General features: G+C 36.3%; 2 protein-coding genes and 2 pseudogenes across 2 annotated transcripts; all 4 read left to right on the forward strand.

Annotated features, from left to right (window-relative positions):
• Positions 1-11,370: 11,370 nt before the first annotated feature.
• LOC131822523 (olfactory receptor 4A47-like) lies at positions 11,371-12,285 on the forward strand (annotated as a pseudogene).
• Positions 12,286-18,289: 6,004 nt separating this feature from the next.
• On the forward strand, positions 18,290-19,147 carry LOC131822535 (olfactory receptor 4A47-like). Its single transcript, XM_059158834.1, has one exon. The coding sequence runs from the start codon at positions 18,290-18,292 to the stop codon at positions 19,145-19,147; it is 858 nt and encodes a 285-aa protein (XP_059014817.1).
• A 14,439-nt stretch (positions 19,148-33,586) lies between these two features.
• Positions 33,587-35,575, forward strand: LOC131822543 (olfactory receptor 4A47-like; annotated as a pseudogene).
• A 26,262-nt stretch (positions 35,576-61,837) lies between these two features.
• LOC131822545 (olfactory receptor 4A15-like) lies at positions 61,838-62,755 on the forward strand. The gene has a single exon (XM_059158838.1). It carries the CDS (start codon positions 61,838-61,840, stop codon positions 62,753-62,755), a length of 918 nt encoding a protein of 305 aa, XP_059014821.1.
• The last annotated feature ends 9,334 nt before the right edge of the window (positions 62,756-72,089 follow it).

Here is a 72,089-nt window from a genome sequence, read left to right on the forward strand (position 1 = left end):
TTGATGCCCACTTTCTTCCTGAAATTAACGAAGTCCTCTGTTATAATTTGCTCCATTATACCTTCTGCCTCTGTCTCTCTTCTTCTTCTGGGATCCCAATGATTCTAATATTGCTTTGTCTTATGGTATTTCTTCTCTCTTGAATTCTCCTGTAGTGACCCAGTAGTTGTTTATCTCTCTTTTTCTCAGCCTCTTATTTTTTTTTTCCTTTTTGAGGTGAAGTTTTCCAATTCGTCATTTTGTCCAGAGAAGAATAGATGAGTGAGAGAAGAAAATGCTTAAAGTGTAAGAATGACCCAAGAAAAATATACAGTACACCAATCAGAAGACCCTGCAACTGTGGGGAAAAGGAAGGAGAAAATGAATATGATCAGACTGGTGAATAGAACAGAGCCACACACTAGATTTTTGGTGTATCTTGATCTGCTAGAAATAACTGCCTCCCAAAATTTTAAAGATAGAAACCTTGTGTGTGTATACAAAAATAAGATTAAATATGATAAAGGGATCAAATATGACTATAAAGATGAAAATTTGCAAAACATTTTAAAGAAGAAATGGATGAGTTAAGAAGTTTGTTGAAAAAGAAGGAAAAAAATTAAAAATAAAATAAAGAGAGAATGTGATCAGGGTAGAGACTAGAAGAAAACTATATACTAGATTTGGGGTATACTTTGGTCTATTAGAAGAAACTGTTCCAAATTTGTGCTCTACTGCTTCATCACTTGCTGGTAGCTGACTCACAGAGGCTCCCTCCCCCGTTGCAGTCTATCTTCCCAAATATTGCCTTGGATTCACTTCTCCGCACATCCTACCTTCAACTGCATCTATTCCAACACAGAACTGCAGAACTGTGACTATGTATCATTTTATGAATTGCAACTTCAACCTCATTAACTTCCCTCATCCTAAGGCCTCTGCCTCTGAACTCCAGGATCTCTCACCAGAGATGCTAACAGCTAGAGATAGGACTTCCTTGGCTGAGGACATGATTGATAAGTGAAACTGAAACTGGTTATCCTTTCACTTTGGCTTAAATATGATTTCCTTTACTTAAATTGCTTTGCCATAAGAAACTCACAGTTTATCATTTAACATATTTTTTCTGTTCAAATTAGAGTTTTCTCACATATTTGGGTTTCTGCCACTCTTTCTTGGCAAGAGCCTAGTCTTTTTTTCTTTAGTCATTGTTCTAGGGGAGAACACTGTGCAGAGGAGGATACTTTATTTGAATCTGTTCAAAATATTCGAATCTAGTCTGTAATGGCCTTACAATTTCTTTCATTGAAAAACAGTAGTGGTGTGGAAAGCCATAGGCTGTGTCTGCACATATAAATGGAAGGATTATTTTCCTCATCCAATGGCCCAAGAGATTTCTGAGAATTCAAATGTCTGCCCAGTCTGGAGTTTCTCTTCACCCCCTAAATGTTTCCTTCATATATTTTCTTGGGTATAGACATCCCTCATTGCTTATGCAAACATCTTCAGGGGCCTATTTCACTGAGATGAATCTGGAAAAAGTAGAAACATGCCTTCTATTAGAGAAGAAGTGGTCTTAGGGATACATTTTGAATGACTGAACAGGTGAAAAGTTCTCCTACTATTTTTATAAAGATTTTATTCATTCATTTATTTATTTATTTATAATTTTTAATTTTTTATAAACATATATTTTTATCCCCAGGGGTACAGGTCCGTGAATCGCCTGGTCCACATACCCCACAGCACTCACCAAATAACACACCTGCCAATGTCCATAACCCCTCCCCCCTTCCTCCAACCCCCCTCCTCCCAGCAATCCTCAGTTTGTTTTGTGAGATTAAGAGTCACTTATGGTTTGTCTCCCTCCCAATCCCATCTTGTTTGATTTATTCTTCTCCTACCCACTTAAGCCCCCATGTTGCATCACCACTTCCTCATATCAGAGAGATCATATGATAGTTGTCTTTCTCCACTTGACTTATTTCGCTAAGCTTGATATGCTCTAGTTCCATCCATGTTGTTGCAAATGGCAAGATTTCATTTCTTTTGATGGCTGCATAGTATTACATTGTGTATATATACCACCTCTTCTTTATACATTCATCTGTTGATGGACATCTAGGTTCTTTCCATAGTTTGGCTATTGTGGAGATTGTTGCTATAAACATTCGGGTGCACGTGTCCCTTCGGATCACTACGTTTGTCTCTTTAGGGTAAATACCCAGTAGTGCAATTGCTGGGTCATAGGGCAGTTCTATTTTCAACATTTTGAGGAACCTCCATGCTGTTTTCCAGAGTGGTTACACAAGCTTGTATTCCCAGCAACTGTGTAGGAGGGTTCCCCTTTCTCTGCATCCTCGCCAGCATCTGTCGTTTCCTGACTTGTTGATTTTAGCCATTCTGACTGGTGTGAGGTGATATCTCATTGTGGTTTGATTTGTATTTCCCTGATGCCGAGTGATATGGAGCACTTTTTCATGTGTCTGTTGGCCATCTGGATGTCTTCTTTGTAGAAATGTCTGTTCATGTCCTCTGCCCATTTCTTGATTGGATTATTTGTTCTTTGGGTGTTGAGTTTGCTAAGTTGTTTATAGATTTGGACACTAGTCCTTTATCTGATATGTCGTTTGCAAATATCTTCTCCCATTCTGTCAGTTGTCTTTTGATTTTGTTACCTGTTTCCTTTGCTGTGCAAAAGCTTTTGATCTTGATGAAATTCCAATCGTTCGTTTTTTCCCTTGCTTCCCTTGCCTTTGGTGATGTTCCTAGGAAGATGTTGCTGTGGCTGAGGTCGAAGAGGTTGCTGCCTGCATTCTCCTCAAGGATTTTGATGGAATCCTTTCTCACATTGAGGTTCTTCATCCATTTTGAGTCTATTTTTGTGTGTGAAGGAAATGGTCCAATTTTATTTTTCTGCATGTGGCTGTCCAATTTTCCCAACAACATTTATTGAAGAGGCTGTCTTTTTTCCATTAGACATTCTTTCCTGCTTTGTTGAAGATTAGTTCACCATAGAGTTGAGGGTCTATTTCTGGGCTCTTTATTCTATTCCATTGATCTATGTGTCTGTTTTTGTGCCAGTACCATGCTGTCTTGATGATGACAGCTTTGGAATAGAGCTTGAAGTCTAGAATTGTGATGCCACCAACTTTGGCTTTCTTTTTCAATATCCCTTTGGCTATTCGAGGTCTTTTCTGGTTCCATATAAATTTTAGAATGATTTGTTCTATTTATTTGTAAAAGATGGATGGTACTTTGATAGGAATTGCATTAAATGTGTAGATTGCTTTAGGTAGCATAGACATTTTCACAATGTTTATTCTTCCAATCCAGGAGCATGGAACTTTTTTCCATTTCTTTGTGTCTTCCTCAATTTCTTTCATGAGTACTTTATAGTTTTCTGAGTACAGATTCTTAGCCTCTTTGGTTAGGTTTATTCCTAGGTATCTTATGGTTTGGGGTGCAATTGTAAATGGGATTGACTCCTTAATTTCTCTTTCTTCTGTCTTGTTGTTGGTGTAGAGAAATGCAACTGATTTCTCTGCATTGATTTTATATCCTGACACTTTACTGAATTTCTATACAAGTTCTAGCAGTTTTGGAATGGAGTCTTTTGGGTTTTCCACATATAGTATCATATCATCTGTGAAGAATGATAATTTGACTTCTTCTTTGCCAATTTGGATGCCTTTAATTTCCTTTTGTTGTCTGATTGCTGAGGCTAGGGCTTCTAGTACTATGTTGAATAGCAGTGGTGATAATGGACATCCTTGCCGTGTTCCTGACCTTAGTGGAAAAGCCTTCAGTTTTTCTCCATTGAAAATGATATTTGCGGTGGGTTTTTCATAGATGGCTTTGATGATATTGAGGTATGTGCCCTCTATCCCTACACTTTGAAGAATTTTGATCAGGAAGGGATGCTGTACTGTATCAAATGCATTTTCAGCATGTATTGAGAGTATCATATGTTTCTTGTTCTTTCTTTTATTGATGTGTTTTATCACATTGACAGATTTGTGGATGTTGAACCAACCTTGCAGCCCTGGAATAAATTCCACTTGGTCGTGGTGAATAATCCTTTTAATGTACTGTTGAATCCTATTGGCTAGTATTTTGGTGAGAATTTTCACATCTGTGTTCATCAAGGATATTGGTCTATAGCTCTCTTTTTTGGTGGGATCCTTGTCTGGTTTGGGGATCACGGTGATGCTGGCCTCATAAAATGAGTTTGGAAGTTTTCCATACAATTCTATTTTTTGGAATAGTTTCAGGAGAATAGGAATTAGTTCTTCTTTAAATGTTTGGTAGAATTCCCTTGGGAAGCCGTCTGGCCCTGGGCTTTTATTTGTTTGGAGATTTTTGATGACTGTTTCAATCTCCTTACTGGTTATGGGTCTGTTCAGGCTTTCTATTTCTTCCTGGTTCAGTTGTGGTAGTTTATATGTTTCTAGGAATGCATCCATTTCTTCCAGATTGTCAAATTTGTTGGCGTAGAGTTTCTCATAGTACGTTCTTATAATAGTTTGTATTTCTTTGGTGTTGTGATCTCTCCTCTTTCATTCATGATTTTATTTAATTGGGTCCTTTCTCTTTTCTTTTTGATAAGTCTGGCCAGGAGTTTATCAATTTTATTAATTCTTTCAAAGAACCAGCTCCTAGTTTCATTGATTTGCTCTATTGTTTTTTTTTTGTTGTTGTTTCTATTTCATTGATTTCTGCTCTGATCTTTATGATTTCTCTTTGCCTGCTGGGCTTAGGGTTCCTTCATTGTTCTTTCTCCAGCTCCTTTAGGTGTAGGGTTAGGTTGTGTACCTGAGACCTTTCTTGTTTCTTGAGAAAGGCTTGTACAGCTATATATTTTCCTCTCAGGACTGCCTTTGTTGTGTCCCACAGATTTTGAACTGTTGTATTTTCATTATCATTTGTTTCCATGATTTTTTTCAATTCTTCTTTAATTTCCTGGTTGACCCATTCATTCTTTAGAAGGATGCTGTGTAGTCTCCATGTATTTGTGTTCTTTCCAAACTTCCTCTTGTGGTTGAGTTCTAGCTTCAGAGCATTGTGGTCTGAAAATATGCATGGAATGATCCCAATATTTTGATACCGGCTGAGTCCTGATTTAGGACTGAGGACATGATCTATTCTGGAGAATGTTCCATGTGCACTAGAGAAGAATGTGTATTCTGTTGCTTTGGGATGAAATGTTCTGAATATATCTGTGATGTCCATTTGGTCCAGTGTGCCGTTTAAGGCCTTTATTTCCTTGCTGATCTTTTGCTTGGATGATCTGTCCATTTCAGTGAGGGGAGTGTTAAAGTCCCCTACTATTATTGTATTATTGTTGATGTGTTTCTTTGATTTTGTTATTAATTGGTTTATATAGTTGGCTGCTCCCACGTTGGGGGCATAGATATTTAAAATTGTTAGATCTTCTTCTTGGACAGATCCTTTGAGTATGATATAGTGTCCTTCCTCATCTCTTATTATGTCTTTGGCTTAAAATCTAATTGATCTGATATAGGGATTGCCACTCCTGCTTTCTTCTGATGTCCATTAGCATGGTAAATTTTTTTCCACCCCGTCACTTTAAATTTGGAGGTGTCTTCGGGCTTAAAATGAGTTTTTTGCAGGCAACATATAGACAGGGTTTGTTTTTTTATCCATTCTGATACCCTTGTCTTTTGATTGGGGCATTTAGCCCATTAACATTCAGGGTAACTATTGAGAGATATGAATTTAGTGCCATTGTATTGCCTGTAAGGTGACTGTTACTGTATATTGTCTCTGTTTCTTTTTGATCTACCATTTGTAGGATCTCTCTTTGCTTAGAGGACCCCTTTCAATATTTCCTATAGAGTTGGTTTGGTGTTTACAAATTCTTTCAGTTTTTTTTTTTTTTTTTTTTTTTTTGTCTTGGAAGCTTTTAATCTCTCCTTCTATTTTCAATGATAGCCTAGCTGGATATAGTATTCTTGGATGCATGTTTTTCTCGTTTAGTGCTCTGAAAATATCATGCCAGCTCTTTCTGGCCTTCCAGGTCTCTGTGGATAAGTCAGCTGCCAATCTAATATTTTTACCATTGTATGTTACAGACTTCTTATCCCGGGCTGCTTTCAGGATTTTCTCTTTGTCACTAAGACTTGTAAATTTTACTATTAGGTGACGGGGTGTGGGCCTATTCTTATTGATTTTGAGGGGCATTCTCTGAACCTCCTGAACTTTGAATCTCGTTCCCTTTGCCATATTGGGGAAATTCTCCCCAATATTTCTTTCCCGTATACCTTCTGCTCCCCTCTCTCTTTCTTCTTCTTCTGGAATCCCAATTATTCTAATGTTGTTTCATCTTATGGTGTCACTTATCTCTCGAATTCTCCCCTCGTGGTCCAGTAGCTGTTTGTCCCTCTTTTGCTCAGCTTCTTTATTCTCTGTCATTTGGTCTTCTATATCACTAATTCTTTCTTCTGCCTCATTTATCCTAGCAGTGAGAGCCTCCATTTTTGATTGCACCCCATTAATAGCTTTTTTTTAATTTCAACTTTGTGCGATTTTAGTTCTTGTATTTCTCCAGAAAGGGCTTTTATATCTCCCAAGAGGGTTTCTCTAATATCTTTCATGCCTTTTCGAGCCTGGCTCGAACCTTGAGAATTATCATTCTGAACTCTAGATCTGACATATTACCAATGTCTGTATTTATTAGGTCCCTAGCCTTTGGTACTGCCTTTTGTTCTTTTTTTGTTTTGTGGTATATTTTTCCACCTTGTCATTTTGTCCAGATAAGAGTATATGAAGGAGCAAGTAAAATACTAAAAGGGTGACAACAACCCCAGGAAAATATGCTTTAACCAAATCAGAAGAGATCCTAAATTGTGAGGGGGGAGAAAGGGGTTTTAAAAGAGCTTCAAAAAGAAAGAAAGAATGAAAAAAAAAAAGATAAGAAAAAAAGAAAAGAATTAAAAAAGAAAATGAATAAAGAAAGTGTAAAAAAGAAAAAATATATATATTAGATAAACTAGTTAAAAATGTTAAAAAAGGAAAGGGTAAAAGTTAAAAAAATTTTAGCAGAAAAAGAGAAAAGAAATGAAAAGGAAAAAATTAAATTAACTGCAAGACTAAAAAATCACAGGGAGAAAGCCATGTGTTCCGTGGTTTGCTTTCTCCACCTCTGGAATTCTGCTGCTCTCCTTGGTATTGAAACCACACCTCCTTGTTAGGTGAACTTGGTCTTGGCTGGATTTCTTGTTGATCTTCTGGGGGAGGGGCCTGGTGTAGGGATTTTCTAGTGTCTTTGCCCCAGGCGGCATTGCACCGCCCTTCAGGGGCCGGGCTGAGTAATCCGCTCGGGTTTGCTTTCAGGAGCTTTTGTTCCCTGAGCACCTTCCGTAGAGCTCCAGATGATGGGAATACAAATGGGGGCCTCCTGGACTCCGGCCTGGAGGAGCCGAGAGCCCGGGGCCCCACTCCTCAGTGCACCCTCAGAGAACAGCGCCCAGTAACTCCTGTCTGCCTGAGCTCCAGCCGCGCTCCAAGCTCACCGAGCCTGCGGCTGGTTCAAGGTAACCCCGAGCTGTGATCTTACTGTCAGCTCTGTCTCTGTAGCCAGCTTTCCCGTGCTCTGCGACACTCAGACACCCCCAATCCTTCTGTGACCCTGCGGGACCTGAGGCCATGCTGCCCCCGCATTGGCTTCGCCCCCGTTTAGCCTCTGGAGCAATGTCCCTTAGCAGAACAGACTTTTAAAAGTCCTGATTTTGGGCGCCTGGATGGCTCAGTGGGTTAAGCCGCTGCCTTCGGCTCAGGTCATGATCTCAGGGTCCTGGGATCGAGTCCCACATCGGGCTCTCTGCTCAGCAGGGAGACTGCTTCTCTCTCTCTCTCTCTCTCTGCCTGCCTCTCTGCCTAACTGTGATCTCTCTCTGTCAAATAAATAAATAAAATCTTTAAAAATAAATAAATAAATAAATAAATAAAAGTCCTGATTTTGTGTTCATTTCTCCGCCGCTTGTCAGGAGCTGGCCCCTCCCCTCGGGGTCTATCTTCCTGTCACTTTGGATTCACTTCTCCGCCAGTCCTACCTTTCAGAAAATGCTTGTTTTTCTGTTTCTAGAATTGCTGTTCTTCTCTTCGATCTGCCGATGGATTTGCAGGTGTTTGCAATCTTTAGATAAGCTATCTAGCTGATCTTCTGCTAGCTGAAGTAGTCTCAGCCTGCTACTTCTCCGCCACCTTGACTCCTCCTCCCTCTGATTTCATCTTATCTTATTTCCCCTCCTTTCCCCTATAATCCTCTATTTTGTTTCTTAGATTCAATATGAGTGAAATAATATGGTAATTATCTTTCTCTGACTTACTCATTTTGCTTAGCATAATACCCTCTAGTTCCATCTACATCATGGCAAATGGCAAGATTTCATTTTTGATGGCTGCATAATATTCCATTCATTTATATACCACATCTCCTGTACCTATTCATCTATCATTGGAAATCTGGGTTTTTCCCATGCTTTGGCTATTGTGGACATTGCTGCTATAAACGTTCGGGTCCGTGTGCCCTTTTGGATCACTATGTTTGTATCTTTTGGGTAAATACCTAGTAGCACATGTCAGAAAAAACAAACATTAGTGAGGATATGGAGAAAAGGAAATCCGCTTACCAAGCTGGTGGGAATGCAAGCTGGTACAGGCACTCTGGAAAACAGTATGGAGTTTCCTCAAAAAGTTAAAAATAGAGCTACTCTATGACTCAGAAGTTGCACTACTAGGGATACATATTGAATGACTGACCAGGTAAAGATTTGTACTACCTGAGAGATAACTTGATCATGGTCTTTCAGGAAATTGTATTCCAGCAATTATCTTAATAGGCAATGAGAAGGTTAATGTCCAGGACATGAATAGTATCCTAATACTCTAAGGAAAGGACATTTTAGTTTCCTAACTTTACTGAGTTTTATTTATAATATATTTAAGACAAATAATATATTAGTCCATGTATTTCTAATAATTCTACTAACCTAATTTCTACTAATTAGGTTAGTTCTTAACAGTCATCTGAAGATGACTATACTTATTTTACTAAATTGTTCTCTTATTTTTTCTGTGACTATATGAGAAATAAAGTCCATGAAGAAAGAACTTTACATGTGTTTTATCCCCTGTTTATTAATTGTTGTGCCCTCACTCATAGCATGGTTCCTGACATTAAATATGTGCTTTAATATAAAAACAATAATTAATAATTTAATACTTATTACATCTATATTGGTAAATAAATATTTAAGATATCTATTCACACCGTAATGTTGATAATAAAATGAGTGTTAAGTAAAATGAAAGGAGACCTTGCTATGACAAGTGGGGAAATGCATGATGAATTAATTTTCATTGGAATAAAATGCTTTGGCTGGTATTTTATTCATGCCTGGCAATTGTATCATAATTGCTCCAAACCTATTTTTTTTTTTCATGCCACATCCATTAGACCTTAATTATGTGATTTGTTCTGGTAGTACTATTATATAGATGTTTTAAAAAAATATCTGTAGAAATTTTCAGTGAGTTTAATTAAGCAAGAATCAGCCTTGGGACACTTTCCAACTCTGACTTAATGACATATGTGGTCAGATGGGATAAAATGTCTCATGATCTCTTTCCCTATTGGGAAGAAGATGTTACCCTCTTAAAGGGTAAGCTGATAAATTTTTAGGAGGCTTTTGCTAGGCCGAAAGCACACCTCCCAAAAAAGCACAAGAATATCTCTTCTCAAATTTTCAACTCAACTGATGTGGTCATACCGATAGGATAGAATGAGAGAATGAACCAATTGAAAATCATTTTTCTATTTTGAAGTTAGTAGGAAAGAAGTTACCTGAGAACAATCTCCTTGGAAATGGCTGGTTGCTATCTTCTTATGTATAATTAGATTACTTGTCTTTTTGATAAATTATCCTAAGGTAGTAAAGTCTTCTTTTCTGTGTGGACCATGGAATTCTTTTTACATAATCTACAATGCAAATAAAAGCAATGTCCTGAATAATCGGGGGGAAATGGGCTGATAACCAAATGAAATAAAATGTACCCCAAGAGGAAAATGAATTAATAACCAAATGAAATAAAATATACTGTGAGATAGTAATGCAACTTTTTGCTTTCTCTTATCATACTGGATAAAGGAAAAATTCCAGTCCCAGGAATGAGTAAAAAGTCTTCCTTCAGCTTATGGACATACCGTCACAAGGTAAGACTAACAGTAAATCTTGGGAATTAGGCTACTACATGTGTGCATTTTTTTTTAATCATATAAAAGTTAAATTACTTTGAAATAAGAGAAACTTAGATTTCTATTCCAGTTTAATCACTTAAAAATTGGTGACCTGGGAAAAAGAATTAGATGCTCTGAGCCTCAGTTTGTTCAACTATGAAATGAAGATTACAGTTCTTCTTACTATAAATATGAAATGTGATTCATTAAGGTGTGAGTGTGTGATTAGAATCCACTCTAGGCATTGTAAGCAGTGGAGTGATTCAAATCATCCTTATAAACAGATCATTTGAGCTGCTTTATGAGAATAAATTGATGGAATATTGAATTGGAGATGTTCAGAGTTAGAGATGTTGCATATGTGAAATTTAAAAATTAAGGGAAAGGCCCAACATTGGAAAGGTTCCACATTTTTGGTCAGAAAAAGGAGGCATATTCAGCCAGAGATCCCAAGAAAGAAGTCTCAGTGAAGGAAGACAATCCAGGGGGGTGATCTTTCATTCCTAATTTGAGCCACTCAGTTTGAAACCTGGCAGTTACCTTTAATCAGTCTCAAGTATTTCCTTTTTGTGACTTTATAAACTGTGGACCTTTTCATGGCATTCCCTTGTACTTTTTTCTTGTCTTTCCACTTTTTCTTTTAAAACTCAGTGGGAGCATTTCTTCCTCTGGGGAGACTTCTCTGATGCTTTTGTTTGGCATATTCCTACCTCTGAACTTTACATTTTTAACTGTTTTTGTAATGACACTTGTAACATTGGTGATTACTATGTATGCTATCACTGAAAGTAGGAAACCATGGCTTATTCAATTTGGGAATCCCCTCTATGAAACATCGGACAAAAACAGGTACTTCTATTGGTGGATATTAGGGAAGGCACATATTGCATGGAGCACTGGGTGTGGTGCATAAATAATGAATTCAGGAACACTGAAAAGAAATAAGATAAAATAAAATGAAAAACAAAATAAAATAAAAAAAAAAAAAAACAAAACACAGGTACTCCTCCCACATTCTTTAATTGAATGAATCAATATAAAATTAGGCTTAAATGTATTTAAAAGTTTTCTCCCTTGTTTTGTAGACCAGCCTGCTTCTAACATGAGAAGTCATCTCCTATGCAGACTAGATGGAACCACCAAAAATTGTAACTTACTTTGCCCCCTTGGGCCTCACCCAGGATCCAAAGGAACAGAAGATCCTTTTTGTTATGTTCTTAGTCTTTTATATTTTCACAGTGGTGGGCAATTTGCTCATTGTGGTAACTTTAAGAGTCAGTAAGATCCTGGGCTCACCTATGTACTTCTTTCTTGCTAACTTACCTTTATGGATGTCATTTATTCCTCTTGTATTTCCCCCAAATTGATTTCAGAGGTTTTCTTTGGGAAAAGTACCATATCCTTTCAATCTTGTATGACCCAGCTCTTTATAGATCACCTTTTTGGTGGCTCAGAGGTCTTTCTTCTGCTAGTGATGGCCTATGGCCACTATGTGGCCATCTGTAAGCCCTTGCATTATCTGGTGAGTGTGAGGCAATGGGTGTGTGTTGTGCTGCTGGTAGTGTCCAGGGTGGGAGGTTTTCTGCATTCAGTAATTCAGGTTAGCACTGTTTTTGGGCTCCCATTCTGTGGCCCCAATGTCATTGATCATTTTTTCTGTGACATGTACCCCTTACTGAAACTAGCCTGTACTGATACATATGTGGCCGGCCTGGTAGTGGTGGACAATGGTGGAGTGATCTGCAGTATTGCGTTTGTGCACTTGCTTATCTCCTATGGTGTCATCCTGTACTCTCTTAAGAACATTAATTCAGAAGGGAAGTGGAAAGCCCTCGAGACCTCTGTTTCCCACATCACTATGGTGGTCTTCTTCTTTGTTCCATGCATTTCCATTTATGCAGGACCTGCTAAGACCTTCCCTGTTGACAAATCATGGACTGTTTAACCCCATGTTAAACCCACTGATCTACACTCTGAGAAATTCTGAGATGACAAATGCCATGAAGAAGCTCTGTAAGAGAAATGTCATATCAAATAGCAAATAAATGCATCATCAAGATTATAGTTTATCATTAGAGCCAACCACCTCAAATGTTCAGATCCATTTTACTTTAAATGCCTTTATAGTCTGAGTGAATAATTTGTAATGAAGTGGTCAATGCAATGTTATAGTTTATTTATTTTTAATTTTTTCATTCTGGTAAAATTAATATACAGTGTTTTGCTATTGTCATATACACAGTAGCATGTTTTAACAATTCTATACATAGTGGTCATCATGAGTAAATGCTTACTCTTCATTAGTGCTGGATATTGATGAATTTTTATAGTTACCTTAATTTTAATTAATTGTTTCTTAAATTTCATAGGAGTGAAGTCATATGGTATTTGTCTTTCTCTGACTGACTTATTTTGCTTGGAATTATACTCATTAGTTCCAACCATGTTGCAAATGGCAAGATTTCCCTTTTTTTTAAAATTTATTTTTTATTTATTTCCAGCATAACAGTATTCATTATTTTTTCACCACACCCAGTGTTCCATGCAATCCGTGCCCTCTATAATACCACCACCTGGTACCCCGACCTCCCACCCCCCACCCCTTCAAAACCCTCAGATTGTTTTTCAGCGTCCATAATCTCTCATGGTTCACCTCCCCTTCCAATTTCCCCTTTTTTTTTTTTTTTTGTTTTGTTTTGTTTTTTTAATGTTGGAGTAACACACACACACACACTTGGAAGCTTTCATAATCTAGCTATTTTAAAGAAAGCTGGTACAAATGTCGGGGTGGATTTATCCTTTTAAATTAGTGTGTATTCTTTGGGTAAATGCCTACTAGTGCTATTGTTAGATTGTTGGCTAATTCTATTTATATGTTTTTGAGGGACCACCATACTGTTTCCCAAAAGGCTGTGGCAGTTTGCTTTCCCAGCAACAGTACACAAGTATTCCTATTTCTCTACATCCTTGCCAACGTGTGTTTCTTGTGTTTTTGATTTTAGCTACTCCAACAGGTGTGAGGTGATATCTAATTTGTAGTTTTGACTTGCATTTCCCTGAAGGTAAGTGATGGTGAACATCTTTTCATGCTGGACATCTGTATTTTTTTTTAGAGAAATGTTCATTTATGTAGTTTGCCCATCTTAAAACTGGGCATTTGTGTTTTGAGGGGTGTTAGGTTTTATAAGTTCTTTATATATTTTGGAAACTAGCCCTTTAGACTCCTGTTTTATCTTTGTTCTATTTATGGCACTAGTTAACATCCTGAATGTTTTGTAGACTATTTTCTTTATTCTATTTTGTTTGCATGATATATGGAATTCTTAGTGTATTTTAATTTTAAATAAAGGAATTATAATAGGTTGTAGTAAATATTAAAAATTGAACCCATACAAAGTGAGAAACATTGTAGAATAAACTTTTACCCATCCCTCACCAGCGTCTCTGTTCTAAGATTGCTCAGTTAGTAATCTTTGGTAATAAAATATATGTGTGTTTTTGTCTACATGTATAACTTTTGCATTTACGACTCAGTCTCCTGAAGATCTTTCCATACTAGTCTATATAGATGTAAATCATTCTCAACTTACTCAAAGTCCATAAACCTTCTTTCTGAAGATACAGCAAAATTCATGTTCCTAGTCCTTTCCATGTTTTCCCCAATTTTATTTTGTTATAGCCAATAAGTACAATAAAGTTATTTTGAAATTGTTAAAGCATGAGTTTTTAGAAGTGGAATTCTTGGATCAAATGTATTTAAAGGTTGATGTTTGTAGTTATTGGTGATATTTCAAAAAGTCAAGAATGGTGCTTTTTTGAACAGTTATTGAGCTGTTGACACTAATTTTTCTTAAATATATTAATGTGATTATTTATATTGCAGGATTCTATTGCATGGGATTATTGTAGAATTTTTGCTTTGATATTCATAAATTAAAATAACCTATGGGTTCTGGTTATGGGCAAAACTTCTTAGGTTTTGATATCAGTTTATAAATGGAGACTTATGAAACCACCCTTTAGCATTCCCTACCCCTAACCATTTCTCATCTCTCTGTTAGACTTACTGTATCCTTTTATACCTAAGGTAGCCCTTTGACCAGCTAATACACTGTCCAATTCACTTAAAAAATTTTGTTTCATTATCTATTGTTCCACTAGAATGTACATTCATTGCTAGATCCTTAGCAGTTATGTTAGACAGACATTGTAAATAATTGAATAAATGCTTTATGGAGAGAATTAGGAATCTGATTTTTTAAAATAATGCATTTTCTTAATCAGCTTAAGTAGCATTGGGTGATATTTTATTTGAAAATTTGTGACTAAAATTACACTAGCATTTATTTTTTATTTTGTTCCTCATAGACACTATGAGGTTGATACTATACTTGGACCCAGTTTATGGTTGTACAGATGGAGATTCATGGGGATTAAGTAGCTTTCACATGGCCGCCACCCTGAGAGAGTGTCAATGCCAAAATCAGTCCCCAGACTTAAACTTATGTGTTACTAATCACATCTGTACAGCAGCAACTTGGGTGGAATTCTTCCACAAAGGCATCTCAGGTTGGTGTTTCCTTGATGGTTTGTTTTTCTTTTCTCTTATGTGATTTTATTTATTTATTTATTAACATGTAATGTATTATTTGCTTCAGGGGTACAGGTCTGTGATTCATCAGTCTACACAATTCACAGCACTCACCCTAGAACATTCCCACCTCAATGGCCGTAACCCAGCCACCCTAAATAAACCTTCAGTTTATTACCTGAGATTAAGAGTCTCTTATGGTTTGTCTCCCTCCTGATCCTATCTTGTTTCATTTTTTTTTTCCCTACCCCCATGAACCCTTGCCCTGCCTCTCAAATTCCTCGTAGGAATTGCTTTGAATGTATAGATCACTTTAGCTAACACTGAAAACCTAGTAGCATGAACCATATAAATTCATAAATATTTTTCCTCCCTTTTATTTGTGTCTTCTAGAATATCTTTCAACAACACTGTGCAGTTTTTCAGCATAGAAGACTTTTGGGTCCTTGTTTAAGCTTATTCTTAAGTATTTTGTTCTTTTGATGCTCTAGTAATAGAAATTGTTTTTTTAATCCTCTCTGGATTATTAAATGGTGGCAAAGAAATTTAATATGTTTTCATGTAAAAAAAAAAAAAAAAAGCAAAACAAAACTTCTCAACAAATTTGGTATAGAAGGAATGTACTTCAATATAATAATGGCCATATATTACCAAGCCACAACTAACATCAAACTCAGCATGGAAAGGTTGAGAACTTTCCCACCATAGTTAGGAAAAAGATCAGCGTGTCCATGCTCACCACTCTATTTCACAATAGCACTGGAATAAAAATCCCTGTGAAAATTTTAACCTTTCTACATATAGATCATGGCATCAATGAAGTGAGAACACATTACTTAGAACGTTTACTTAATTTTGCTACCTAAAATAGTGTTTCTGTTGGTAGCTACTAGCTTTATATCTCAGCTTAAACATTACCTTTGAAGAAAGGCCTTCCCTGGTCACCTTTTTCTGCTTTTGCTGCTACCTTGTTTGCTGTATTATTAGCCATGGTGAAGATTATATTTAGTTTAGTAAATTGTCCCCATATTTGCTGTCTAACTCTATTATAAAAATATAAGGTCAATGCGGGAAGGAATTTTTGCATAATTTCCCCCACTATTCCTTTAATTACTGTGTCCCCATTCATAGCATGGTTTCTGGCAGTAGATTGGTGCTTCAAATTAAATAAATTAACAGTTTAATAGTTATTTTATATATAAACATATATCTAGAACATCTAACCACATTTTAAGGCAGGATAAATTTACTATTAAATGAAAGGAAAGAAAAACTTGCTATGACAAGTGGGGAAATACATGAAATTGTTTTTCCCTAATGCAGCCTGAATGGGCTAAAATTTTATTCTTGACTGGCAGTAGTCTTACAATGGTTCTAAAGCTATTATTTTATGTTATATCTTTCTGATCCTAATTATGTAATTTGGCCTCCTAGTATCTTTACAGAGACATTTTTAAAAGTTTTTTTTTTTTTTTTTGTGTGTGTGTGTGTGTGTGTGTGTGTGTGTGTGTGTGTGGAAATTCCCAGTGAATTTAATTAAGGAAGGATCACTCTTGGACACTTTCCAATTCTAGGACTTAATGAGGAATGTGGCCAGAAGGGATAATATGTCCAGTGTTCCTTGATCCTAAAAACTGATACACATTTTTGAGGTGGTTTCTGTTAGGTTTAAAGCATTAGCTAATGAAAAACACAAGAATCTTTCTTAAAAATACCAGGTAAGCCAATTTGAGTTAAGCAAAAGACAGAATGAAGATGAATAAAGAATGGAATGATATTTTCTATTCAGAAATTAACAGGAAAGAAATTACTTGAGAAAAATCTCCCTCGGAAATGTCTGGTTGCTCTCATTTTATGTAAGGATAGGATTTCCTTTTCTTTTAGATAAATTATCCTAATGTGCTAAATTTTTGTTTTTCTCTGTGGAACCTGGAATTCTTAGGAAGTAATCTACAATATAAATAAAAACAACCTTCTGAATAACCAGGGGACTCCACAGAGAGAATGGACAGAAAATTGAATGAAATAAAATATGTCCTCAAATAACAATGCAGCTTTTTGTCCACTCTTGTCAAACTGGATGACAGAAAGACTAGGTTCCTGTGAATGAGTAAAAAGTGTTCCTTGGGTGTGGACTTGTCTTCCAAAGGTAAGATTCACAGTAAATAGCAGAAACCAGGCTTTGCTATTGTGTGAGTATCTTTATTATATGAAAGTTATATCACTTTGAGATAAAACAAAATTGGGTTCCAATTCTAGTTTTGTCACTTCAAAATAGGTGAACTTAGGAAAAATAGATGTTCAGAGTCTCAGTTTGTTCAACCGTGGAATGGGGATTATATTCTCTATTACTGTAAATATGAAGTGTGATTCATTAAATTGTGAGTGAGTGAGTAGAAGCCACTGTAGATATTGTGAGCAGTGGACTGATCATATCACTATCAGATTTAAAAAGGGCCTCTTGGGCTGTGTTAGGAGAAAAAAAATTGGTGGAGGCCAGAATGAAAGGGAAGAGACAATGCAGATGTCTACTGTGGTGGGCCAGAAGTGGGGAGGGAAGTGAAATAACCACTTTGTGATCTATTTCAAATGGGTCTAATAAGATTTGTTAAAGGTATCAATATGAGATATGAGAGTAAGAAAGGCATGAAAGGCACAGTGATATTTCTTGTCTGGGAAGTGATTTGGAAGGTGGGACCATTTAGTCAGATGGCAAACACCTACATTTGTGGCTGAAAATTAAAAATTTAGTTTTATAATTTCTGAATTAGTATCAATTGGAGATGTTCAGAGTTGAAGATGCTGCATATATGAAGTTTAAAAATTAAAGGAGAGACCCAACATTGGAAAGGTTCCATGTTTACTGGTCAAGGAAAGAGGGCATATTCAACCAAGGTCCCTAAGAAAGAAATCTCAGTGAGGGAAGAGACAATCCAGGGCAGTGACTTTCTATTCCTAATTTGCTCCACTCAATTGAAGTGTATCAGTTACTTTAAAGGGATCTTGAGTATTTCACTTTTGTGACTTTATAAACTCTGCACCTTTGCATGGAATCCCTTGCCTTCTTGTCCTTCCACTTCTTTAAATCCCAGGAAGGAGTGCTTCCTCTGGGAAGCCTTCTTTATTTGCCATTTGATTAATATATTCCTACCACTGAACTTGCATTGTGTGACTCTCTTTATATTGGCACTTATTTCACTGAATACTGTTATGTAGAAAACCTTGAGTGTAGTGTAGAAAACTGAGTGTAGTGTAGAAAGTATAGAAAACCTTGACTTGTTCAACTTGGAAATCACAATGTCTGTGACACAAAGAGGTACTCCTGCCACAATCTTTTACGCAATCTTTTAATTGAATGAATCAATAAAAGATTAACCTTATAATGCATTTAAAGGCTTTCTCTCCTGTTTTGTAGATCACCTGGCTCTAATAGGAGAAGTCACTCCCATCTGGACTAGATGGACCCAAGAAACAATGTAACTTACTTTGTCCTCTTGGGCCTCACCCAAGATCCAAAGGAACAGAAGGTCCTTCTTGTTATGTTCTTGCTCTTCTATATTTTGACTGTGGTGGGCAACGTGCTCATTGTGGTGACTATAGCTGTCAGTAAGTCCTTGGGCTCGCCTATGTACTTGTTTCTTGCTAACTTGTCTTTTATGGATGTCACTTATTCCTCTTGCATTTGCCCCAGGTTGATTTCAGATTTGTTGTTTGCAGAAAATACCATATCCTTCCAATCTTGTATGATTCAGCTATTTACAGAGCACTTTTTTGGTGGCTCAGAGGTGTTTCTTCTACTAGTGATGGCCTATGACCGTTATGTGGCCATCTGTAAGCCCTTGCATTATTTGGTAATCATGAGGCAGTGGGTGTGTGTTGTGCTGCTGGTAGTGTCCTGGTTGGGAGGTTTTCTGCATTCAGTAATTCAAGTTAGCACTATTTATGGACTCCCATTCTGTGGTCCCAATATCATTGACCATTTTTCCTGTGATATGTACCCCTTAATGAAATTGGTTTGTACTGACACATATGTCATTGGCCTGTTAGTGGTGGCCAATGGAGGGATGATGTGCACTATTGTGTTTGTGTTCTTGCTCATTTCTTATGTTGTCATCTTGTACTCTCTAAAGAACTTTAGTTCAGAAGGGAGACGGAAAGCCCTCCAGACCTGTGGTTCCCACATCCTTGTGGTGATTTTATTCTTTGTTCCATGTATTTTCATGTATGTAAGACCTGTTAAAACCTTCCCCATTGACAAGTCATTGGGTCATAACCCCCATGCTGAACCCACTGATCTACACTCTGAGAAATTCTGAGATGACAAATGCTATGAAGAATCTCTGGAATAGAAATATTATATCTTTTAGTTGATAAGTGTATTATCTACCACAAGGAAAATTCCTTTACATTGGACCCATTTTCTGAGAGTGCAGAAGTATTCCTAAAATGATTGTGAGTTCCATTTTTTTCCAAAGAATTTAAGTTAATTATAACTGAAGATGACCTAGATGATTGTGTTATAATAACAGTTTCCCTTCCTGCCAGAATGTAAGGTTCATAACACCTATAAGACTTCATTTAAAGGCATTGTAATGCCTTTATAGCAAGGATTCAAAAATAGATAAAAATCAGTGGAGAAATTTTTATATGATTTTACTAAGCTTTAATAAGTCTGTATTTTCAAGTTTCTTCTGATAACTAGCATTATTTTCATTATATTCTTGTCATTTGAGGTAATTCTTTTTGGGGCACCAAGGTGGTTCAGTTGGTTAAATCATTTGCCTCTTGGTTTGGATTCAGGTTATGATCTCAGGGTCATGATCCATGGGTCAGGCTCCCTGCTCAATGTCGAGTCTGCTTGTCTCTCTCCCTCTGCTCCTTACCCTGCTTTCCCTCTGATTTTCTCAAATAAAGAATTAAAAAAACTTAAAATAATAAAGTAATTATATTTATTATATTATTTGTGATATTTAATGATTCAGGGAATGTTTTGCTCATTAAATTTCTCTTGCCTTAGATATAAAATAAAAAGTGTAACACTTCTGTTTTTATAAGGAAGATTGATGTGTAATAGATAAAAGTTAATAAAGAAGCAAACCTTAAACAGTGGGATAAAATGCTCAAATAGTTTTGGTAGTTTATATGTCTCTAGAAATACATCCTTTTCTTCCAGATTACCTAGTTTTTTGGCATATAATTGTTCATAATATGATCTTATAATTGTTTGGATTTCTTTTGTGTTGTGTAATCTCTCCTCTTTCATTTATGATTTTATTTATTTGAGTTTTTTCTCTCTTCTTTTTGATAAATCTGGCCTAGGATTTATCAATCTTATCAATTCTTTCAGAGAACCATTTCCTAGTTTTGTTATCTGTTCTATTGTTCTTTTGGTTTCATTTCATTGATTCCTGCTCTAATCTTTCTATTTCTCTTTTCCTGCTGGGTTTAGGCTTTCTTTTCTGTTCTTTCTCCAGTTCCTTAGATGTAAGGTTAGGTTTCGCATTTGAGACTGTTCTTGTTTCTTGAGAAAGGTATGTATTCTTACATACTTTCCTCTTAGGACTGTCTTTGCTGAATCCCAAGGTTTTGAACAGTTGTGTTTTCATTTTCATTTGTTACCATGACTTTTCTTTTAATGTTTCTTTAATTTCCTGGTTTACCCATTCATTTTTTAGTAGGATGCTCTTTAGCTTTCATGTATTTGAGTTTTTTCCCAACTTTCTTCTTGTGATTGAGTTCTAGTTTCAAAGCACTGTGGTCTGAAAATATGCAGGGAATGTTCATGGTCTTGTGGTACTGGTTGAGACCTGATTTGTGATCCAGGATGTGATGTATTCTGGAGAATGCTCCATGTGCACTTGAGGAGTATGTGGATTTTTTTTTTTTTTTTTTTTGGTTGGAACATTCTGAATATATCTGTGAAGTCCATCTGGTCCAGTGTGTCATTCAAAATCTTGTTTCCTTGTAGATCTTCTCTTTAGATGATCTGTCCATTATAATGAGGGGGATGTTATTATTGTATTAGTATTAGTATTATTGTTATTATAATAATGTAATACTATTATTGTATTAGTATTAATGTTTTTCTTTACTTTTGTTATTAACTGACTTATATAATTGGCTGCTCCTTTGTTAGGGGCATAAATATTTACAGATGTTAGACCATCTTGTTGGATAGACCAAAGGGTCTATAATTATGATAGTGTTCTTCCTCATCTCTAATTACGTTCTTTGGTTTAAAATGTAATTTTTCTGATGTTAGGATTGTCACCTCAGCTTTCTTTTGATGTCCATTAGCATGGTAAATATTTTTCCATCCCCTCACCTTAAATCCAAAGGTGTCTTTGGGCCAAAAATGAGTCTCTTACAGACAGCATATCTGTGGGTCTTGCTTTTTTAATCCAACTGATATCATACCCTATGTCCTTTGATTGTGGCATTTAGCCCATTTACATTCAGAGTAACTGTTGAATGATAGGAATTTAGTGCCATTGTATTACCTGTAACATGACCATTTCTGTATATTGTCTCTGCCTTTCTGGTTACTATTGGGCTCTCCCTTTGCTCAGAGGGTCCCTTTTAATATTTCCTGTAGGGCTGGTTTGGTAATCACAAATTCTTTCAGTTTTTGTTTGTCCTGGAAGTTTTTATCACCTCTCTTTTGAATGACATCCTAGCTGGATAAAGTATTCTTGGTTGCATATTTTTCTTGTTTAGCACCCTGGATATATCATGCCCATCGTTTGTGGCCTGCGAGGATTCTGGAGATTTTTGCTGCCAATCTAATATTTCTACCCTTGTATATTACAGACCTCTTGTCCTGAGCTACTTGAAGGATTTTCTCCTTGTCTCTGAGATTTGCAAGTTTCACTATTATTTGTCAGGATGTTGATCTGTTTTTATAGATTTTAAGCAGGCTCCTCTATGCCTCCTGGACTTGGATGCCTGTTTCTGTCCCCAGGTTAGGGCAGTTCTCCACTATAATTTGCTGCAATGTACCTTCTGCCCCCCCTTATCTCGTTTTCTTAGATCCCAATTATTCTAATATTGTTTCTTTTGTGGTGTCCCTTTTCCTAGAATTTTCCTTTCATGATCTAGTAGTTATTTATGTCTCTTTTTTCTGAACTTCTTTATTCTCCATCGTTTTATCTTCTGTATCGCTAATTCCTTATTCTGCCTCATTCATCCTAGCAATTAGAGTCTCCATTTTTTAATTACATCTCATTAATAGCCTTTTTTATTTCAACTTGGTTAGGTTTTAGTTCTTTAATTTCTCCAGAAGGGGATGCTCTAGTGTCTTCTATTTTTTTTTTTCCCAATCCCAGCTAGTATCTTTATAATTGGTATTTTGAATTCTAGTTTTGATATCTTACTTAGGTACATACTGATATGGACCCTGGCAGTCAGTTCTTCCTCTTATTCTTTTTTGAGGTGAGATTTCTGTCTTGTCATTCTCTCCAGAGAAGAATAGATAAATGAGAGAAAAAAGTATTCGAATGGAAACAACAACCCCAGAGAAATATGCATTAAACAATTCTAAAAAGACCCCAAATCGAACCAAAATAAAAAAAAAGAAAGAAAAAAGAGAATATAATCAGACAGATGAACAGAATAGAACAATATACTGAATCCTGTGTGTACTTTGGTCTGTTAGAAAACTCCCAAAATTATAAAGAAAGAAAAATGTGTATATATATATATATATATATATATATATATATATATATATATACACACACACACACACACACACAAATAAGATTAAATGTGACAAAACAATAGAATATAACTGTAGAAAAGAAAATTAAAAGACAAGGGAAAAAAAAGGAAAAAAGGAAAGGATATAAACAGACAGGTAAATACAACAGAGCAATACACTATATCCTGAGTGCTTTTCAGTTAATTTGTTAGAAGAAAGTACATATCAAAAGTGTAAAGAAAGAAGAACATATATACAAAAATAAAATTAAATACAATGAAGGGATAGATTATATGTATAAAAATGAAAATTAAAAAAGGTAAATGAGTTGATAAAATTAAAAAATGGTTGAAAAAGGAAAGAGAATACAATTAAAAAATATATATATATAGTTGAAAGGGTGAAGAATTAGTGTGAAAAAGCCCTGAATTCTAGGTGCTGTTTTCCTCCTGCCTTGAAGTTTTGCCTTTCTCATTGCTCAGTAAACTTGGTCTTGGCTGGATATTCTTGAGGATCTTCTGTGGGAGGGGTCTGTTGCTTTGATTGTCAAGTGTATTTGCCCCCAGAGGAATTGCACTGCCCTTGCCAGGGGGCCAGATAAGTAACCTGTTCCAGTTTGCTCTATGTGGCTTTTGTTCCTTGAAGCCTTTCCATGCTGCTTTGGAAGATGAGCTTGGGACCTCACTCCTCAGTGCACCCTCAGAGAAAAACAGTCAATCACTCCTGTCTTTCTGGTCTCTGGCTACCCTCTGAACTCCCCAGCCTGTGACCAGGGTTTTATCATAGGCACATGGCCTTGTTTTGAGTCTGAAACTCTGCAGACTCCTGCAGTGTCTCCTGCACCACTCCTCCTGGGGGAGGAAGGGGAGTCTTGCCATTTCTGTTCTTTGTTGGGCCCCTGTTTGAAGAGAATTTGCCTGACTGTGCCATGGTTAATGGTTTATAGCAACTCTGAGATGAGAGCCCACTCCTATTCCTTGGAACTCTGCCATGCTCAGGCACCCCTGGTCTTCCTGTGACCCTGAGGGTCTTGAGACCACATTGTCCCAGCAAGGGTTTCACCCCAGGTTAGCCACCTGAGCAACATCCCTTATTGGAGCAGAATTCTAGAAGTTCTGATTTTGCACTCTGCTGCTATATCACCTCCTGATAGCTGGCTGACAGAGGGTCCATCCCCTTGTGGCCTATTGCCCCATATATCACCTTAGGGTTATTTCTCTGCACCTCTTAAACCTTGCAGACAGTTGTCACTCTTCTATTTGCAGAGTTGGAGCCATTCTTTTCTTAGATCTCTGGTTGAGTTCACAGGTTTTCAGGATGATTTCATAGCTATCTAGTTGAATTCCTGGAACCAGATGAAACTAAAGTCTCCTATTCCTTTGCCATAAATTGCATACTTCTCTCTCAGCATGGTCTCTAGTCCCTTTCCTGAATTAGCCACTTAATCTGTTTAAGACTCCTAAAGTAACAACTTTACAAATGCATTTGGATTTAAGTATATATATGTGAATTTTTCTCTGGGTATATAAATGTTTGCCTTTATTATACTACTTCTTTTTTAAAAAACTAAACTTTTAAATTAAGATAGTTTTATTTATTTTTAAAATTTTTAATTGAAGTATGATTGTCATACAGCATTAGAGTAGTTTCAGGTATACAACATAGGGAGTCAACAATCACATACAATAAGAGATGCTCATTGTGATAGGTCTAAAATGAGTCTCTTGCAGACAACATATCTATAACTCTTCCTTTTTTATCCAGTGTGATGTGGATAAATCCAATTTTGATGTGTTACCATACAATGTTGATACATTGCTTTTGACTGATTCATTCTTTTTTTAAATATTAAATTAAATTTAATTTTTCAGTGTTCCTAAATTCATTGTTTATGCACCACACCAAGTGCTCCATGCAATACGTGCCCTCCATAATACCCACCACCAGGCTCACACATCCCACCCCCCCTTCCTCTCCAATATCCTCAGTTTGTTTCTCAGAGTCCACAGTCTCTCATGTTTTTTCTCCCCTACTTACTTATTTATTTGAGAGAGAGAGGGAGAGAGAAAGAGAGAGCAAGCAGGGGGAAGGGGCAGAGGCAGGGGGGAAGCAGGTTTCCTGCTGAGGAGGGATCCCAATGCAGGGCTTGATCCCAGTAACCTGGGATCATGACCTGAGATGAGGGCAGATGCTTAACTGACTGAGCCCCCCAGGTGTCCCTGTTCTTTTCATTCTTGTGACATATTATTTTGTCATTGAAATTGTGAGTCTTTCATTCCCTTCACCTATTTTGCCTATCCCTCTATCCACCTCCACTCTTGCAAACCCCAATTTGTTCTCTGTATGTATGAACCCATTTCTGGTTTCTGTTTGCTTGTTTTTAAAATTTTCACATATAAGTGAAATCTTTTGCCGCATTTTGAAAATGCTCCATACCAGTCCATACAGATCATTAAGTTTTTTTTTCTACTCCATATTACTCACTTATAAACATTTACTAAATTAAATGTATTAATTTCTGTTCATGTTATTGCTAATGTTTTTCCACAAAAAAAAAATTTTGCAGTAATTATGTTTGTGAACATGTGCAAGTATGAGTTCCAAGGAGTGGAATTGTTGATATATGTATTTGAAACAATGGTCAGATAGTTAAATGTCAGTATTTATAGTTACTGTCAAACTGTCAACCTTGGATTGTAGGAGTAGCTAAACTGCCTCTCGAAGTCTGTCAGAGATTTTGTTCCACATTCTTAACAAACCATACCTGATAAATATTTATAGCTTAAGACAATGATTAAATTATAATCTTTTTCATATTATTGAGCTTATCTATGATTTGTATTTCTTTTTCTATGGATCATCTATTAATACTTATGTATTTTTAATTCAATCATTGATCTTTTCTGGCTAGTGGTATGTTTTTAATTTTTGAAGAGAATGTAGAATGCTTTGGGCATAGAAAAATATTTCTCATTCATTTAACTTTTTTTTTTTTTTTTTTTTTTTTTTTTTTTGCTTTTAAGGGCTTTTCGGTCATACCAAAATATTCTTCAACTGTATTTTAGTACCTAATTACTTAATTTTTAAAACATTTTTGAGGGGTGCCTGGGTGGCTCAGTGGGTTAAAGCTTCTGTCTTTGGCTCAGGTAATGATCCCAGGGTACTGGGATAGAACCCTGCACTGGGTTCTCTGCTTAGCAAGAATCCTACTTCCCTTCCTCTCTCTCTGCCTGCCTCTCTGCCTACTTGTGAACTCTTTTTCTGTCAAATAAGTAAAACCTTAAAAAACAACCACAACAACAACACATTTTTGAGGTTGGGGCATCTGGCTGGCTCAGTCATTAATCATCTGCCTTTGACTCAGGTCATGATCTCCAGGGTCCTGAGATTGAGCCCTGCATGGGGCTCCTTGCCCAGCAGGGAGGCTGCTTCTTCCGCTCCCACTCCACTTGCTGTGATCCCTCTCTCTGTTTCTTTCTCTGTCAAGTAAATAAATAAACTCTTTAAAAAATAAAACATTTTTGATGTTGTATATCATACATTAGAACTTTTGCATAATAAGCATTTTATTTGATATAGGAGCTAAAGAGGGATAGAATTTTAATTGCTATTCTAAAATTTAGTTTTTTTTTTTTAATAGTTATATAATCTTTGTATCATTAACTTAAAATCTTGACTATTATATTTTAACTACCCATATATATTTGGATCTGATTCAGGACTCAATTCTGTTCAATTGGTCTCTTTATTCATGTGCCAACTGATATGTAATATAATTGCTTTGATATATAACACATTTTGATATGTGATAAGACTAATAGTCCTTCATTACTCTCCTTTTTCAGAATTATGCATAGTCTTGCATATTTACATTTCCAAATAAAGTGTAAAATGGTATAGTTAGTTTGCATTTAACTAAGATAAATAAATTTAACATTTAAAATAAGCTTACAATGAATTTCAATACGTTTATCATGGTTTAGTTGTTAAAAGAAAAAAACAATTACTATTTTTAAGAAGATTTATTTTAGGAAGATTAATTTAGGAAGAGTTTACACCTTTTGCCTACTAAGAACTCTTATCCATGAAAGGGGTTTTCTTTCAACAGGACATCTTTCATGACCTTGGGCACTGCTTCCATTTTCTTCCTATGTGACTTATCCCTTCTAAATATATGCTATTATTCATCCATGACACTGCCCCCACCCCACCTACCACGAAATGCTACTTGGCACATTGCTGTAAGAAAAACCATCTCTTTCAGGAAGTGTGTGACTTAAGTCTTTGCTGAGCATCTGTGCAGCCATCTGTAAAGCTCTGTACTATGAAATCATCACAAGTGACAGGGATATGGCTTCCTCTTTCAGTTGGCATGTGCTAGAGGCTTTGTCCTTGCAACCATTTCGGTTCTCTTCACAGTGTGCCTGCCTGTGTGTGGCTCCATTGTCATAGACCATTTGTGCATGACATAAACCTTTGGCTGAAACTCATCTGCATGGGCACTCATACCTGTGGTATCTCTGTTTCTGTCAAAAGTGGGTTCATCTGCTTGTGCAAATATTCCTCTTGATGGCCTCCTAGTTGCTCATCATATGCTCACTGAGGACCTGTAACTTGGAAGGGAGACACAAATCCATGCATGTGTCTCTCATGTCACTATTGTGGTCTTAGTATTGTGTCCTGCATATTTATGTATTTGCACCCATTCACCACCTTGTCCACTGATCAAGCTCTGACTGGGTTGTATAGCATGGTGATTCCCTTGTTAAACTTAAACCTGCACTCAGAAATTTGGAGGTGAAAAATGCCATGAGGAAGTTCTGAAGTAGAAGATGTAACTTTGAGAGATATCTACCACTTCCTAAAATAAATTTGTCTATTAAATGGAATGAGAAAAGAAGATAATTTGTACAGAAACACATGAATAGTATTTGTCCAAAGTATGTTTATTTTGACATATAGGCACTGGGAAGACAGATCCAGAGGGGGATTATTTGTCATTATAAAAATATCCTGTTTAGATTTACCTATTGTCTAGTTCATGGTCGTTCAATGTCCTGTGAGGATTAGTTAGAGTTCTTGCACAAAGCAGATTGTCAGGACACATAGCTCTGGAGATTTGAATTTACTTGTTTAGTTGTTGGGTTTTATATGTACCATCAACAGGTGAATGTAAAGCCAATGATGTGTATATATACTCTAGCCATTGAGCTGTAGTTTTGTTGACATCATTCACCTGTTAATAAAGGCAACTTATTTTTTAAATGTAGTTTTTTACTTGTAGTAAAATACAAATAACAAAAATCACATTTTAAAATTTTTTAATTAAATGTTTACTTTTTAAATTAAATTTTAATTAAATTTTAAAGTAAAATTACATTTGTAAATGTACAATCCAGTGGTATTGAGTCAATTCAATGATGATGTCAATTCAGTGATGTCATGATGGTTAATTAAATTAATTGACTTTTGTAATGTGGGCACCAGCACCATCCATCTCCAGAGATTTTTCATTTTCCCATACTGAAATTCTACACTCATTAAACATTAATTCCCCATTCCTTCTCTCTGGGCTTTAGGCAGCCACCATTCTGTTTTCTTATTGCTTGTGAATTTGGCTACTTTAAGTACCTATGTGTATGGAATCATACAATATCTGTTTTTTTGTGACTGTCTCATTTCACTTGGCAGAGTGAATTACAGGATATGTATGTTTTAATGCATGTCAGCATTTCCTTCATTTTTAAAGAGTGAATAATAATCCATTCTGTGAATATACCTCATTCTGTTCATACATTTACAACACTTTGAACGCACTTTGGTTGCTTCTACTTTCTGGCTACTGTGAATAATACTGCCATGAAAATGGGTATAGAAGTACCTATTTGAGACTGTGATGTCCATTATTTTGTGTATATACCACAAAGTGGAATTGTGGCTCATATAATATTTTTCTGCTTATTTTTTTAGGAAGTATCATAGCATTTTCCATAGCAGCTACATTATTGTGCATTCCCACCAACAATGGTGATCTCTACACTGTCTTACATGTGTCACAATTTTAACATTTTGTGGTCATAGCTCTCCTGTTGTGTGTAAAGTAGTATTGCATTATGGTTTTGAAATGTGTTTCCCTAATGAATAGTGACATTGAGCATCTTTTCATGTGCTTATTTGGCATCACATATCTTCTTTGGAGAAATGCCTGTTGAAGTCCTTTGCTCTTTTTTAATCAGGATGCTTTGTCATCTGTTGAAAATCATTTGAACATGCAGGCAAAGGTTTATTTCTAGGATATGTATTTTATTCCATTGTTGTGTCTGCCTTTATGCCGATATCACAAAGTTTTGATTACTGTACTTTTTAGTTATTTTTAGAACCAGGAAGTCTTCCAATTGTTTGTTTGTTACCACAGGATTATTTGGCTACTGGGCATGCCTTGATTTTCCATCTGAATTTTAAGATGGATTTTTCTATTTCTGGAAGAAAACTTTTTTTTTTTTTTAATTTTAGTAGGAATTGCTTTGAATCTGTAGAGCACTTTAACTAACACTGACAACTTAATAGCATGAACCATATAAATTCATGAATGTTTTCCCTCCCTTTTATTTGTGTCTTCCAGAATATCTTTCAACTACACTACAGTTTTTCAGCATAGAAGACTTTTGGGTCCTTGTTTAAGCTTATTCTTAAGTATTTTGTTTTTTTTTGATGTTCTAGTAAAAGATTGTTTTCTTAATCCTCTATGGATTATTAATAGGTAGCAACAGAAATTCCATGTTTTCTTGATTAAAAAAAACTTTCATGTAACTTAATATAGTAATGGTCATATATGATAGATCCACAACTAACACCAAACTCAGTAGGAAACGTTGAAAGCTTTTCCACTCTAATCAAGAAAAAGAGGGACGCCTGGGTGGCTCAGTTGGTTAAGCAGCTGCCTTCGGCTCAGGTCATGATCCCAGCGTCCTGGGATCGAGTCCCACGTCGGGCTCCTTGCTTGGCAGGGAGCCTGCTTCTCCCTCTGCCTCTGCCTGTGCTCTCTCTCCACCCCCCCTCTCTGATAAATAAATAAAATCTTTAAAAAAAAAAAAAAAAGAGTGTCCATGTGCACCACTGCATTTCACAATACCATTGGAATAAAAATATCTGTGAAAAATTTAGCTTTTTCTACATATAGGTCATGCCGTCAGTGAAATGAGAACAAGTTAATTAGAATGTTTACCTAATTTTACTACCTATAACAGTGATTCTGTGGTAGCCACTCTCTATCCTTTACAACTCAGCTTTAACATGACATTTGAAGAAAGGCCTTCTCTGATCACCTTCTCCATAGAAGAATTCTCCCTGAGTACTTTCTTTTCTCTCTTATTAGATGGTGACTGTAATTAGTTTATCAAATTGTTCCTTTATTTACTGACTTTATTATGAGAATATAAGGTTCCTGCAGAAAAGACCTTGTTTGTGATTTTTCCCTGTTCATTAATTGCTGTATCCTCACTCATAACACATTTCTTATTAACATAGATATTCCATTAAAAAAATACTAAAAAAAATAATTAAAAAAACTGAAAAACAAAAACAAAATCTTGCATAGACATTACATTTAAATTTGTGAATATTTAATATATGTAACCACACTTTTAGACAGAATAGATTCAGTATTAAATAAAATGAAGGAAAACTAACTATGGGGTCACCTGGGTAGCTCAGTGGCTTAAAGCCTCTGCCTTTGACTCAGGTCATGATCCCAGAATCTTGAGATCAAAACCCGCAATGGGATCTCTGCTCAGCAGGGAGACTGCTCACTCCTCCCTCCCCTTGCCTGCCTCTCTGCCTACTTACCTACTTGTGATCTCTGTCTGTCAAATAAATAAAATCTAAAAATAAATAAATAAATAAAAACTTACTCTGATAAGTGGGGAAATAAATGATAATATTATCTCTACCAGAAAAAATGACTGGCTGAAATTTTATTCTTGACTGGCAAAGGTCTGATAATGGTTTGAAGACTATTTTTTTTTCTCCATATCATGTCTTTCAGACCTTCATTATATGATTTAGTCTAGTATTATCTTTACATTTAAATGTACTTTCAGATTTTTGTGAAAATTCCAGTAAATGCAATTAAACAAGAATCAGTCTTGGACACTTTCTAACTCTAGGACTTAATGATAAATGGGATTAGAAAGGAGGAAAAGTCTACTGATCTTTGACCCTATAGGGAAGAAGACACTATGCTCTAAAGAACTGATAAAATTTTCAGAAGGTCCTTCATAAGCTTAAAGCATTACCTATGAAAAATGAGAAGCCTCTCGAAATTTCAAGTCAACTCTTCTGGTCAAACCGATACCATAGAATGAGAAAGACTAACCAACTGAATGGTATTTTTATTTATTTATTTATTTATTTATTTATTTATTTATTCATTATTTATTTTCGGCATAACAGTATTCATTATTTTTGCACCGCACCCAGTGTTCCATGCAATCCGTGCCCTCTATAATACCCATCACCTGGTACTCTGACCTCCCACCCCCACCCCTTCAAAACCCTCAGATTGTTTTTCATAGTCCATAGTCTCTCATGGTTCACCTCCCCTTCCAATTTCTCCCAACTCCCTTCTCCTCTCTATCTCCCCATGTCCTCCATGCTATTTGTTATGCTCCACAAATAAATGAAACCATATGATAATTGACTCTTTCTGCTTGAATGGTATTTTTTATTTAGAAATTAGTAACAAAGTAGTTGCTTGAGAAAAGTCTCTTTGAGAAATTGCTGGTGGCTTTCTCTTTATGTAAGGATAGGATTTCCTTGTTTTTTTTTTTTTTTTGTTTTTTTGTTTTTGTTGTTGTTGTTGTTGTGGTTTTGTCATTGTTGTGGTTTTTGTTTTTGTGTTTGTTTTTGATACCTTTCCTAATGTTATAATCTTTGTTTTGCTGTGTGAAATATGGAATTCCTATGAAGTAATCTACAGTGCAAATAAAAGTGAAATCTAAATCATTGGAAAACTCCATGGATAAAATGGATAGACAAATGAAATAAAATATATCCTCAAGTAATAATGCAGCTTTTTGTCCTCTCTTATCAACCTGGATGACAGAAGAATTCCAGGTCCCTGTGAATGAGTAAAACATGTTCCTTCAGATTGTGGATATGCCTACACAAGGTAAAACTAACAGTAAATAGTGGAAGCCAGGCTTTGCAATTGTGTGACTATCTTTTTTTTTTTTTTTAAGATTTTATTTGACAGGCAGAGATCACAAGTAGGCAGAGGGGCAGGCAGAGAGAGCAAGAGAGGGAAGCATGCTCTCTGCTGAGAAGAAAGCCTGATGCAGGGCTTGATCCCAGGATCCTGGGATCATGATGTTAGCCAAAGGCAGAGATAATGTGAGCACCATTTCAAATTCTAGTTTTGTCACTTAGGGTGAACTTGGGAAAATTATTTAGATGTTCAGATTCTCAGTTTGTTCAACTACAGAATGGGAATTATAGTTCCTGTTACTGGAAATATGAAACGTGATTTATTAAGTTATGATTGAGAGGTTGGAATCCACTCTAGATGTTGTGATCAGGGAATGATCAGATCAGAATCAGATTCAAAAAGGATTATTTGGGCTGCATCCAAACAAACTGGTGGAGGATAGAATGAAAGGGAAAGGACATTGGAGATGGCTTGTGCAGTAGGCCAGAAGAAGTGTGGAGAGAAGGGAAATGACCAAGTTTGTGATCTATTTTCAGGGGGGATATTAAGATTTGTTAAAGGTATCAATATGTGATATGAGAACAAGAAAGGTATGGAAGGCACAGTGATATTTCCTGTCTGAGCAATGACATGGAAGGTAGTACCATTTAATAAAATGTAGAACCCTATAATTATGGTGAGATTTAAAAAAATACTTTTGTACATACTGAGTTGGTATCCAATTGGAAATATCTATAGTTGGTGATGTTTCCTATATAAAGCTTAAAAATTAAAGGAGAAAGAAACTCTGAAGTACTTTGGATGCATTTATTGGTTAGGAAAAGGGGGCATATCCAACCAAAAACCCTAAGGAAGAGGTCTCAGTGAGGGAAAAGACAATCCAGGTCAGTGACTTTCCATTCCTATTTATCCCACTCACTTTGAATACATCAGTTACCCTAAATGGGTCTCAAGTATAAACTGTGCACACTTAGATGCAATTCCCTTGCCCTCTTGTCCTTCCACTTCTCCTTTAAATTTCAGGAAGGAGTGCTTCCTCTGTAAAACCTTCTTTGATTGCTGTTTGGTTGATATATTCTTACCCTTGACTTTTGCATTGTGTGACTACCTTTATATTGGCACTTATTTTATTGAATATTATTATATATGCTATTGTTGAGTGTAGTGAAAGACCCCTCTCCCCTTGCTAAAGGCTTGTTTTAGCAACCTGATGTCCCCACAGCACCCCCTCTACCCTTGCTGAAGGCTTGATTGTCCCCATAGCCGGATGGCAACACATACCAGGATGTCTATTGTTTGTGATCACCCAGTCTGTCAAAGAAAAGACAAATGAGGAATAGAGTGTACCTGGGACTTTCCAGAGTGCTGAGCCAAGGCCCACCAGAACAAACCTTTGTGTCCTTGCCTTAAACCCAGTGCCTGACAATGCTTGATTTAAGTTAACCAATCAGATCCCTGTAACCAAGCATCTGCTTCTGTAAACTCGCTTCCCGCCACCCCAACCTTGTCCTATATAATTTGCTCCCCAACTTAGCCCAGCGCGCTCAGCCCACAAAGGCTAATGCGTCCGCAGGCGCCTGTGTAACCAATAAATCTCTTGCAATTTGCATCCAGTGGAGGCGTGCTGTTTGATTCTTGGGTGCAGCTCCAGGGTCTTTCAGTAGGAACCCACAACTTGTTCAACTTGGAAATCACAATGTCTGTGACATAAATAGGTACTCCTGCCACAATCTTTTACACAATCTCTTAATTGAATGAATCAATAAAAGATTAACCTTATAATGCATTTAAATGGTTTCTCTCCTGTTTTGTAGATCACCTGGTTCTAATAGAAGTCACTCCCAACTACACTAGATGGACCTAAGGAACAGTGTAACTTAATTTGACCTCTTGGGCCTCACCCGGGATTCAAAGGAACAGAAGGTCCTTTTTTTTTTTTTTAATTTTTTATTTTTTATAAACATATATTTTTATCCCCAGGGGTACAGGTCTGTGAATCACCAGGTTTACACACTTCACAGCACTCACCAAATCACATACCCTCCCCAATGTCCATAATCCCACCCCCTTCTCCCAAACCCCCTCCCCCCGGCAACCCTCAGTTTGTTTTGTGAGATTAAGAGTCACTTATGGTTTGTCTCCCTCCCAATCCCATCTTGTTTCATTTATTCTTCTTCTACCCACTTAAGCCTCCATGTTGCATCACCACTTCCTCATATCAGGGAGATCATATGATAGTTGTCTTTCTCTGCTTGACTTATTTCGCTAAGCATGATACGCTCTAGTTCCATCCATGTTGTTGCAAATGGCAAGATTTCATTTCTTTTGATGGCTGCATAGTATTCCATTGTGTATATATACCACATCTTCTTGATCCATTCATCTGTTGATGGACATCTAGGTTCTTTCCATAGTTTGGCTATTGTGGACATTGCTGCTATAAACATTTGGGTGCATGTGCCCCTTTGGATCACTACATTTGTATCTTTAGGGTAAATACCCAATAGTGCAATTGCTGGGTCATAGGGCAGTTCTATTTTCAACATTTTGAGGAACCTCCATGCTGTTTTCCAGAGTGGCTGCACCAGCTTGCATTCCCACCAACAGTGTAGGAGGGTTCCCCTTTCTCCGCATCCTCGCCAGCATCTGTCATTTCCTGACTTGTTGATTTTAGCCATTCTGACTGGTGTGAAGTGATATCTCATTGTGGTTTTGATTTGTATTTCCCTGATGCCGAGTGATATGGAGCACTTTTTCATGTGTCTGTTGGCCATCTGGATGTCTTCTTTGCAGAAATGTCTGTTCATGTCCTCTGCCCATTTCTTGATTGGATTATTTGTTTTTTGGGTGTTGAGTTTGCTAAGTTCTTTATAGATTCTGGACACTAGTCCTTTATCTGATATGTCGTTTGCAAATATCTTCTCCCATTCTGTCAGTTGTCTTTTGATTTTGTTAACTGTTTCATTTGCTGTGCAAAAGCTTTTGATCTTGATGAAATCCCAGTAGTTCAGAAGGTCCTTTTTGTTATGTTTTTGCTCTTCTGTATTTTGACTGTGGTGGGCAACGTGCTCATTGTGGTGACTATAGCTGTCAGTAAGACCCTTGGGTCACCTATGTACTTGTTTCTTGCTAACTTGTATTTTATGGATGTCACTTATTCCTCTTGCATTTGCCCCAGATTGATTTCAGATTTGTTGTTTGCAGAAAATACCATATCCTTCTAATCTTGTATGACTCAGCTATTTACTGAATACCTTTTTGGTGGCTCAAAGGTCTTCCTTCTGCTAGTGATGGCCTATGACCGTTATGTGGCCATCTGGTAAGCCCTTGCATTATTTGGTGATCATGAGGCAGTGGGTATGTGTTGTGCTACTGGTAGTGTCCTGGATTGGAGGTTTTCTGCATTCAGTAATTCAAGTTAGTACTATTAATGGGCTCCCATTTTGTAGTCCCAATATCATTGAATATTTTTCCTGTGACATGTACCCCTTAATGAAATTGGTTTGTACTGACACATATGTCATTAGCCTATTAGTGGTGGCTAATGGAGGGATGATCTGCACTATTGTGTTTGTGCTCTTGCTCATCTCTTAGGGTGTCATCTTGCACTCTCTAAAGAACTTTAGTTTAGAAGGGATGCAGAAAGCCCTCCAGACCTGTGGTTCCCACATCATTGTGGTGGTCTTTTTCCTTGTTCCATGTATTTTCATGTATGTAATACATGCTAAGACCTTCCCCATTAACAAATCATAGAGTGTGTTTTATACAGTTGTAACCTCCATGCTGAACCAACTGATCTATGCTCTGAGAAATTCTGAGATGACAAATGTTATGAAATAAGTAAGTGCATCATCTATCATGAATGAAGCAATTTAACATTAGTGTCAATCTCCTCAAATGTTAAAGTCCATTTTACTGTAAATGCATTTGCAGTCGTAGTCAACAAATAATGTGCAGTGAAAGAGTCAAATATTTATAGAGTTATACTAATTCATAATTAATTGCTACGTTTACTTTTGTTACTTTTCATCTCATTCATAATTCTATTTTTGGTCAGTTTCTTGTCTTTTATCTTTATTCTTTTCATTTTTAAAATATTTCTTTTATATAGTCTATCTTCTCTATTTAATTTCTTTTCATATGAAGTTTTTTTGCGTAACATTTTACTTTTTAAGATATACCTAGGCAAAAAATAGATAAAATAAATCTTAAAAATAGAATCCTTACCAAAAGGAAATGGTGTGTCATGAACATCCTATCTGTCCTTCACCGGAGTCTCCCTGTTCTTCCATATGCATCATTGTGCTGAGATTGGTATTGTTCCTAAGATTGTTCAATTAATAATCTTTGCTTACAAAAATCATATTTTCATGTATGTGTATTCCTTTCTGTCTAACTTCTGAATTTACTACTTCGCTTCCTGAAAATCTTTCCATACCGGTATATAGATGTAACTCATACTTACGTTACTCCTACTGCCTAAAACTACTACTTCTTCTTCTTTTTTTTTTTAAAGATTTTATTCCTTTATTTGACAGAGAGAGGGATCACAATTAGGCAGAGAGGCAGGCAGAGAGAGAGGGGAAGCAGGTTCCCAGCTGAGCATAGAGCCCGATGTGGGCCTTGATCCCAGGATCCTGAGTCCATGACCTGAGCTGAAGGCAGAGGCTTAACCCACTGAGCCAGCCACCCAGGCGCCCCTGCCTAAAACTTCTTAATAAAGATATAGTTAAATTAGTGTTTCCAGTATTTGTCACATCTTCCTGATTCTTTTTCTATGATAAATAGCTTTGTAGTGAAGTCTTTTAGAGATTCTCTAATTATGAGTTTTTAGCAGTGCAATTGTTTGACCAATTGGTAGGTATATTTAAAATCATTGACGTTCACAGTTATTGCCAAATTTCCATCCATAAGCGAGTACCAAACTACGCTACATCCCTCAGTTTAGAGTTTGTGCACATTCTCAACAAGTTCTCGATGAATATTTATAGTATTTGAGATTCTGATTGTTAAAAACATTGTATTTCATTTTTTACTGTAATTGAAATTCAGAAAATATAATTGAATTTGATTCACATGCTTAAAATTATTTGTATTCATCTTTTGTAAATTATCTATTATTGACTTTTCCATGTTTTGTTTGATTGTTGCTCTTTTCCATATGAATTTTTATGACTTAATCATGCATTAAAGACATTATCCCTTTCACCATGTGTACGTATTTTTCTAGCCTAAGATTTAGTTTGGATGTTCTTATTTTGTGTTGAATCTATTTCATCATGTAGAAATATTTTACATATACATAATCAAATCTATTTTTTTAAAAGATTTTATTTATTTATTTGACAGAGAGAAAGAGATCACAAGTAGGCAGAGAGGCAGGCAGAGAGAGGGGAGAGGGAGAAGCAGGCTCCCCCTGGGCAGAAAGCCCAATGCGGGGCTCAATCCCATGACCCTGGGATCATGACCGAGCCAAAGGCAGAGACTTTAACCCACTGAGCCACCCAGGTGCCCCCATAATCAAATCTATTATTTCTTTGACCTTTGTATCTTTCTCAGAAAGACTTCCCTATTTCAATGTTAAAAATATTCTTCCACATGATTTTCAACATTTAATTGTTTAATTGTCCCATAGTTTAATATTTTATGCTAAGTTTTTGATCCATCTACACTTTGATGTAACCATTTAATTAGGGATTAAATTTTATTTATTTTTCTAGGTGGGCATTTGTTGAGGTATATACTTATTTTTTCCTACCATTTAAGACATAATGAAATTACACTTAATTTGTAAGACACTTAAATATGAGAAAAGCTTAGTACTCCTTACCATTCCTTATCAGAGCTGTATTTATTCTTTAAACATATTTATGTTTGAAAATAAAATTTTAATAGGCCACTCTAGTAAAAGTTATGTTTATTTTGTGTTTTCAGTATGATTTGATTTAGAAATAGTTAATAGCTTTAGAGAATTAAGAATTCTCATCCAAAAGCTGGGTAGTTCTTTTCACCTAAGAAGCTTTTTTTGTTTTTTATATAGACCCAGTATATTTCTTTGTAAATTTAGTTTTCTTGAGTAAACTTATTTTAAGTTGTTTTGCAAATAGAATCTTATCTTGTACTTTCCAAGTGTCTGTTGTTTCAATGTAGAAAATCTGCCTTTTCCCAGTCTTATATAAGATGTAATCTTCATAGTACATCATTCATCCTTTTTAGTCTAAGTTCTGCACATTTTGACACATACAGTTATGTAACCACATCAAAACCAATGTATAAATGTTTCGTCACCCCAAATAATTCCCCATGCATCATTGTACTCCCATTCTACCCTAGCCTCTAACCCTATGCTGACAAATGCTGATCCCTTTCTATTCCTATCATTCTATCTTTTCCAGAATGTTATATAAATTGAATCTACAGTATAAAATTCTTTTTTATTCTATCTTTTTGAGGTATAATTGACTAATCAAAATTGTATATATTTAAGATGCAATGTGTGATGATTTGATATATCTATTCATTGTGAAGTGGTTATCATTACGAAGCTAATGAGGACATCTATTACCTCACATAATTTTTTTTCACTTCATGAAGGCCACGTAAATTTTACTCTTAGCACATTTCAAGTAAACAATACAGTATTATTAAGTAGAGCCACCATGCTGTATATTAGAGCCTTAGAACTTACTCATCTTTTGAAAAAAAATTATATATTTGAAATAGTTAACAGAAGAGAGAGATAGAGAGCATGAGCAGGGGGCAGGTAGGGGCCGAGTGAGAGGGTGATGCAGTCTTCACACTAAGCAAGGAGCCTGATGAGGGGCTTGATCCCAGGATCCTGGGATTATGACCTGAGCCAAAGGCAGAGGCTAAACTGACTGAGCAATCCAGGTGCCCCAGAACTCATTCATCTCTTAAATAAATATTTGTAGATTTTGAACATTTCCCCAACCTCCAGTACCTGGTAATCATCATTCTCTTCCCTGCTTCTATGAATTTGACTTTTTTTTAAAATTATTTCTTTCCAGTGTTAACAGATTTGATTGTTTTTGCACCACACCCAGTGCCTCATGCAATATGTGCCCTCCTTAATACCCACCACCTGGCTCCCCCAACCTCCCACCCAGTGACCCTTCAAAACCCTCAGGTTGTTTTTCAGAGTACACAGTCTTTCATGGTTCACTTCCTCCTCCAATTTCCCTCAACTCACTTCTCCTCTTCATCTCCCTATGTCCTCCATGTTATTTGTTATGCTCCACAAATAAGTGAAACCATATGATAATTGACTCTCTCTGCTTGACTTATTTTACTCAGCATAATCTCTTCCAGTCCCGTCCATGTTGATACAAAAGTTGGGTATTCATCCATTCTGATGGAGACATAATACTCCATAGTGTGTATGGACCACACCTTCCTTATCCATTATTCCGTTGGAGGGCATCTTGGTTCTTTCCACAGTTTGGCGACCGTGGCCATTGCTGCTATAAACATTGGGGTACCGATGGCCATTCTTTTCACTACATCTGTATCTTTGGGGTAAATACCCAATAGTGCAATTGCAGGATCATAGGGAAGCTCTATTTTTAATTTCTTAAGGAATTTTCACACTGTTCTCCAAAGAGGCTGCACCAACTTGCATTCCCACCAACAGTGAAAGAGGGTTCCCCTTTCTCCACATCCTCTTCAACACATGTTGTTTCCTGTCTTGCTAATTTTGGCCATTTTAAATGGTGTAAGGTGATATCTCAATGTGGTTTTAATTTGAATCTCCCTGGTGGCTAGTGATGATGAACATTTTTTCATGTGTCTGATGGCCATTTGTATGTCTTGATTGGAGAAGTGTCTGTTCATATCTTCTGCCCATTTTTTGATATGTTTGTCTGTTTTGTGTGTTTTGAGTTTGAGGTGTTCATTATAGATCCTGGATATCAACCTTTTGTCTGTACTGTCATTTGCAAATATCTTCCGCCATTCCGTGGGTTGCCTCTTTGTTTTCTTGACTGTTTCCTTTGCTGTGCAGATGCTTTTGATTTTGATGAAGTCCCAAAAGTTTATTTTTGCTTTTGTTTCCTTTGCCCTTGGAGACGTATCTTGAAAGAAGTTGCTGTGACTGATATTGAAGAGATTACTGCCTATGTTCACCTCTAGGATTCTGATGGATTTCTGTCTCACATTGAGGTCTTTTATACATTTTGAGTTTATCTTTGTGTATGGTGTACGAGAATGGCCGAGTTTCATTTTTCTACATATAGCTGTCCAGTTATCCCAGCACCATTTATTGAAGACACTGTCTTTTTTCCACTGTATATTTTTTCCCATTTTGTCAAAGATTATTTGAGCATAGAGTTGAGGGTCCATATCTGGGGTCTCTACTCTGTTCCACTGGTCTATGCCAGTACCATGCTGTCTTGGTTATCACAGCTTTGTAGTAAAGCTTGAAATCAGGTAGCATGATGCCTCCTGTTTTATTTCTGTTTTTCAACATTTCCTTAGCAATTCGGGGTCTCTTCTGATTCCATACAAATTTTTGGATTATTTGCTCAAGCTCTTTGAAAAATACCAGTGGAATTTTGATCAGAATGGCATTAAAAGTATAGATGGCTCTAGGCAGTATAGACATTTTAACAATGTTTTTTCTTCTGATCCAAGAGCATGGAATGGTCTTCCATCTTTTTTTGTCTTCTTCAATTTCTTTCATGAGTGTTCTGTGGTTCCTTGAATACAGATCCTTTACCTCTTTGGTTAGGTTTATTCCCAGGTATCTTATGGTTCTTGGTGCTATAGTAAATGGAATCGATTCCCTAATTTCCCTTTCTGTATTTTCATTGTTAGTTTATAAGACAGCCACTTATTTCTGCACATTGACTTTGTATCCTGCCACGTTGCTGAATTGCTGTATGAGTTCTAGTAGTTTGGGGGTGGAGTCTTTTGGGTTTTCCATATATAGAATCATGTCATCTGTGAAGAGAGAGTTTGATTTCTTCACTGACAATGTGGATACTTTTATTTCTCTTTGTTGTCTGATTGCTGTTGCTAGGATTTCTAATACTATGTTGAACAAGAGTGGTGAGAGTGGGCATCCTTGTCGTGTTCCTGATCTCAACGGGAAGGCTGTGAGCTTTTTCCATTTGAGGATGATATTTGCTGTGGGGTTTTCATAGATACTTTTGATAAAGCTCAGGAATGTTCCTTCTCTCCCTGTACTTTGAAGCGTTTTAATCAGGAACGGATGCTGGATTTTATCAAATTCTTTTTCTGCATCAATTGAGAGGACCATGTGGTTCTTCTCTCTTCTCATATTAATTTGTTGTATCACACTGATTGATTTGCAAATCTTGAACCATCCTTGTAGAACAGGGATGAATTCCACCTGGTCATGGTGGATAATCTTTTTAAAGCGCTGTTGGATCCTGTTTTCTAGGATCTTGTTGAGAATCTTAGCATCCATATTCATCAGTGATATTGGTCTGCAATTCTCCTTTTTGTTAGGGTCTTTGCCTGGTTTGGGGATCAGGGTAATGCTGGCTTCATAGAAAGAGTCTGAAAGTTTTCTTTCTGCTTCAATTTTTTGAAACAGCTTCAAGAGAAGAGGTGTTATTTCTTTTTTGAAAGTTCGGTAGAATTCCCCAGGGAATCCGTCAGGTCCTGGGCTCTTGTTTTTTGGGAGGTTTTTGATCACTGCTTCAATCTCATTACTAGATATTGGTCTATTCAGGTTGTCAATTTCTTCCTAGTTCAATTTTGGGAGTTTATAGTTTCTTTTGAGCCCCATAGGCATGAAAGGTGCTTCTCCATCCCTTCACTTTCAGTCTGGGTTTATCTTTAGGTTCAAAATGGGTCACTTGTAGACAACATATGGATGGTTCCTGTCGTTTTATCCAATCTGCAACCCTTTGTCATTTTATGGGCACATTAAGACATTCACATTGAGAGTGATTTTTGAGAGATACGTTTTTATTGACATCATGTTACCTTTGTTACCATCGTGTTACATCTTTCTTTCTGTAGATTGTCTCTATATTTCTGTTCAATGTTATTCTTAGGATTTTTCCTCATTTATAGAACACCCATTAATATTTCTTGCAGTGTTGGCTTGGTGGTTGCATAGTCTTTTACGCCTTGCCGGTCTTGGAGATTCTTCATCCCTCCATCCATTTTGAATGCAGTCTTGCTGGATAAAGTATTCCTGGCTGCATGTTCTTCTCATTTAATGCCCTGAATATATCTTGCCAGCCCTTTATGGATTGCCAGGTTTCTGTGGACAGGTCTGACATTATTCTGATGGGCTTTCCTCTGTACATAATGAGCTTCTTTGTCCTAGTTGCCTTCAAGAGAGCCTGTTTACAATATAATTCTTTATTCTTACCATCAGGTGTCTTGAGGACTTTTGAGAATCAATAATCTTGGGGAAGACCTTTCTGACTCTAGTACATGAATGCTAGTTCCATCCATGATATTGGGAAAGGTTTCATGGAGAACTTGTTCCACTATATGTTCTACACTTTTTTCTTTCTCCTCCCCTTCAGGGATTCCAACAGTTCTGACTTTGGAATGTTTCATGGCATCATTTATTTCACTAATTCTGTTTTTATGGCTTCTAAGCTGTTTGTTCCAGGCTTCCTCCCATTCCTTTCTCTCTATCTGTTTGTCCTCCAGATACTAATTCTATCTTCTGTCTTAGTTACCCTAGCTTTGAGGGAATTTAGATTAGATTGGAACTCATTAAGAACATTGTGAACATCATCCCTGGTGGCCTTTAGTTCTGCCCTAACATTGTGAACATCATCCCTGGTAGCTTTTGGTTCTGCCCTAATCAATTCCATTTTGTCATCCATGGCTTTTTCCAACCTAGCTACTGCCTGGATAATTGTTAGCCTGAATTCCCTTTGGGACATATTGTCTATGTTGATAGCCATTAGCTCTGTTGCAGAAGATCCATCCTCTCAATTTTTCTTCTCTTGGGCATTCCATCTTCTAGTCATTTTTGTGAGAGATGGCTGAATGGATGTAGTTGGATGTATTGACCATGCTACAGTCAAGGTGCACCCTGGAACACTTCTGAGCAACCAAGAGTCCTCACACAAATGAAAGAAAAAAGAAAGAGAGCAAAAGGAAAAAAAAAAAAGAGAGAGAGAGAGAGATAGGGAAAAAAAAGAAAGATAAATGAGAAAGCTCAGCTTAATGGGCCCCAAGGTAAGATTTATGAAGTATACAAACAAAAAAAGACAAATAAAAAGACTGATAAAATTATATGACAAGAGAAAAAAATATATATATATAAGGAAAAAAAGGAAGAACCTCAATATATATATATATATATATATATATATATATATATATGCAAAAAAAGGAAGCAAAAGAAAAAAAAATAGAATCCCAAGTATAAGATTTATATACTATCAGGACAAACACAAATACATAGAAACACTAGTGGAAGAAAAAGGTGGGAGAGTGGTTATAAATTCTCAGTGTGGGCAAGGAAGTTTATTTTGATTCTTCCTGGATGTATCTTGATATATTTGTTAAAAGACTCAAGTAACCTAACATAAAGGGGGATTAAAAATTGGTTTACTTATAGAGGTAGCATTGATTGGGGAAAGAGGATTACCTTGATGTTTAACTCTATATGAATATTAAAATATATAAATAAAAAAACAGTAAACTAAACTAAAATTAAAAAATAGAAAAGCAAAAGTAAAACATAGGCATATGTATCAAAAAGTTCAGGTTAAAAGGTTATTATGGAATTTGATGTACTGGACATCTCACTGTGAAGGTAAATAGATTAAAAAATTATCTATATATTAAAAAAAAGTCTCGTGGGAACTCACAGAGCTTGCAGGAAGGGGACTGGGAGTCAATAGAAACTGTTTTTCTTAAAAGTATGCCTAGAACTTAGAAACCTGAAAATCTTCTTGACGCCACGCTGCTACCTTAAGTAATGTCCATGAGCCATTCAGCTCTGCAGACCCCATCTCTCAACCTGTCCATGGACTTCCAACACTAGACACAGTTTCTTTAGACCTTCTCCCACCCTAACATCAAATTTTTGTCTCATACACTTGAGAATAACTACAACAGGCCCCTCCCCCAGAAGATCAACAAGAAATCCAGCCAGAACCAAGTTCACCTATCAAGGAGTGCAGGTTCAATACCAAGGAGAGCAGTGAAATTCCAGAGGAGGAGAAAGCAAAGAACAGAACTCATGGCTTTCTCCCCATGATTCTTTAGTCTTGCAGTTAATTTTTTTTCAATTTTTTTCTTCTGCTGCTAATTTTTTTAACTTTTACCCTTATTTTTTAATGTTTTTTAACTAGTTTATCTAATATATATATATTTTTCTTTTTTATATTTTTTATTTATTCATTTTCTTTTTTAATTGTTTCTTTTTTTTTTTCCTGAACCTCTTTTTATCCCCCTCCCCCCCACCATTTGGGATCTCTTCTGATCTGGTTAAAGCCTATTTTCCTGGGGTCTTTGCCACCCTTTTAGTATTTTACTTGCTCCTTCATATACTCTTATCTGGACAAAATGACAAGGTGGAAAAATTCACCACACACACACACACACACAAAAAGAACAAGAGGCAGTACCAAAGGCTAGGGACCCAAACAATACAGACACTGGTAATATGTCAGATCTAGAGTTCAGAATGATGATTCTCAAGGTTCTAGCCGGGCTCGAAAAAGGCATGGAAGATATTAGAGAAACCCGTTCGGGAGATATAAAAGCCCTTTCTGGAGAAATAAAAGAACTAAAATCTAACCAAGTTGAAATAAAAAAAAAAGCTGTTAATGAGGAGCAATAAAAAATAGAGGCTCTCACTGCTAGGATAAGTGAGGCAGAAGAAAGAATTAGTGATATAAAAGACCAAATGACAAAGAATAAAGAAGCTGAGCAAAAGCAGGACAAACAGCTACTGGACCATGAAGGGAAAATTCGAGAGACAAGTGACACCATAAGATGAAACAACATTAGAATAATTGGAATTCCAGAAAAAGAAGAAAGAGAGAGGGGAGCAGAAGGTATACTGGAGAGAATTATTGGAGGGAATTTCCCTAATATGGAAAAGGGAACAAGCATCAAAATCCAGGAAGTGCAGAGAACCCTCCCTGAAAATCAACAAGAATAGGTCCACACCACGTCACCTAACAGTAAAATTTACAAGTCTTAGTGACAATGAGAAAATCCTGAAAGCAGCCCAGGAAAAGAAGTCTGTAACATACAATGGTAAAAATATTAGATTGGCAGCAGACTTATCCATAGAGACCTGGCAGGCCAGAAAGAGCTGGCATGATATATTCAGAGCACTAAATGAGAAAAACATGCAGCCAAGAATACTATATCCAGCTAGGCTATCATTGAAAATAGAAGGAGAGATAAAAAGCTTCCAGGACAAACAAAAACTGAAAGAATTTGCAAACACCAAACCAACTATACAGGAAATATTGAAAGGGGTCCTCTAAGCAAAGAGAGAGCCTAAAAGAAGTAGATCAGAAATGAACAGAGGCAATATACAGTAACAGTCACCTGAAAGGCAATACAACGAATGGCACTAAATTCACATCTCTAAATAGTTAACCTGAATGTTAATGGGCTAAATGCCCCAATCAAAAGACATAGAGTATCAGAATAGATTAAAAAAAAAATCTATCTGTTGCCTACAACAAACTCATTTTAGACCCAAAGACACCTCCAGATTTAAAGTGAGGGGGTGGAAAACAATTTACATGCTAATGGACATCAGAAGAAAGCAGGGGTGGGAATCCTTATATCAGATCAAATAGATTTTAAGCCAAAGACTATATAAAGAGATGAGGAAGGACACTATATCATACTCAAAGGATCTCTCCAACAAGAAGATCTAACACTTTTAAATATCTATGCCCCTAATGTGGGAGCAGCCAACTATATAAACCAATTAATAACAAAATCAAAGAAACACATCAACAATAATTCAATAATAGTAGGGAATTTTAACACTGCCCTCACTAAAATGGACAGATCATCGAAGCAAAAGATCAACAAGGAGATAAAGGCCTTAAATGACACACTGGACCAGATGGACATCACATATACATTCAGAACATTTCATTTCACAGCAACAGAATACACATTCTCCTCTAGTGTACAGGGACATTCTCCAGAATAGATCACATCCTGGGTCCTAAATCAGGTCTCGACTGATATCAAAAGATTGGGGTCAACCCTCCATATTTTCAGACCACAATGTTCTGAAGTTAGAACTCAATCACAAGAGGAAATTTGGAAAGAACCCAAATACATGGAGACTAAACAGCATCTTTCTAAAGAATGAATGGGTTAACCAGGAAATTAAAGAACAATTGAAAAATCAATTGACATTGGAACTGTTTCAGGACAATAGGAATTATATCTTCTTTAAATGTTTGGTATAATTTCCCTGGGGAACTGTCTGGCCCTGGGCTTTTGTGATACAACACATTAATAAAAGAAAGAACAAAAACCATATGATACTCTCAATAGATGCTGAAAAAGCATTTGACAAAGTACAGCATCTCTTCGTGATCAAAACTCTTCAAAATGTAGGGATAGAGGGCACCTACCTCAATATTATCAAAGCCACCTATGAAAACCCCACCACAAATATCACGGAAACAAATGATAATGAAAACACAATGGTTCAAAATCTGTGGGACACAACCAAGGCAATCCTGAGAGGTAAATACATAGCAGTACAAGCCTTTCTCAAGAAACAAGAAAGGTCTCAAATACACAACCTAACCCTACACCTAAAGGAGCTGGAGAAAGAACAAGAAAGGAACCCTAAACCCAGCAGGAGAAGAGAAATCATAAAGATCAGAGCAGAAATCAATGAAATAGAAACCAAAAAAAAAAAAAAAAAGAACAAATCAACAAAACTAAGAGCAAGTTCTTTGAAAGAATTAATAAGATTGATAACCCCTGGCCAGACTTATCAAAAAGAAAAGAGAAAGAACCCAAGTAAATAAAACCATGAATGAAAGAGGAGAGATCACATCTAACACCAAAGAAATACAGACACTTATAAGAATATACTATGAGCGACTCTACGCCAACAAATTTGACAATCTGGAAGAAATGGATGCATTCCTAGAGACATATAAACTACCAAAACTGAACCCGGAAGAAATAAAAAAACTTAACAGACCCATAACAAATAAGGAGATTGAAACAGTCATCAAAAATCTGCAAACAAACAAAAGCCCAGGGCCAGACGGCTCCCCAGGGAAATTATACCAAACATTTAAAGAAGATATAATTCCTATTGTCCTGAAACAGTTCCAAAAAATAGAAATGGAGGAAAACTTCCAAACTCATCTTATGAGGCCAGCATTACCTTGATCCCCAAACCAGACAAGGATCCCATCAAAAAAGAGTTACAGACCAATATCCTTGATGAACCCAGATGTGAAGATTCTCACCAAAATACTAGCCAATAGGATTCAACAGTACATTAAAATGATTACTCACCATTACTAAGTGGGATTTATTCCGAGGCTGCAAGGTTGGTTCAACATCCGCAAATCAATCAATGTGATACAACACATTAATAAAAGAAAGAACAAGAACCATATGATACTCTCAATAGATGCTGAAAAAGCATTTGACAAAGTACAGCATCTCTTCGTGATCAAAACTCTTCAAAATGTAGGGATAGAGGGCACCTACCTCAATATTATCAAAGCCACCTATGAAAACCCCACCACAAATATCATTCTCAATGGAGAAAAACTAAAAGGTTTTCTGCTAAGGTCAGGAACATGGCAAGGATGTCCATTATCACCACTGCTATTCAACATAGTACTAAAAATCATAGCCTCAGCAAACAGACGTCAAACGGAAATTAAAAGCATCCAAATCAGTGATGAAGAAGTGAAACTATCACTCTTCACAGATGATTTGATACTATATGTGGAAAACCCAAAAGACCCCACTCCAAAACTGCTAGAACTTGTACAGGAATTCAGTAAAGTGTCAGGATATAAAATCAATGCACAGAAATCAGTTGCATTTCTCTACAACAACAACAAGACAGAAGAAAGAGAAATTAAGGAGTTGATCCCATTTACAATTGCACCCAAAACCATAAGAGGCTAAGAATTTGGCTAACCAAAGAGGCTAAGAATCTATACTCAGAAAACTATAAAGTACTCATGAAAGAAATTGAGGAAGACACAAAGAAATGGAAAAATGTTCCATGCTTCTGGATTGGAAGAACAAATATTGTGAAGATGTCTATGCTACCTAAAGCAATCTACACATTTAATGCAATTCCTATCAAAATACCATCCATTTTTTCAAATAATCCTAAAATTTATATGGAGCCAGAAAAGACCTCTAATAGCCAAAGGAATATTGAAAAAGAAAGCCAGTGTTGGTGGCATTACAATTCTGGACTTCAAGCTCTATTCCAAAGCTGTCATCATCAAGACAGCATGGTACTGGCACAAAAACAGAAACATAGATCAATGGAACAGAATAGAGAGCCCAGAAATAGACCCTCAACTCTGTGGTGAACTAATCTTCGACAAAGCAGGAAAGAATGTCGAATGGAAAAAAGACAGCCTCTTCAATAAATGTTGGGAAAATTGGACAGCCACATGCAGGAAATTAAAATTGGACCAGTTCCTTACACCACACATGGAAATAGACTCAAAACGGATGAAGGACCTCAATGTGAGAAAGGATTCCATCAAAATCCTTGAGGAGAACACAGGCAGCAACCTCTTTGACCTCAGCCGCAGCAACTTCTTCCTAGGAACATCGCCAAAGACAAGGGAAGCAAGGGCAAAAATAAACTTTTGGGCTTTTATCAGGATCAAAAGCTTTTGCACAGCAAGGGAAACAATTAACAAAACCAAAAGACAACTGACAGAATGGGAGAAGATATTTGAAAATGACATATCAGATAAAGGGCTAGTGTCCAAAATCTATAAAGAACTTAGCAAACTCAACATGCAAAGAATAAATAATCCAATCAAGAAATGGGCAGAAGACATGAACAGACATTTCTGCAAAGGAGACATCCAAATGGCCAACAGACACATGAAAAAATGCTCCACATTACTTGGCATCAGGGAAATACAAATTAAAAGCACAATCCACCTCACACCAGTCAGAATGGCTAAAATTAACAAGTCAGGAAATGACAGATGCTGGTGAGGATGTTGAGAAACGGGAACCTTCCTACACTGTTGGTGGGAATGCAAGCTGGTGCACCCACTCGGGAAAACAACATGGAGGTTCCTCAAAATGTTGAATATAGAACTATCCTATGAACAATCAATAGCACTACTGGGTTTTTACCCGAAAGATACAACCGTAGTGATCTGAAGGTGCACGTGCACCAGAATGTTTATAGTAGCAATGCCTACAATAGCCAAACTATGGAAAGAACCTAGATGTCCATCAACAGATGAATGGATAAAGAAGAGGTGGTATATATACACAATGGAATACTATGCAGCCATCAAAAGAAATCAAATCTTGCCATTTTTGATGATATCATGCTTAGGGAAATAAGTCAATCAGAGGGTATCATGCTTAGGGAAATAAGTCAATCAGAGAAAGACAACTATCATATGATCTCCCTGATATGAGGAAGTGGAGATGCAACATGGGGTATTAAGGGGGTAGGAGAAGAATAAATGAAACAAGATGAGAGTGGGAGGGAAACAAACCATATGTGACTCTTAATCTCAGAAAACAAACTGAGGATTGCTGGGGGAGGTGGTTTGGGAGACGGTGGTGGGATTATGGACATTGGGGAGGGTATGTGTTATGGTTAGTGCTGTGAAGTGTGTAAACCAGGCGATTCACAGACCTGTACCCCTGGGGATAAAAATTATATGTTTATTAAAAAAATTATAAAATTAAAATAAATAAATAAATAATAAAAAAACATACTATAAGGAAAAAAAAAAAAAACCGCACCAGAATTGTGGGAACGAATCAAAAATAAAAGTTGTATCTGTGGAGTAGTGGTGGTTGTTCTCTTTTCTTCTTCTTCTTCTTCTTCTTCTTCTTCTTCTTCTTCTTCTTCTTCTTCTTCTTCTTCTTCTTTTTCTTTTTCTGGGTTGTCTTTCTGCGGAAGGGGCCTGCCATGTGTGTTTTCAGGCAATGTTTCCTGAGATAAGTCCTCCAGCCCCCCTCAAGGGGGTGGACCCTGAGGAAGCCGTTTTTTCAGGCTTTTGTTCTCTGGATGTTTTTATGTTTGTTTGTTTGTTTTCTCTCGCCTTGACAGCTTTTGATGTTTTTTAGAGGTTTAGAGGGAAGCAAACTGCATCCAGACCTCCCTCTCAGAGAGAAGCCTCAGTCTGTTCCCCTCTGGGTGTTGCAGCACACATAAGTACCCCCTTGGCCACTGGCATAGTACGTTGTGAATCGTGGTCCCTGGGGACACCGGTTCTCATGCTTGTACCCAAAAGCACGGCAGCGGTGGCTGTCTGGGCAGCTCCAGACAACCAGAGAGGTTCCAAGCAGTGATTGCACACTCAAAAATCACGAGATTTTCCCGGTGGCCCGGGATGAGAGTGCCTAGACTTTCTGGGTCCCAGAGCGCCGGGCTGGCGCCTGTATGTGTCTCTATCAGGGGGAGGTTGTGGGGCTCAACTCAGGCTCTAGTAACGCAGCATGGCGCACACATGGGGACTGCAAAAAGGCTGTGTTTCTGCCAGCTGGCGAGGCTTCCAGCCCCTCACGGAAGCCATATCCCACACGCTCTCAGACATGCTCGTGGCTCAGGGACCAAGACCTGAATTCTTTGCCGCACTCTCTCTGGCTCAGCTCCAGGGGTGGCTGTCCTGGGTCCAGGGACTTTAACCCCTGTCCCTAACCACCCAGATTTCCATAATATCCCCCTGTGATCCTTTGCTCTTTTGGAGTGCTTTCAACCAGACTCCAAGTTAATGCTGGTCCCCAGTCGCAGGGCACTCTCCTATTGGGCTATTACTTTCCAGTGGGTCGCTTCTGGTGGCTCCCTCCCCTTTTTGTTTATCTTCCAATATCAGTCCCATGTTCCCACTCTGTGCTACCTGCCCACTGGCATCTTATGGCCCCATAGAGATCCAGACATGTATAATTCTAATCTCAGGCTGATTTCATGGGCGATTGTAGTTCTTTCGTAGGTAATTAGCTCACTTTAGGGTACAGGTTGAAATGGCACCTCCTCCTACTTCCCCACCATCTTGCCTCTCCCTGAATTTTTTTTTTCTTTTTTAAACTACCACATATAACTGAGATCATGTAGTATTCGTCTTTCTATATCTGGCATATTTCATTTAACATCTCCTTCGACCATATCTTAAAAAGCAGAATTTTCTTTTTTTATAGAGAAATAATATTCCATTATTTATACAGGCCCCATGTTTTTTGTCCATTCATCCATCAAGAGAGGGTTTTGTTTGTTTGTTTGTTTTGTTTTTTGTTTTTTGTATCTTGTCTATTGCCCAATGTGGAGCTCGATCCCAGGACCCTGAGAGACTGTGACCTGAGCCAGAGGCAGAGGCTTAACCCACCGAACTCTGAGGCACCCCTATTGTGAATAATACTTCAATAAACATTGGGTGCAGATATCTCTTCAAAATACTGATATAATTTCCTTTGGATATACGCCTAGGTGTAGGATTGCTGTATCATAGGATAGTTCTACTTTTAACTATTTTAGGAATTTCCATACTATTTTTCCTAGTGGTCACACCAGCTTACATTCCCACCAACAGCATGCATGGTTTTTAACTTCTCTATGTCTTCACCAACACACTTCTTTTATAAGGGCATTTATTTCATGCCCTCATGATCTAATCACCTCCCAAAGACACATCTGTTAATACAATTACATAAGATATTAGATATGAAAATATGAATTTTGGAGTATGCAAACATTCAAACAATAGCTCAAGTCCAATTTCATTCTTTTGCTTATTGATATCCAGTTTTCCCAGCACAACAAGGTGACTTTCCTTTCTCCATAGTGTATTCTTGGTGCCCTTTTCAGATATTAGTTGACTGCATATGCATGGGATTAGTTCTGAGATTTCTAGTCTCTTCCATTGGTCTACTTACCTATTTTTATGTCAGAATCATAACCATTTAATTACTCTACTTTTGAAATGTATTTTTGTGATGTTGCTTTTTTTCTTTTTTTTTTCAAGATTGTTTTGGCTATTTGGGGTCTTTTGTGCTTCCATATGAACTTTTTTCAGTGTCATTAAAGTTTTGACAGGGGTTGTATTGAATCTGTAGATACTTTGGATAGTATGAAAAATTTTAACAACTTTATTCTTTTAGTCCATGAACACAGGATATCTTTCCCTTTATTCATATCTTTAAAATGTTTCATCAATGTAATATAATTTTAAGGATGAAAATCTTTTATTGCCTTGGTTAAATTTATTCCTAAGTATTTTATTCTTTTTGATGAAATTGTAATAGAATTATTTTCTCAACCTCTCTTTGGGATAGTTTGCTGTTATTATGTATAAATACAACTGGTTTTTGTATGTTGATTTTGTATTTTTTAAGTTTGCTGAGTTTTTTAAAAAAAATAATTCTTGCAATTTGAATGGAGACTTTATGGTTATTTATATATAAGATCATGTCCAGTATGTAGTATTTTAAATCTGGCTTCTTTCTTTTCCATAATGCATTGGAGACTTATGCATAATGTGTTTATCAATAGTTCATTCATTTTTATTGCTGAATATTATTCTATCCTATGGCTATATGAGAGGTTTATTTATCCCTTTTACAACTAATAGATATTTTAGTTGTTTCCAGATATTTGAAATAATGAGCAAAACCAGTATAAACATTCACTTAAAGGTTTTTTGTTTTTAGTGTTTTTTTTTTTTTTTGTATTTTTTTTTATTGTTTTTGTTTTCATGAACATAAGTTCCCATTACAATTGGATAAATTCCTAGGAGTAGAAGAGATGGATTTTATGGTAGGTGTATAGTTTCCTAAAACATCTTTAAACTGTTTTCTAAAGTGTAGCAAATTATTAGCAGCAAATGCCATTTCTTGGTTTTCTCTCTGTCAGAAAGTGGCATTATCAAGTTTTCAATTTTGCCTTTTGAATAGTCTGTTTCAATCTCCTTACTGGTTATGGGTCTGTTCAGGCTTTCTATTTCTTCCTGGTTCAGTTGTGGTAGTTTATATGTTTCTAGGAATGCATCCATTTCTTCCAGATTGTCAAATTTATTGCCGTAGAGTTGCTCATAGTATGTTCTTATAATACTTTGTATTTCTTTGGTGTTAGTTGTGATCTCTCCTCTTTCATTCATGATTTTATTTATTTGGGCCCTTTCTCTTTTCTTTTTGATAAGTCGGGCCAGGGGTTTATCAATTTTATTAATTCTTTCAAAGAACCAGCTCCTACTTTCGTTGATTTGTTCGATTGTTTTTTTGGTTTCTATTTCATTGATTTCTGCTCTGATCTTTATGATTTCTCTTCTCCTGCTAAGCTTAGGGTTTCTTTCTTGTTCTTTCTCCAGCTCCTTTAGGTGTAGGGTTAGATTGTGTAACTGAGACCTTTCTTGTTTCTTGAGAAAGGCTTGTACCGCTATATATTTTCCTCTCAGGACTGCCTTTGTTGTGTCCCACAGATTTTGAACCGTTGTATTTTCATTATCATTTGTTTCCATGATTTTTTTCAATTCTTCTTTAATTTCCCGGTTGACCCATTCATTCTTTAGAAGGATGCTGTTTAGTCTCCATGTATTTTGGTTCTTTTCAAACTTCCTTTTGTGGTTGAGTTCTAGCTTTAGAGTATTGTGCTCTGAAAATATGCACAGAATGATCCCAATCTTTTGATACCGGTTGAGTCCTGATTTAGGACCGAGGATGTGATCTATTCTGGAGAATGTTCCATGTGCACTAGAGAAGAATGTGTATTCTGTTGCTTTGGGATGAAATGTTCTGAATATATCTGTGATGTCCATCTGGTCCAGTGTGTCATTTAAGGCCTTTATTTCCTTGCTGATCTTTTGCTTGGATGATCTGTCCATTTCAGTGAGGGGAGTGTTAAAGTCCCCTACTATTATTGTATGATTGTTGATGTGTTTCTTTGATTTTGTTATTAATTGGTTTATATAGTTGGCTGCTCCCACGTTGGGGGCATAGATATTTAAAATTGTTAAATCTTCTTGTTGGACAGACCCTTTGAGTATGATATAGTGTCCTTCCTCATCTCTTATTATAGTCTTTGGCTTAAAATCTAATTGATCTGATATAAGGATTGCCACTCCTGCTTTCTTCTGATGTCCATTAGCATGGTAAATTCTTTTCCAACCCCTCACTTTAAATCTGGAGGTGTCTTCGGGCTTAAAATGAGTTTCTTGGAGGCAACATATAGATGGATTTTGTTTTTTTATCCATTCTGATACCCTGTGTCTTTTGACAGGGGCATTTAGCCCATTAACATTCAAGGTAACTATTGAGAGATATGAATTTAGTGCCATTGTTTTGCCTGTAAGGTGACTGTTACTGTATATGGTCTTTGTTCCTTTCTGATCTACCACTTGTAGGCTCTCTCTTTGCTTAGAGGACCCCTTTCAAGATTTCCTGTAGAGCTGGTTTGGTGTTTGCAAATTCTTTCAGTTGTTGTTTGTCCTGGAAGCTTTTAATCTCTCCTTCTATTTTCAATGATAGCCTAGCTGGATATAGTATTCTGGGCTTGAATAGTCAGTAGTATTATCTTCTTATCATTTTAATTTGCATTTACCAAATAGCTAATGATTTTGAACAATTTTCATGTGCTTTTTTGCCAATTGATGTATCTGCTTTGGTGAAATATCTGTTTAGTTCCTTCGACCATTGTATGCTGAGTTGTTTATCATTATTGAAAATTGAGAGTTCTTTATGTATTGTGAAAGCAAGTCCTTTATCAGATATATTATTTGCAAATATTTTCTCACCATCAGTGTCTTATCTTTCATTTTCCTTATTAAAAATATCCCTCAAAGAGAATAATTTTTGAGTTATGGAGTTCAAGATATCACTTCTTAAATTGACTATGCCTTTATTGTTATACCTAGACAATCTTTGCCTAATTCAAGGTCACAAAGATATTCTCTGATGTTCTCATCAAGATGTTTTATAGTTTTAGGTTTACATTTAGCTCTATGAGCCATTTTGGATTAACTTTTATTTATGGCTTGAGGTGTTGATCAAGGTTCACTCTTTGCGAAAAATATCTTTTCGCTGCAGCACCATTTGTTGAAAAGGCTATCATTTCTCTATTGAATTGCCTCCATGCATTTATCATAAGTCATCAAATATGAAGGTCTATCTCTAGGCTATTTGAGTTCATTGAACTACATATGTACTTTTTCTCCAATACTATATATTAAGTATACATATCAGATAGTCTAACGCCTTGAACTTGTTCTTTTCAAAATTAAATTTGGCTAATCTATTATTTTACCCTTCTTTCTAAAAATATTTTCATTTATACTAGGATCTATTCTTGGTTCTATGCAAATCACTTAATGTTTCTAGGTTTCATTTCTAAATATAACTTAATGTACTTAATATAACTTCTAAGTTTGCTTTTTAATTTTTTTAATTTTTTTTAAATTTCTTTTCATTGTACCAGAATTCATTGTTTATGTATCACACCTAGTGTTCCATGTAATACGTGCTCTCCATAATATACACCACCAGCATTCCATGCAATACATGCCTTCCATAATACCTATCCCCTGACCCATCAAAACCAACAGATTGTTTTTCCATCCACAGCCTCTCATGGTTCTTCCTTTCCTCCAATTTCCCCCAACTCCCTTCTCCTCTCCATCTGCTCATGTCCTCCATGTTATTTCTTATGCTTCACAAATAAGTGAATCCATATGAGAATTAACTCTCTCTCCCAGATTTATTTCACTCAGCATAATCTCTTCCAGTCCTGTCCATGTTGATACAAAAGTTGGGGATTCATCTTTTCTAATGGAGGCATAATACTTCATAGTGTATATGGATCACATCATCCTTATCCATTCGTCTGTTGAAGAGCATTTTGATTCTTTCCAAGTTTGGTGACCGTGGTCATTGCTGCTATGAGCACTGGGGTACAGATGGCCCTTCTTTTCACCACATTTCTATCTTTGGGGTAAATACCCAGTAGTGCAATTGCAGGGTCATAGGAAAGCTCTATTTTTAATTTCTTAAGGAAACTCCACACTGTTTTCCAAAGTGGCTATACCAACTTGCATTCCCACCAACAGTGAAAGAGGGTTCCCCTTTTTCCACATCCTCTCCAACACACATTATTTACTGTCTTGTTAATTTTGGCCATTCTAACTGGTGTAAGGTGGTATCTCAATGTGGTTTTGATTTGAATCTTCCTAATGGCTAGGAATGATGAACATTTTTCATGTGTCTGTTAGCCATTTGTATGTCTTCATTAGAGAAGTGTCTGTTCGTGTCTTCTGCCCATTTTTTGACATGAGTATCTGTTTTGTGCATGTTGAGTTTGAGAAGTTCTTTATAGATCCTAGATATCAGCCTTTTGTCTGTACTGTCATTTGCGAATATCTTCTCCCATTCTGTAGGTTTCCTTTTTGTTTTCTTGACTGTTTCCTGTGCTGTGCAGAAGCTTTTAATCTTGATGAAGTCCCCAAAATTCATTTTTTCTTTTGTTTCCTTTGCCTTACAAGACATATCTTGAAAGAAGTTGTTGTGGCTGATATTGAAAAGGTTACTGGCTATGTTCTCCTCTAGGATTTTGATGAATTCCTGTTTCATGTTGAGGTCTTTTATTATTCATTTAGAGTTTATCTTTGTATATGGTGTAAGAGAATGGTCGAGTTTCATTCTTCTACGTATAGCTGTCCAATTTTCCCAGCACCATTTATTGAAGAGACTATCTTTTTTCAACTGTATATTTTTCCCTACTTTGTCGAAGTTTATTTGAGCATAGAGTTGAGGGTCCATATCTGGGCTCTCTACTCTGTTCCACTGGTCTATGTGTCTGTTTATTGTCAGTAAAAGGATGTCTTGGTGATCACAGCTTTGTAGTAAAGCTTGAAATCAGGCAACGTGATGCCCCCAGTTCTGTTTCTCTTTATTAACATTTCCTTAGCAATTCGGGGTCTCTTCTGATTCCATACAAATGTTAGGATTGTTTGCTCTAACTCTTTGAAAATGCCAGTGGAATTTTGATTGGAATGGCATTGAAAATATAGATTGCTGTAGGCAGTATAGACATTTTAACAATGTTTATTTTTCTGATACATGAGCATGGAATGGTATTTCCACCTTTTTGTTTCTTTGGAGTTATCTTTTTTAATTACTCCCTTGACTTAAGAGTTAGCCATAATTAACCACTATGTCAATTTTATCTTCCTTGGAACTGAATCAGGCAAAGGGAGAAGCAGTTTCCTCACTGAGCAAGGGGCCTGAAACTGGACTTGATTCTAGGTCCTTGGGATCATGACCTGAGCTGAAAGCAGATGCTTAGCCAACCAGCCACATGGGAATCCTGTTATTTTTACCTTTATAGATAAATTTTTGGATGAACTTATTTTTATAACACATAAAAGATTAGTGGGTTTTTGTTGAGAGTTGCATTGAATCAATATATCATTTTGAGGAGATCTGAGATTTTAGCAGTATGAGCCTTCCAATTCCTGACTGTGTTATATCTCTCCAAGTACTTACTTTTCCTTTGACATTTTTCATTAATATTTTGTAGTTTAAGTATTCTACAGCATATATTTATGCATTTTATGCCAAAGGAGGTCATGATTTTTATTGTTAGTTTAAATGGCACATTTTAAAGTTTCAATTTCAAGTTGTTTTTTGTTAGTTTATAGATACATGATTAATTTTTTTTGGATCATGTGTGTATCTTATGACCTTACTAAACTCACTAATTGATTCTAGTAACTCTTATTATAGATCCTTTGAGATTTTCTAGGTATGAAACTATTTTGTCTTTGAATAGGGAAATTTTAGATGATTGGTCTGATTATTATTCTTGTGATGTTCTTGTTTCCAAGTGTAAGGATTATGTTGGATGAATAAGATGAGTCAGGGAGTATTTTAATTTCTCCTTATTCTTGAACATATTTATTTAAGATTGGTACTATGGTTTGATTAATTTTTATATAGGATAATTGATAAATTTGTATGGGAGTGAAATTTTTTGTTTTAGGAGGGGAAGGATTTTAAAGAAATAATTAATTGATTGATTAATTAATTTAACAGTGTTAGATTATTCAGTTTAAAAATATTATTATTTTTTTAAGTAATCTCTATACCCAACATGAGGCTTGAACTCAAGAGTTCAAGATCAAGAGTCACATGCTCCACTGATGAGCCAGCTAGGCACCCCAGATTATTTCAGTTTTTAATTATTTTTCTGTGTCTCTTTAGAAAGTTGTAACTTTCATAATGGAGCTCCACTTTCTTAGGTGGCATAAATTCATTTATGATGCTCTTTTGTTATCCTTTCAGATCAATAGAATGGAGGGATAAGGCTCTCTTCATTCTTGATTCTTATCCTTTGTTCTTTCTCTTAGTTTTTTTTAATCCATTTTGCTAGGAATGTATCAGTTTTATGAATCTTCGAAAGAACAATTTCCTGGATTTATATATTTTCTCTATTCTATGTTGCATTCCAGTTTTTATTCAATTAATTTCTCACTCCATGGTTTTTATCTTTTATTTAGTATTTCCATTCTACCCAATGTTCTTTGGGTTTATTTTGGTTTCCTTGCTCAGGTTCTTAAGACGGAGGCTTGAATTCATTTCATGTAATGTCTCTTGGTTCCTAATTCTTCTATTTACAGCTATCCATTTCTTTCTAAGCACTCCTTTAACTGCACCCTATAGACACACACACACACACACACACACACACACACATACACCCTTTTCATTATCTTTCTGTTGAAACTTTATTTTAAAAACTATTCACTGAGATGTCAGGGTGCCTCAGTCAGTTAAGCATCTGCCTTTGGTTCAGGTCATGATCTCAGGGTCCTGGGATCTAGTCCTTCACTGGGCTCCTTGTTCAGTGGAGATTCTGCTTCTACCTCTACCTGCTGCTCCCTCTGCTTGTGCATGCTCTCTCTCTCTCTCTGGCAAATAAATAAATAAAATCTTAAAAAATAAAAATAAATAAAAACTATTCACTGATATTTCTTCTTTAATTTATGGTAATTTAAATTTATGTTGTTTAATTTGTAAATAATTGGGAAACAGTGTTATATTTCTGTTGAATTTCATTATATATATCCTGTATGATTTAAGCCCTTTAAAATGCATTGCAGTTTGTTTTTTGGCCAGTGTAGTGTGTATTTTGGTTAACATTCTCTGAGCACTCTGAGAAAAGTGAAAACCTCCCACAGTATTTTCTCCCTCCCCACTCCCATACTAACACAGGTTCTATCAAATTGTCTGTGTGCCCTATGTGACAAATTCAAGACTCTTCCCTTAGGAGAGAATCTTGCTTTATCCACATTTGAGACAACTTTTAAATGGGTCATACACAATTTACTTTTGTGATGCCCTGGAAGTCAGTTTAGGTGTCTGTGTAAAAAGACATAGCTTAAGTGTAACCAGAACAGCTATGCCTATTTTGAAAGTCATGCTTGAAAGAATAGAGTTTTTACATATTTCATTTCTGTCCACACTGGACATTTCTCTTTTGGTGATTCAATCTCAAGTTCTTTTGTGATTTCTCCCCAAGAGGAAAAGTTTAAGTTCTGTTGTACATGATTATTATCCTCGTGGCATCTCTGGAGATGCAGGTCTACCCTCACAATTATGATGAAGATCCCAATGAATTTAATTAGGGAAGAATCAGTCTTGGAAATGTACCAGTCCAATGACTCAACAATCTGTGTTGTAGTTCAAATGCAGATAAACTGTTTACACACCATTGTCTCGACCTAGGAGTATTTGGATTAGTGTTCAATGACCGGCTTTATCAGGAATTGAAAGGAAAGACTCATAGCATAATGAAGTATGTATATGAAATTATTCTCCATACAGGGAATCCAAGGTTTAACTATGCTTTGTGAAGACAGACCAGTATAACTGACCACATAACCACATAAACTTTTCTAACAATTCACAACTTTCTCTCCTGTGAAGTTAAACTTTTTATTTTTTAATATATATTTTTAAAAAAAATTGTTTGAGATGGGGCAACTGGGTGGCTTAGTGGGTTAAAGCCTCTGCCTTCAGCTCAGGTCATGATCCCAGGGTCCTCTGATTGAGCTGCACATTGGGCTTTCTGCTCAGCAGAGAGCCTGCTTTCCCCCTCTTCTCTCTGCCTGCCTCCTTGCCTACATGTGATCTCTATCAGTCAAATAAATAAATAAATAAAATCTTAAAAAAAATTGTTTGAGAGAGAGCTAGTGGGTGAGTGAGACAGAGAACTCACAAGGAGGGGTGCAGAGGCAGAGGGAGGAAAACACACAAACACACACACACAAAACAAACAAACAAACAAAAAAACCCAAAAAACAAAAAAACCTCTCCTCTGAACCAGGAGCCTTACTTAGGATTTCATCCTAGGACCTTGGGATAATGACTTGAGCAGAAGGAAGACACAGAACTGACAGAGCTGCCCAGGTACACATTCGACCTTCTTCTTTTTTTTTTAACCTCAAAATGTTAGTTTAACATTATTTTGTTATTGAGACAAATCTGCTATCAATGAAGATGTTGGGTACCTATGCTCACAGCCAATATTTAGACTTGTTTAGGTTATAGGGCCTTTCTGTTCATTTGAAAATCACAGAAATTTGAGGTAACCATTTTCTGGAAGACTGAAATGAATAAGACTTTCTGCAAAAACAGAAAGCATTGTTCACATGGAAACAGTTCAAGATCCTGTGATGATGCATGTGTTTTCTTGGTCTGTGTGCACAGAGATGGTATCAGTGCACAAAAGAGAAGGGAGAAGGGATGCAACCTTGAATTGAAAATTGTTTCACCTGGGATGTGTAATTAGATGTGGGATTCCAAAGTAGACTTTATATTTTACATCTTGGTGGTTCTGGGATTCAGTCTTTTAGAAGATCTGCTGTTTGAATCTGATAATCAGCTATATTAGGGATTCTTTACGGCTATTAGAATATATGGGAATTGACTCAGTTCTGTAATACTCTTTTTGGTGATTTTTATTTATAAAGATACAGAATAAATGTACTTTTCTAACAGTATTTTTAGAAACTAGTTTCACGCTTAGGGATATTTTAATGGGCAAGATATTTCTAATTCTACAGATGGTTTCAATTGATACGTTTTCTGAGCATTGTTTGCTGATCTGTGGAAGTTTAGAGGATGCTGTAGCATCCAGAAACTTGAATGAGTGATTCTGAAAAATCCAAGGTCACACTTTCATAATCAAGCTCTTACTTCAGTTCTTATGTTTCTGTTTACAGATGAGTTTCAACATCATACCATATGACTGTTAGCTATTCATATCAGTGCTTCTCTATGTGATTTAGCCACTTGCCATTGGTTTCTTTTTCTTCTGTATTTTTTTTTTGCTTAAAGCTCTGTGTATTTTGATATTAACATTGTGTATGTCCTTTGAAATACAAGTTTTTCCCCCCATCTATTTTTATCCATTGATGTCATGGTATCTTTTCAAAGTCCTTGAGATGTTTTGATATCATAAAATGTATCAATTTCATTTATGAGTTAAGAGGATTCTAGAAGTTAGAAAGTCATCTCTTGTGTTAACTGGGAAGTAAATACAAATCTTGCTGTAGTTTTTGATTAAAACAATGCTTTTAAAAATTTGTATATGAAGAATTCACTACATGTACAATTTTACTACCTTCCAGTTGGAAAGTTGGTTGTGCCCCTCCATTTATTTATTACTTTGCCCTTTTCCCACAATGTCTTTAGTGACTTATATCTGTCTGAGTGAGGTTAGGGAGAATGTTTTCATTCATCTTGTATTCTTGTAATTTCTGAAAGTTCTGAACATAAGAAACTATAATGCCTAGTAGGTAAATGAATAAACAGATTGTGTTCGATTTCAGGAATTCACCATAATCATTATATTTATAGCTAATTTTCTCTTGAACTGTAAGAAAAGGAGATTCAAAAGAACATATGGAACACAGGAACAATGTGACTGAGTTTGTCCTCTTGGGGCTCACCCAGAGCCTCCAAGGTCAGAAAATACTATTTGTTGTGTTCTTGATCATCTACATTGTGACGATGGTGGACAACCTACTCATTGTGGTGACTGTGGTGGTCAGCCCATCCCTGGATACCCCTATGTACTTCTTCCTTGGTTACTTATCTTTTATGGATGCTGTTTATTCTACTACAATTACTCCAAATATGATTATAGACTTACTTTATGAGAAGAAAACCATTTCCTTACAAGCTTGCATGTCCCAGCTTTTTATAGAGCACTTATTTGGTGGTGCTGAGATTTTGCTCCTGGTGGCCATGGCCTATGATCGCTATGTGGCCATCTGCAAACCTTTGCATTATTTGACAATCATGAATCAACGAGTGTGTTTTCTGTTGCTGCTGTTGGCCTGGGTTGGAGGTTTTCTGCATGCTATTGTTCAACTTCTCTTTGCTTACAACCTTCCCTTCTGTGGTCCCAATGTCATCGACCACTTTATCTGTGACATGTATCCATTATTAAAACTTGCCTGCACTGACACCTACATTATTGGTCTCACTGTAGTTGCCAATAATGGGGCAATCTGTGTGGTCATCTTCACAATCTTAATCATTTCCTATGGGGTCATTCTGCACTCTCTGAAAACTCTTAGTCAGGAAGGGAGGCGCAAAGCCTTATCCACTTGTGGTTCTCACATTACAGTGGTGGTCCTCTTCTTTGTCCCTTGCATTTTTACATATGTGAGACCTCCTTCTACTTTACCCATTGATAAATCCTTGGCTGTATTTTACACAGTTATCACCCCTATGTTAAACCCTCTGATCTATACTCTGAGAAACGGAGAGATGAAAAATGCTATGAAAAAACTGTGGACCCAAAGAAGAAAATGATGCTGAAGAGAAATTTTCACCTTTTTTCAATGAAGAGTTACTCCATTTAGGAAAAGATTATTTATTTGTAATGAATTTCTCTTTAGGTTTAATGAACGTGGGTATGATCAAAGCATTTAAATTGTAAATATTATAATGATCAAAAAAGATTTCTAAGATTTTCATAATTTGTTAGGAAAGTAGGTCTGTAGCTTTTGGGCATAAAATGTTTCTATTGAAACTATAGGTTTGTGTTCTATGTGATGAGTTTTGCTATAATAGATATTCTACCTTTATTTTCATTACTGGAAAATTTTCACATGCTTCTCTTTTGCCCAATTTTTATTTTTCAGAATTAATAGTGCTCATTATATATTTCAGAGAAATATTTTCAGAAATGGGGCACAAACACTTGGTTCACTTCTCCAATACAAAGACAACTCATACTTAATACTTGAATATATCTTATTTTTGTAACTGCAATAATTTTAAGTATTTAATTTTGTTCATATTGCTTAGCTAATAGGATTGAAAAAGAATTCTACTTCCAAGTTATAATATTAATGATAAAGAAGTTAAGGCAAGAAAAATATCTGAACAAAAGACTGGATATGATAAGTAAGATTTACTTATTTTTCTAATTGGGGAATCCTATTATTTCCTCATGGGGAGCACCTTTGTTTTGTGTTCTATTTTTATTGAGATGGTCCATTAATTTTCCCTTATAGTTTAGGATATTTGATAATATATCTTCCATTTTTCAGTATCTCCATCTCTTATTTTGTTTATAATATTTCATAGCCTTCTTTAGGGACCTTAGACCTTAATTTCGCATATGGAATTAACATAATCCATACTTCATGAGCTTCAAATATGCAATACACAACCTGACACCAGATATTTTGGGTGATATCATTGGTAAGAAAGATGTTGACAATATGGCATGCCACTTTTACCTCTCCTCTTAAGGGAATGTAGATTATATTAATAAAGAGGTCATGATATGTATTGATTTCTTTGTTTGTTTAAAGACTTTATTTATTTATTTGACAGATAGAGCTCTGTAGAGCTGATAGAGACAAGTAGGCAGAGAGGCAGGCAGAGAGAGAGGAAAAAGAACACTCTCTGGGGAGCAAAGAGCCCAATGTGGGGCTCGAACCCAGGACCCTGGGATCATGACCTGAGCCGAAGGCAGAGGCTTAACCCACTGAGCCACCCAGGTGCCCCGATATATATTGATTTCTTCAACAGAGATCTCTTTCATAAGTCTCCTTCTCTCTGAATGTAATTTGAAAGAAAATGTTATTTGACTCCAATAGTATAGGAAGATGTGATCAAAGAAACTCACGTTTCTGCCTCCCTTATTTAGTCTGGATTCATGGGGGGCTCTGGCTATGGGGAATATAGACTTTTTACTGGTAAGTCTCTGTGTATGAGAAACTTTATATCCCAACTTATATCAATTATTGTGAAAATAATTATGGAAAATTCTTATGTCATCTCAAAGTCTTCCCAAATAAGACATTATCATTAAGTAATTGTAAACAGAAGTTATATCATTAGGTCAACTACTTTTGGATGTTACTATAGACTGAATATTTGTTTTCCCTCCAAAATGCATTAAATTCTTTATAATATATGGTATTTGGAGGTCAGGTGTTTGGGAGCTGATTTGGTCATAAAGGTAGAGCTCTTCTGAATGTGACTACTCTCTCTTTAAAAAAGAGACACTAGTCAACAAAACAAAGCAACAAGGCATGTGTTGTTTACAAGGCAGTAAACAACAAGTGTTGGAGAGGATGTGGAGAAAGGGGAACCTTCTTACATTGTTGGTTGGAATGAAAGTTGGTACAGCACTTTGGAAAACAGTGTGGAGATTCCTCAAAAAAACTAAAAATAGAGCTACCCTCTGACTCTGCAATTGCACTACTGGATATTTACCCCAAGGATACAAATGTAGTGAAAAGAAGGGCCATCTGTACTCCAGTGTTCATAGGTATTAATGGTCACAGTCACCAAACTGTGACATCAGATGAATGGATAAAGAAGATATGGTCCATATATGCAATGAAGTATTATGCCTCCATCAGAAAGGATGAATACCTAACTTTTGTATCAACGTGGACAGGACTGAAAGAGATTATGCCAAGGGAAATAAATCGAGCAGAGATAATCAATTGTCATATGGTTTCACTTACTTGTGGAGCATAAGGAATAAGATGGAGAACATTGGGAGGAGAGGAGAAGGGAGTTGGGGGAAATTGGAGGGGGAGACGAAAATGAGAGACTGTGGACTCTGAGAAACAAACTGAGGGTTTTGGAGGAGAGGGGGATGGGGAGTTAGGTGAACTTGCTGGTGGGTACCATGGAGAACACATATTGCATGAAGCACTGGGTGTAATGCATAAACAATGAATTCTGGAACACTAAAAAGAAATAAAATTTTAAAAAAGAGAGAGAAAATCTATAGTAATTTCAACATAAGCATATACTATGAATGATAAAACAAATTCACTGTTAAAGAACTGTATGAAACATTCTTATTCTAAACAAAAGCAACATAAATTACCTAAAAGAGAGAGAGAGAAAGAGGGAGACCACAGACCCCACTTACTTTTTCTGCAGTACAAGGACACAGCAAAGACAGTTATCTATAAACTAGGATGCAAGCTCTCACCAGATATGGAATCTGCAAGTGTCTTAATGTTGGACTTCCCAGACCCCATAACTGAGAAATAAATGACTTTTGTTGAAGCCAATCAGTCTGTGGTATGCTGTTAAAGTGGCCCAAATGGACTTAGACATTTAGTTAATTCCAAATCTGTACCATTATTTCAAGTGATGAGATAAAAATCTTGATTAATTGTTTGTGTTAATTATTCTATAAGTTCCTTTAAGCCATGAAAAGTTACTTAACCTTCCTTATACTCTGTATTTGCACAATGTGTGACATAGAATCCATTCCATCAACTTTGTCAGTTACTTGCATTCTTGAATTCTTGATCTCTTGAAGAGTTTTTACTGATGAATTTTTATGAACTCTTTCTACATTAAATATGTACATTTGCTACAATAGTGTTCTTTGATATCTGCTCAAAACATTTAACTTATTTATGTTTTAATTATGGGTGTTTTTCTATAATAATGTTCCCATATTCTTTTTTTTTTCCCATATTCTTTTGATTTCTTCTATCCCATCACTCTTGGAAAATTTCTTTTACTTTCTTTTGGTGAATTTATAAATTTCATCATCTTTTTAAAAAATAAAAATAACTCTCAAAAAAGTTTTCCTTTTACGTGATCAAGGATTTACTTTTGTTTGTAATAAAGACAAATCTAAGCCTGTTTTCCTTAAATAGGAAAAAATAATCTTCCAAGGTTATTAATTTTAGCAATAATTTAAAATTTTCTATTTAATATGTTAAATTTTATACAATTCGTGTATTGGATTTGTGGTCCATTTCCCCTCCTCCTGTGTTGCTCCCTCCTCCTTCTCCTCCTTCTTTTCCTTTGGTGTATTTCCCTACCACTAACATTCTACCCTACCACTAACGTTCTATGTCAGTAGTCAAGGATTTTAAGGTGTATTATACCTTGTAGGACTAATCTCTCTTAACTATTCAGCCTTTTCAAGTCTCTTGCAATTTCTAAATATTTATTTTTCCTGATAAACCTTAAGATTATTTTGTGAAGTTTGAAACATTCTCGTAAATCTATACTTAGAATTTCATGACCTTCCACATTGATTTTGAGGAAAATGGCATGTTTCATATCTTGTTTTTCCATACAGAATGAGACATATATTGTGAAGGCTTGATCAATGTCTCAGTAAATTTTGTAATCATTTCCATAGAATGTACATAAATCTTGAATTTTGGTTTTATTAATTAAAAAGTAGTATGTATTATTTGCATTTGATTCACATTTTCTTTTTTTAATTTAAATTTAATTAGTGAAAATATTGTACATCATTAGTTTCAGATGTATTTATCAGTTGCTTATAATACCCAGTGCTCTTCACATCACATGCCCTCCTTAATGCCCATCACCCAGTTATCACATTCCCCCCACTGAACTTCCCTTCCATAACCCTCAGCTTGTCCACATTTCCAATTAGCTGATCAGAAAGGGCTCAGTGTCTTTTGCTGGCATGAATTATAGCACAATACTCAAAGGCATCTTTGTATGTTTGCATGTAAAACTTCATAGGCTTACATTTGACAATACACAAGTAGGTATTCAACCACAGAGATCTCTATCTGACCTCATGTAGCTCTGTATAATCACAGATTATATATAAGTACATTGTTCAATGATCTGTAGGTATATAACCAATTTCATATATGTGTCTATATGTGAACATAGAGAAGTCTATTACCAACAACATATGGATAAGTATCTGACTCCCCATATGAATGCTTATGTGTATATATAAGTATTTGATATGATCACACACAGCGTATCTGATTATATACAGCACTATATCTTGCCGTACACAAATCTTTGTCTAACTACATACGAATTTTGGGAGGGCTTGACTGAACCATTCTGTTATTCTGTTCCATGTGACGTGGACTGAGGTTCCACTCTATTATTCAGCTGATTAGGGGCTTTTAGGGAGTGTTTAGGATGACTTTACTCATGTGAGCTGTGCCTTGGCAGAGATGGCTAGAAGGTTGGAATCTTCTGGCTCCTTCTCCATGTAACCTATCTCTCCAATGAGTAAGTCAGACTTGTAAAATGGCAGTTCAGGGCTCCCAGAAGGATGACACAAAAGGAATTAGGCCAGTGAAGATCTCATCCCATCATGACATGATCTTGAAGTTCAGGATTTCAAGTTCTAAATCCATCTACTTTGGCACCAAAGGAAAAGGCAACCTGTGGAATGAGATAAAATATTTGCAAGTCATATACCTCATAAGGGGTTAATATTCAAAATGTATGAGGAATTTATACAACTAAATAGCAAATGCAAATCAAAACAAAAGTTGATTAAAAAATGAGCAATGGGCCTAAATAGACATTTTCCAAAGAAGACATACAAATGGCCAAGAAGATCATGGAAAGTTGCACAACATTACTAATCATAAGGGAAATGCAAATTAAAACCACAATGAGATACCATCTAACATCAGTCAAAATGGCTAAAATTAACTAGACAGGGACCAGTACATGTTGACAAGGATGTGGAGAAAGGGTAACTCTCTAACCTTCTGCTCTGGGGCAACTTTCTGGGAAATAGAAACCAAAAGAACAGTAGAACAGATCAACAGAAGTAGGAGCTGGTTCTTTGAAAGAATTAATAAGATTGATAAACCCCTGGTCAGAATTATCAAGGAGAAAAAAAGGACCCAAATAAATAAAACCACAAATGAAAGAGGAGTAATCACAACCAACACCTAAGAAATACAGTTGTAAGAACATATTATGCGCAGAGATCAGAGATCTGCTGTGATCTTTCCTATTTCTCTTCTACTGCTAGGTTTAGGCTTTCTTTTCTGTTCTTTCTCCAGCTCTTTAGGTATAAGGCTAGGTTGTGTACTTGAGACCTTTCTTGTTTCTTGAGAAAGGTTTGTATTGCTATATATTTTTCTCTGAGGACCAACTTTGCTGCATCCCAAAGATTTTGAACAGTTGTTTTTCATTTTCATTTGTTTCCATGAATTTTTTTTAATTCTTCTTTAATTCCCTGGTTAACCCATTCCTTAATAGGATGCTCTTTAGCTTCCATATATTTGAGATTTTTCCAACATTCCTCTTGTGATTGAATACTAGTTTCAAAACATTGTGGTCTGAATATATGCAGGGAATGATTCCAATCCTTTGGTACTGGTTAAAACCTTATTTGTGACACAGGGTGTGATCTATTCTAAAGAATGTTCCATGTGCACTAGAGAAGAATGTGTATTCTGTTGCTTTGGGATGGGATGTTCTGAATATATATGTCCATCTGGTCCAGTGTGTCATTTAAAACCTTTATTTCCTTGTTGATTTTTTTTTTTTTTAGGTGATCTGTCCATTTCAGTGAGGGGTGTTTTATTTATTTATTTATATTTTTTTATAAAGATTTTTATTTATTTATTTGACAGAGAGAGATCACAAGTAGGCAGAGAGACAGGCAGAGAGGGAGGAAGCAGGCTCCCTGCTGAGCAGAGAGCCCGACGCGGGACTCAATCTCAGGACCCTGAGATCATGACCCGAGCCGAAGGCAGCGGCTTAACCCACTGAGCCACCCAGGCGCCCCTCAGTGAGGGGTGTTTTAAAGTCCCCTACTCTTATTGTATTATTGTTGATCTGTTTCTTTGATTTGGTTGTTAGCTGGTTTATATAATTGGCTGATCCCATATTGGAGCATAGATATTTAAAATTCTTAGGTATTCTTGTTGTACAGATGCTTTAAGTATGATATAGTTTCCTTCCTCATCTTTTATTGTAGTCTTTATTTTAAAATCTAATTTAGCTGATATGAGGATTGTCACCTCAGCTTTCTTTTGATGTCCATTAGCATGGTAAATTGTTTTCCACTGTCTCACTTAAAATCTGAAGGTATCTTTGGGTCTGAAATGAGTTTCTTGCAGACAGCATATCAATAGGTCTTGTTTGTTTTGTTTTATTTTGTTTGTTTTTTTGTTTGTTTTTTTTATCCATTCTGATACCCTGTGTCTTTTATTTATTTATTTTTTATTTATTTTCAGCATAACAGTATTCATTATTTTTGCACCACACCCAGTGCTCCATGCAATCCGTGCCCTCTATAATACCCACCACCTGGTACCCCGACCTCCCAACCCCTGCTCCTTCAAACCCTCAGATTGTTTTTCAGAGTCCATAGTCTCTCATGGTTCACCTCCCCTTCCAATTTCCCCCAACTCCCTTCTCCTCTCTAACTCCCCATGTCCTCCATGCTATTTGTTATGCTCCACAAATAAGTGAAACCATATGATAATTGACTCTCTCTGCTTGACTTATTTCACTCAGCATAATTTCTTCCAGTCCCATCCATGTTGCTACAAAAGTTGGGTATTCGTCCTTTCTGATGGAGGCATAATACTCCATAGTGTATATGGACCACATCTTCCTTATCCATTCGTCTGTTGAAGGGCATCTTCGTTTTGATTGAGGTGTTTAGTCCCTTTACATACAGAGTAACTATTGAAAGATATGAATTTATGAATTTAGTGTCATTGTGTTTCCAGTAAGGTGACTGTTACTGTATATTGTCTCTGTTCTTTCTGGTCTATGTTACTTTTAGGCTGTCCCTTTGCTTAGAGAACCCCTTTCATATTTCCTGTATGGCTGGTTTGGTGTTTACAAATTATTTTATTAATTTTTTGTCTTGGAAGCTTTTTATCTCTCCATCTAATTTCAATGACAGCTGCATATTTTTCTTATTTAGTGCTCTAAATATATCATACCAGTCCTTTCTGATCTGCCAGGTCTCTGTGGATGGATCTGCTGCCAATCTAGTATTACTACTGTTGTATTTTACAGACCTCTTGTCCTGAGCTGTTTTCAGGATTTTCTCTTTGTCACTGAAAGTTGTAAGTTTTACTATTAGAAGATGTGCTGACCCATTTTTATTGATTTTGAGGAATGTCCTCTGTGCCTCCTGGATTTTGATGCCCACTTTCTTCCTGAAATTAAGGAAGTCCTCTGTTGTAATTTGCTCCATTATACCTTCTCCCTCAGTCTCTCTTCTTCTGGGATCCCAATGATTCTAATATTGTTTTGTCTTATGGTATTTCTTCTCTCTTGAATTCTCCTGTAGTGACCCAGTAGTTGTTTATCTCTCTTTTTCTCAGCCTCTTGTTTTTTTTTTTTTTTGTTGTTGTTGTTGTTTTTTTTTTTTTTAGGTGAAGTTTTCATTATTTTGTCCAGAGAAGAATAGATGAGTGAGAGAAAAAAATGCTAGGAGTAAGAATGACCCCCCAAAAAATATACAGTACACCAATCAGACTGTGGGAAAAAGAAAGGAAAAAATAAATATGATCAGACTGGTGAATAGAAGAGAGCCACACACTAGATTTTGGGTGTATCTGGGTCTGCTAGAAATAACTGCCTACCAAAATTTTAAAGATATAAACCTTGTATGTATGTACAAAAATAAGGGCAAATATGATAAAGGGATCAAATATGACTATAAAGATGAAAATTTACAAAAGATTTTAAAGAATGAATGGATGAGTTAAGTTTGTTGAAAAGGAAGGAAAACAAATGAAAAAAGAAAAAAAAAGAGAGAATATGATCAGGTTGGAGACTAGAAGAAAACCGTACACTAGATTTGGGGTATACTTTGGTCTGTTAGAAGAAACTGTATTTTAAAGAAAGAAAAAAAGAAACTTTTATATAAAAATATATACTTCTATATTTATGTTTTTGTATAAATATAAGTCTAAATCTATGCTTATATAGTTATATATAAAACATAAGTTTAAATACAATGAAGGGATAGAATATGAGTATAAAAATGAAAATTAAAAAAAGATTTTAAAAAAGGAATTGATAAGATGTTGGTTAAAATAGGAAAGAAGAAAAATTAAAGAAAAAAAAAGAAACAGAAAAAAATAAAGTTAAGAAAATCTACTTTGAAAGGCTTAAAAATTTTAAGAAAAAAGTCATGAATTCCATGTGCTGTATTCCCTTACAGCATATTGCTGGAGTTTAGCAGTTCTCATTGATCAGTAAAGTTGGTCTTGGCTGGATGTTCTTGCTAATCTTATGGATGAGCATCCTGTTGCAGTGATTCTCAAGTCTCTCCAGGGACCACACTAAGTATTCTCTTCTCCTCAGATTTGCTCTCTGTAGCTATTGTTCCCTGCAAGCTTTCTGTACAGCTTTGGGTAACAGAAATGAAAATGGCATCCTCCCAATCTCTGGCCCTGAAGGCACCAAGAGCTGGGGTGCATTACTCCTCAGTTAGCCTGCAGAGAAAAGCAATTAATCCCTCCTTTCTCTCTGGTCTCCAGCTGCAATCTGTGCTTGTATGGCCTATAACCGAGCATTTCTATCTCTGGCACATGATCCCATTTGGAGTCTCCAAACCCAGCAGATTCCTGCAGTGCACTTCTGTGCCATTCCTCTGGGGGAGGAAGGGGGACTCCCTGGGTTGCCTGGTGTTTGGGTCTCTGCTCAAAGAGTAGTGGTCCAACTGTGCTGTACATCATGGTGTATGGCAGCCCTAAGCTGAGAACCCACTCCTAGGCTCCATCTTTGCAGTCAGCTTCTGCGCTCCAAAAACTTGGGAGCTCTGCCGCTCTCAGGAACCCCCAGTTGTTCTGTGACCCTGAGGGTCGTGAGACCACACTGTCCCAGAGAGGATTCCATCCCATGCTTAGCCACTAGAATGGCATACCTC

Source organism: Mustela lutreola, chromosome 1, assembly GCF_030435805.1.
Source record: "Mustela lutreola isolate mMusLut2 chromosome 1, mMusLut2.pri, whole genome shotgun sequence".
Taxonomy (NCBI): Eukaryota; Metazoa; Chordata; class Mammalia; order Carnivora; family Mustelidae; genus Mustela; species Mustela lutreola.

Bases quoted from the DNA above. Each gene is read 5' to 3' on its own strand.
- LOC131822535 (XM_059158834.1), top strand. From the start codon at position 18,290: ATGGACCCAAGAAACAATGTAACTTACTTTGTCCTCTTGGGCCTCACC.
- LOC131822545 (XM_059158838.1), top strand. From the start codon at position 61,838: ATGGAACACAGGAACAATGTGACTGAGTTTGTCCTCTTGGGGCTCACC.